Source organism: Artemia sp. Qi Xiang Cuo, chromosome 7 (genome assembly GCF_049724085.1).
Source record: "Artemia sp. Qi Xiang Cuo chromosome 7, ASM4972408v1, whole genome shotgun sequence".
Lineage (NCBI taxonomy): Eukaryota > Metazoa > Arthropoda > Branchiopoda > Anostraca > Artemiidae > Artemia > Artemia sp. Qi Xiang Cuo.
In genome coordinates this window covers 31,410,708-31,471,655 of record NC_142800.1, presented here as the reverse complement: position 1 = coordinate 31,471,655, position 60,948 = coordinate 31,410,708, and the positions used below count along the sequence as shown (strand labels likewise).

Genomic DNA, 60,948 nt, shown 5'->3' with positions numbered 1-60,948 from the left:
CAATAATTAACTTTTTTTCAAAGTGCCAAGAATTTTAGCGTGAAGAGCGAGGTGTTGAGGAGTGGGCAATCCCCTCAAGTACGTAATAATTTCTATTCGTTTTAAGTTTTAATAATGCTCCTTACTTTCACTCGGAATTTTTTTTTATTATTTAAAGCGACAGTTTGTTGCACAATACTTGTCTGAAATCGTAAACTTGTTTAAACTAACTTGCAAACGATAATTCCAGCTTTTCATGAACTGTTCGTCAAATACCATAGAAATTATGTATTATTAAATAAAAAAACAAGTTTTCTCAACTGAAAGTAAAGAGCCGCATTAAAACTTAAAACGAAAAGATAATATTCCGTAAAATGAAAGGGGCGGTCCCCTCCTCGACGTCCCGCTCTTTACGCTAAAGATTGCCTCTTTGTCGCACCTCTACTTTTTAAAGTAATAAAAAATTTTGTCATGTTTTTCAACTAATACAAGTTCGAATTTGGCTCACCGTGAATGAAAAATTAAAATGGAATTTGTATTAAAATTTTTGTAAAGTTCCCCCCCCCCCGTGTAAAATTTCCTCTGGAAAGTTCACCTCCAGAAACTACTCTCCCACCGTGAAAATATCAGCGTAAAAAACAAAATTATTTATTATATTTATAAGGGGGCTGTCCCCTCATAAAATGCCAGGAAATATAGCTCCCACTCCATGAATAATTCCTTTGCCTCTCAGTAAATTCCTCCAGGGAAAGTTCTTCCAACATAAAATACCCCGAACCAAGAAAATTCCCTCATACAATTCCATTCTAGCTGAAAACTACACCCGAAAAATTGCTTGCGGACGATTCCGGCTGATAATTCTTTCTTAGCCCACTTTCATTTGAAAAAAGTTATTTCTGATTGCTTTTTAAATCATGCCGAAAATTCCCCTCCGTAAAAAACTCTTCCCACAAATAACCCCCGCCCCCTAGTAGAAAGGTGCTCCCGCAGAAGATTCCTTCTGGAGAATTTATCGTGTGGAAAACTCCCCCATGGAGAATTTCTCCCGCGGAAAATCCCCCCACCCGTGGAAAGATAACCTAGACAATTTCAACCCGGGTAAATATTTCCCCCTGACAATTCCCCTTAATACCTTCACATATAAAATTGAGTCAGCAAAGAGAAAGTAAGACGAATAAAATTAATTTTGTATAGGAGTCCTGACAAATTTCCCTAGCATAAAATTGCCCTTGGGAAGTTCACCCACAGGAAATTTCCCTCCCTACGGAAAATTGTCGCCGTAGAAAATCCTCCTTGCAAAAAATTCCCCCTCCCTTCCCAAAAATGTCTGTATACTTCCCAATAAGAAATACTATACATAAACAACGGGCGACTTTCATTACATATTAACCTTTCCCCAGGGGCTGTGGGGGGTTAGATTATCGTCAAAGACATAGTTACTGGGCTTTTCAACTATGTTGAACAAATTGGCTGTCTCATAATATCGGTCGGATGACATTTAGGGAAAAGATGGGTGGGAGGGAACCAGTTGCCCTCCAATCATTTTGGTCACTTAAAAAGGGCACTAGAACTTTTAAGTTCCCTTCGAATGAGTCCTTTCTCGATAATCCATGACTATTGGGTCGATGCGATCATCCCTGGAAAAAAAAGCATCCGTTTCTTTCTTCTGGTAAAATACAAAATTCCACATTTTTGCAGATGGAAAATTGAAACTTCTACATCAGGGTTCTCGGATACGCTGAATCTGACGGTTTGACTTTCTTTGACATTCCTTCAGTTTTAGGGGATGCTTCCCCCCTTTTTCGAAAATCAGGCAAACTTGATCAGGCTCGCAGCTGTTGATGCGTATACTAAACTTAATGATTCATATATATTTGTTAAATAATAAGCTGATTCTTTTAATATATCCGTTTTCTTTATTTAGGTTACTATTGAGCCGCATCACTCCTTACTTACAGTTCGTTGGATCGAACTGTTTGATTTTATTAGCTTATATTGTTGTTTTCCAAAGTAATAGGCTTCATAACCTTACTGGGAGGTATTTGGTGTCGCGGTTTTGACTTTATATGGTGTAGGAAATAATATCTAGTGTGTTCTATTTACCAAATATCCTATACAGAATTTGTATTGTAGTAATGGTACTTCTTATTAAGATTAAAAAAAAAGTGTTTTCCAATGAAAGTAAGGAGCAATAACAATACTTAAAACGAACAGAAATGATTATGCATTTGAGGGGGTTCCCCCCTCCTCAATTCCTCACTCTTTACACTAAAGTTTTTTAGAACTTTTAAAAAAGCTTATTATTCTAATTAAACGGGTCTTGTGTTTCAGGAGTCATTCTTAAAAGAATTGGGACAAAAATTCAAACTTTAACGTAAAGAGTAAGGTGTTGAGCTTACTTTAATAATGATTAGAAATTAAATAATAATAAAAAAAACAATTTTTTTAACTGAAAGTAAGGAGCAACATCAAAACTTAGAACGAAAAGAAATTATTACGTATATGACTGGGTTTGCCCCCTAGTCATTACCTCGCTCTTTATGCTAAAGTTTTTTTTTGTACTTTCATCGGAGCTATTTATTCTAGTTAACGGCCTTTGCTATTAAAGGGCCATTCTTAAAGAATTGGAACAAAATTTGAACTTTATCATAAAGAGTGAGGTATTGACTAGGGGGTGAACCCCCTAATATACGTATTAAAATGTATGGATATAGAAGTTAGCTACGTAAGTTAATTCGTAAGTTATGTATATTTATTACTAATGAAAACTTTCGTAAATAAAATTAAACAACTTTCGAGAAAGCCATTTAACCAAATAAAAGTAAAATTAATATACACATTTTTTTAATTGTTCATGTACGGTGAGCCAAAATCAAAACCTGCATTAATTCAAAAACATTCAAAAATTAACAAAAAAACAAGTTTTTTTAACTGAAAGTAAGGAGCGACGTTAAAACTTAAAACGAACGGAAATTATTCCGTATGTGAAAGGTGCTGTCCCCTCCTCAACGCCTCGCTCTTTACGCTAAAGTTTGACTTTATCGCAACTCAATTTTTTTTAAACAATAAAAAACTTTAGCGTAAAGAGCGAGTCGTTGAGGAGTGGACAGTCCCTTTCATATATGGAATAAGTTCTGTTCGTTTTAAGTTTTAATGTTGCTACTTATTTTCAGTTGAAAAAGCTTGTTTTTTTATTTAATTTCTGATTGTTTTTTTTTAATAACGCAAGGGAATCTAGCTCCACCTCCACAGGTTTTGAGGACTGGGAAAACCCCTCATTTACGTAATAATTTCTGTTCGTTTTAAGTTTTGATGTTGCTCCTTACTTTCAGTTGAAAAAACACTAATTTCTCAGTTAATTTCTGATCGTTTTTAAATAGTACTGGGAATTCCGGCTCCTCCACCATGGAAAATCCCTTCCCTTACGGAAAATTCCTCCATAGGCAGTTTTACCTGCTTAAGATACCCGTCCAACCGGATAAATCCCCCCCCCCCCAGACAATTTCATTCTAGCTGAAAATTTCCCCCGGAACACTTCTTGCAGAAGATTCCAGGTGAAATTGCTTTTCTTAGAGCACTTTTATTTGAAAAATACCTTAACTTCTGATTGTTTTTAAAATCATGCTGAAATTCTCTCGTCTGTGGAAATATTTTCCCGCAAATACTTCGCCCCTAGTAGGCAGTTGCTCCCGCAAAAACTTCTCTCTGGAGATTTTATCCTGTGGAGTACTCACTCATGGAAAATTTCTTCTGTGGATCCCCCCCCCCTACGGAAATATACTCTAAACAATTTCAACTCGCTAGAAAATTCCCGCTGGACAATTTGCCTTAACATCTGCACTTGTAAAATTGAGTCGGCAAACAGAAGGTAAGACAAATAAAGAGAATTTTGTATAGGAATTCTGGCGAATTCCCGCAGTTTAAAATTTCCTCTGGAAACCTCCGGAATCTTCCCTCCCCACGGCAATTTCTCTTAGTGGAAAATATTGCAACAGAACATTCACCCCCACCCCAGCAAAAACAAATGTCTGTATACATCCCAATAACAAATACTGTACTTGAACAATGGGCAAATTTCATGACTTAGAGACCTTTCCCAGGGGTTGTGGGGGTTCAAGTTATCCCCAAGGGCATAGTTGCTGGACCTTTCAACTATGCTGAGCAAAATGGCAATCTCAAAATTTTGATCGGATGACTTTGAAGAAAAAAGGTGTGGAAGGGGGCTACTTGCCCTCCAATCTATTTGGTTGCTTAAAAAGGGCACTAAAGCTTTTAATTTTCGTTCGAATGAGCGCTTCCCCGATATTCTAAGACTATTGGTTCGATGCAATCACCCCTGGAGAAAAAATAAAAAATAAACACGCATCCGTGATCTTTCTTCCGGTGAAACATACAAAATTCCCCATTTTTGCAGATGGGAGCTTGAAACTTCTACAATAAGATTCTCAGTTGCGCTAGATCTGAGGGTGTGATTTTCATTAGGATTCTTTGATTTTTAAGGGATACTCCATCTTTTTTGAAAAATCTGTCAAGTTTCTCAGATTAGTAGCTTTTGATGGGCAACAGTAAACCTAAAGAACATTATATATTTGGAATTAGCATAATACGCCGATTATTTTACTATATCTATTGATATGCCAAATCTGTTTTTTAGAATTTTGGTTACTGTTGAGCCGCGTCGCTCCTTACTTACAGTTCGTTACCTCAAACTGCTGATAACAAGTTGTTGGTAATTTCTGTAACGAAATTAGTGTCACATTATTTTTACATGAAATTAGAATACTAACACTTGAATTAATTAAGGTGTTGTGCTATATTTATTCTGTTTAAAGTAACAGTTGATTGAACAAAACATATGCGCTATAGTAAACCTACTTAAAATAACAGCTCGCACATGATACGAGGATATCGAAATCTGCATTAATTGTTCGTCAACATTTTTATTTTTGTTCTCTTCACACGCCTAGCTGGACTATAACGGTAAGGTATTATGGTATCTGTGATTCAAATTATTTTATGAAAAACATAACCAGTCATCATTTTGAATGTAAGTTAAGTGTTATGGGGTTTCAAATAACCGCATGTTTTGGAGCTAAATTACTTTAATAGTTATATTTCGACAAATAATTAGTGATATGAACTGGCAAAAACTTCTATATAATGAAGGTCAAGTTGTTTTTCTTATTGCTAGGCGTAGCTGTGAAAGGGGTGCCAATGCTATTTGAATCAGAAAATGACAAATTTGAGAGTTTAAGTCGAAACAAAGTTTATGCTCAAGCAAAAGTTGCTAAAGAAAGTTCTATATTTGAAATCAGTCGAAAAGGTGAAAATTTAAACGAAAATTCACAGCTAAGAAAAAATCCCCCTGCAGAGATTGTATATAACAGAAAATTTGTGAAAAGTGATTCTATCTCATTTGGCACCAGAAAAGATGGCACATTAAAAGAATTTTTCAATAGAACGGTAAACGAAGAGTTTGGTAGAATTGATATAAAGAAAAACAATAAATATAGACAGAAAAGAATTGAAAGTGGAAATAATGCTGAATCTGAAGTGTCAGAGACTACAACCACTTCAAGCAGAGAAACTCTTGACAATGGAGACGGTATTCTAGAAGAAGATTTTACTTCTGTTCCGACTGATATATATACAACCGGGAACATTTTCCATAACAGTGAGTTCAAAAATAATTTAAATTCAACCATATTTCAATTATTAGCCTCAGCGTCAATTAATAATGACATTGTTGATGTAACGACACATGCTATGGAGGTAATAACAACTTCAGACACTTCTCGACAATACAATAACAGTTTTAGTCAGGTTGATCATACGAACACTTTGGATTTGAGTCAATCCGTAGCTGGTAAACAAAGCAACGATACAATTAACCTTAACGAATCTAGTGCAGACACTGATGAGGTTTTTCGTCTTGCAGTTAAAGATTCTAAAGGTGAAAACATTCCTCAAGACAAACATTTAAAAGAAAGTAGATTTGTTGAAAATACAGAAAGTACATTAAATAACTCCAACTTCCGTGAAAAAAGTGTAAATAATGACAAAGAAAATATGACACATGATAATAGACAAGTATTTAACATTGTTTTCCCAATTCCTACTAGAATGGGCGAAATACAAGAAGCTGGCAAAGCGCAACTACTTTACAAAAATCATCCAAATTTAGTGCTAAATATGTCTAATTTCCCTATATCAGGTAAAATTGATAATCACAGGTTTCTATTTTTATTTAATCAAAGTACTAGACAGACAAGTGAAATGCCAGAAATACACTGCTTAGTACAAAAGAACTGTTCTCTCAAAATTGGACAGCGTAGCAAATATGATAATAATGCTCCTGGCATTAAGGCAACCTTAAAAGGTCCTGTAGTGTCACTTCCTCCGACTTCTACATTGTCACCTATAGAACAAATTAAACAGCTCAACGAAACCGTCAATACATTAATTGACTTGATCAAGAGTCAGGGGCTCTTGCATCCAAATCAGAATCCGAGTTCTCCCATATCAAGCTATGAGTATCAAGAAGAAGATGATGCAAGCTTTAAATACACACAGTTTGTAACAGATGGCTTAAAGCAAGTTGGAAATACTATTGTTGATGGTCTTCCTCTGATTCCAAATGCTGTTGCTTCTGGACTCTGGCAGCTAAGTAGTCGAATTGGAAATTACACGCCAAGTCAGAATATCAAAGCCAGAAATCCTATGCCTCAGGAAGCAAAAAATCCATCATATTTAAGCGTAGGCCCAGTGGAGCTTGCAGGAAATAACAACCATCAAAAGACTCATTCTGCTATAAAGTTAATAAAGTTCTTGCAAGATTCTGTGGAAGAAGAAGAGCTTAGTAATGCTAATTTAATCATTTCAAACAAATACTTGTTGAATAAAAGTCAGGATGAGCTTCACAACACAGAGCCAATTTATGTATATAAAACATATGATGAAGATATTGATTACATAGACCAAGATGATGAAACGGCCATAACATATGAAAGACCTACTGTGACCCGATTAACAGCGACAAAAACAAATGACGTAACTTCATTTTTACAAAGCTTAACTCAAGAACAGAAAATCATTTTTGGGACTGTATTGATCGTGATAAGTGCGTTATTTATTTATGGAAGCAGTAACGCTGATGGTAATCTTGCTCTTCCATTGCTTGTTCTGTTACCGGTGGCAGCCTTTATTATATATAGAACACAGACTGCAAATGGCAAAAGAAGTCAGACAACCATGAGTTGGATATTGAGCCTAATGGAAAGTTACCCCGAAAAAATTGACAAATACCGTTAATGTTTATTTTTCTAATTCAATCCAGCTATGATTATTAAATTTTTTGTTGACGTAATGGTTTCTTGTCCAACAGTTTGCGATAACAAACTTTAAGTAAGGAGGGACCTGGTCAATTGGTAACAACATCAACTTTTTACGGTGATATGAAATTTATAAAACTCAAGTATCAAGTATAAACTACAAACGTCAAGTTTATAGTTAACCTTTAAATGCAACGACTCTGAGAAAATTTGCCTGATTTTCTAAAAAGGAGGAAAACACCTCGAAGAGGGCAAAAGATCTTGACGAAAATTCGTTAACTGAATTCTAAGCATCAAAGCGCCCTATTGTAGAGGTATCAAGCTCCCACCTAGAGAAATGAGAAGTTTTACCGTTTTTTTTCCGGAAGGAAGATCGCAGATACGCTTTTGTTTGTTGTTGTTTTTTCCGGCGGTGTTTATATTACATCAATAGTCCTAGAACATCAGAAAAGGTCTCATTTGGACGGAAATTCAAAAATCTAGGGTCCTTTTCAAGTAGCTAAAAAGATTGAGTCACACCAAAGTGGTAGTTTCTGTCATTTCGTCAAGAAATCCTGAAAACTCATAATTTTCAAGTCGTCTGTCACTCAGAGTTAGCCATTTGATTTAAAATCATCGGAAAACCATTTATTGAACCTCCCAGCTTCAGAGGCAATATTGCCGAGCGATAGCGCATTCGTCCCTAAAAAGTCACTTAGTCCATAGAAAAAATAATTTCTTAGCTTGGGGAGCCAGTAGCTGATATCTCAAAAAATCATTTTATGTCCAGATTTCCTAACTGTTCAAGAGCCATCAGATAAATGTAGGAGTGGGCCCTAAGGGGGGTGGGAATCAATCACTAATTTCTCTTTTCTGGATTAGGCCTGGATGTGGGTGCTATTGTGTGACAAATCTCGTCTTATTGTAGAATCGTTTTTTCTCCTGCATCATAAATGATTAAATTCAAATGTTTATCGGCACAAAAAGTAAATAGGTCGGGGGGTGGGCATTATGAGTTCTGTCAGGAAATATCCTAGGAAGGAAGTAAGCACTATCTGAAAATTTCTTTTTAAAGAAGTTTAAATAAGAATATATGGTTTTATGTTTGTTCTTTAGCTATCCAATAGTTTATGGTAACAAACTATATGTAAGGAAAGACTTGCTCTAAAGAGCAACCAAAGCTCTAGAAAAAGGAGTTTCAATAACAACAAATGCATTAAAATAATTAACTTGTCATGTTGATTCCAAATCTAAAAAATTCATTAAGCTTAAAGCAACCCAACAAAAGTTATGAACCTGATAAAATTTATCCTATGTATAAAAAAGGGGGGAACACCACCAAAAAGGTAAGTAAGTTTTACTGAAATTACACCCTGCACTAGATGAGCTCTTTTCTCGAAGCATTGCCATACATAAGTTAAACTTTGATTTAAAGATCGTGTTCGACAGGATGGTGGCCCTCTTCGTATTAACGGTGACATTGGATGTGATATTAAAACAAAGGGAAATAATAAAAAAATTGTAATTCAGTGAAAGAAAATAGCGACAATACACTTTAAAAGAAGGGGAATTATTTCGAATGGCTGCCCAGTGTTTTTTTTGTCTTAAATCTTTAAGAACGACTACTCAAACACAAGGGCCGTTGATTCGGGATATTTTGTAAGCACTGTAATGAGCGGGGGCTTAGGATGGGGCAACCTCCTTCATATAGAGAAATATTCCTGTTCGTTTTAAGTTTTGATGTCTCTCTTTACTTTTATGTAAAAAAAATGGCTTTTTTTGATATTTAATTCTTACAATAAAACAAAAAAAGCAATCTTTTCATTTCTAAAACATAAATATAGGCAAAACAAAGCTTCTTTGAAATAAAAAGAGACCAGAGGTTAATTTTGAACACAATCGAAATTCATATGATTGTTCATCCAATTCATATAAAATATGTCTCTGAACATGTCTGAAAATGTGGATGTAAAAACGCCTTTTTCAAGCCTTAGTTACCTTTCCTCTCCATAAAAGAATCCGATAATCTGCATCCTAATATTGCGTACCTATACCGTATACGCAATAAGACCTAGTCTTTTTGCATAAACCGCCAACAGCAACAGTTGATCTCTTATGGACTACATGTATTCTTAGAAACAAGTATTATTTTCGCACCAGTATTGCCTCTAAAAACGGAAGGCTTTATAAAAATATTTTCAATGTTCTTTAAATTTTTGATCGATGGCATTTGGTTTAACGCGAGCCAAAATGTCGTACTTTTTTTAGACAGTAGATTTAGAATTGTATAGATTTATAAGATTAATGTGTAGCTCTCATCAAGTTCACACCCATTTGTTTTTTTTGGGGGGAGGTACAATCTCTTTCCTAAAACCATATAAAATTTTCATATGCTAGTAGCTTTTCAGTTATTTAAAATTTTTTTGTACTTGTCTTGCATGTACTGAAATATGAAAAGCATGCAGGTTTCGGTTCTACTGGTATCTTAGATTGTTTTGGCAGGCAAATCCTCGAGAATATGTTTATGCTTCACTAGGTGTTAATCGACCACTTATCTGGGTAGTAAAAGTCTCAGTGATTTTGGTTCCATTGGATTTTGTATATATGTTACAGAGAAAGACCGAAATGTGGTAAATGTCGACATTCACCGGTAAATGTCCGAAATTCCCTTTTCTCTGCTTCGATTCAGTCAGCCTTGTCAGTCAGCTTTGTCAGTCTTATGCAAGGTTTGATGGCAAAAGTTAAAGTTACGTTAGGTTGGGATAGGTTAAATTAGGTTACAAATATCAGAAATGGGTTAAAATCTAACCTAGCCTGTCACCATCGAACCTTGCATAAAACTGAAAAAGCTGACTGGCAAAGTTGACTAAATCCAATGAGAAAAAGGAATTTCGGACATGAACCGGTGAATGTCGACATTCTCCAGATCGGTCCTTCACAGTAACATACAGACAATTTTTCTTTCTTATTTTTCTTTTTGTCTAATAAATCGATTCTTAAATTGTAAAGTAGGTGGGAAATACACGTAAATTGTTGTTGCTATTATTATTCTTATTGTTTTGATGTTAATATCAATTTCATTTTGAGGATTCAAAATAAATATATTTTGCATATTTAGAATTAGTACAAATACTAGATTATGTGCTACAAAACTACTTATTTCGTAATCTCTACTGAGATTTTAGAGTTTTGGTTTCTATTGACAAGCGTCATCTTTTAATTACGGTTTTTAATTTCTACTGTTTTACTCTATTCCTTCAACAATTTTTTTTTGTAATCAAGTTCAAAGGGATAGTCGATGCATTATTTGTACAACAGTTCTTTGAGCAATTTTGAAGGGTTATGGTCCCCGTGAAAGTGTACGTCCTAAAATATGTATAAGGAGGAAGGGGTCTGAAATGTAATAGGACAACTAGCTTACCCTTTGCGTGTTGCTGCGATCTCAAAAGAAAGGGAATTCAAGGACGCAAAAACTAAAACATTACGTTGAAATTTATTTATTTTAATACTATTATTTTATTTACTAAAAAGATTTCTGAAATACATTATTTTTTATCTACTTTTAATTTTTTTTTTGTCTGGTGTATATATACGAATAAATTGAATGGGGTTTTTCCACGCTTTAACTAAATAACTTAAAACGAACAGAAATTATTCTGTATATGAAAGGGGCTGTCCCCTCCTCAACGCCTCGCTCTTTACGCTAAAGTTTTTTATTGTATTAAAAAATAAAGTTGTAAGAAAGAGTCAAACTTTAGCGTAAAGAGCGAGGCGTTGCGGAGGGGGCAGCCCATTTTATATACGAAATAATTTCTGTTCGTTTTAAGTCGTAATGGCGCTCCTTACTTTCAGTTAAAAAAACTTGTTTTTTTTTATCTAAGTTCTGAACGTATTTTAATTAATGCAGGTTTTGATTTTGGCTCACCGTATATGGATAAATAAAAAAAAAATGTATATTAATTTTACTTATTTTTGGCAAAATGGCTTTCTCGAAAGTTGTTTAATTTTATTTACGAACGTTTTTATTAGCAATAAATATACGTAACTTACGAATTAACTTACGTAACGAGCTTCTATATTCGTGTCTTTCTATTACGTATATTAGGGGGTACGCCCCCTAGTCAATACCTCGCTCTTTATGCTAAAGTTCATTTTTGCAATTATTTCAGAATGACCCCTAAATCACAAAGGCCATTAATTAGAATAAATGGCTTTTATGAAAGTACTAAGAAAACTTCAGCGTAAAGAGCGAGGTATTGACTAGGGGGCGAACCCAATCATATACGTAATTTTTTCTATTCGTCTTAAGTTTCGATATTGAAAGGTTTTCAGTCGAAAAGTTTTCGATTGAAAAACTTTCAACCGAAAAACTTTCCTTTCATAGCGATTTCCCTTCCACCATGAAAAATTCTTCCATGGAAAGATCCTCCCATGTAACCGCCCCCCCCCTCCCACCAGAAAAAATCCCCCCTGAAAACGTCTGGATACTTCCCAATAGCCGATACTATATGTAAACAATGGGCAAAGTTCACAATTTTCAGCCCTTCCCCCGGGGACTGTGGGGGATTAAGTCATCCTCAAAGACATAGTTGTTATATTTTTCGACCATGTTGAACAAAATCTAGAACTTTTAATTTCCATTCAAATGAGCTCTCCCGCGGTATTCTAGGACCACTGGGTCGATACGATCACCCCTAGAAAAAAAAACAAAAAAACAAACAAACAAAAAACAAATAAACACGCATCCGTGATCTTTCTTCTGGCAAAAAACACAAAATTCCACGTTTTTTGCAAATAGGAGCTTGAAACCTCTACAGTAGGGTTTTCTGATACGCTAAATCTGATGGTGTGATTTTCATTAAGGGTTTTTATTGATTTTCATTGATTCAATGACTTTTAGAGGATGTTTTCCCTTTTTTCGAAAATAAAGCAAATTTTCTCAGGCGCATAGCTTATGATGGGTGAGAATAAACTTGATAAAACTTATATATTTTAAATCAGCATAAAAATTAGATTCTTTTGATGTATCTATTGGTATCAAAATTTCGTTTTTTAGAGTTTTGGTTACTATTGAGCGGGGTCGCCCCTTACTTACACGGACTGTTTGACCACCGTTACCGTTACCCCGAACTGTTTGATCATGTTGGATTTGTTCCCAATCTTGGTTCTTTTTGATTTTCTATTTTATCTGAGCTGGCTTGATCAATACGTTCTCTTAATGCCTTTTCCTTTCATGCTTCAGTTGTAAATCGACCAATCGATTTATGTTTGGGGGGCATAACTAAATTAAACCCTAAATCGAACTATGAAATTGAAAAGTGAAGAGCAGAAGAAAAGGGGAAAATGATTTGTGTACGAGATAGTTACTTTTTGACTTTACAAAATTTTCATTTTCGGGTAAACTGTTTAAGGTAATTAGGATTTATGGTCCAAAACAATCGGAAAGATTTTCATTTTTTGAAGAAGATATTCTTTCCCCAATAAACTTAATCTTTGGCTAATTCCAAGATTAAGTTAATCCCATTGCACGTTGCTACGATCTCAAAAAGGGAAAATTCATCCCGATAAATTCTCCTCCGGAAAATATCCCTCCCTCGTGGAAAATTCAACCCCACATGTTAAGAAAGATCATATTTTAAATTTAAAAGCAGTTGAAGAATTCCCACAACCCCCCCCCCCCGCCGGGGCAACTCCGCTTCGCAGACAACGCGTACCTCGGAATAATCTTCTCCCGGAATATTCTTCCCCTATGGAACTTGGGAAATTTATCCTGTGGAACACTTCTCCTCTGTGAAAATCCCTTTCCACTGAAAATCCCCCACCAAATTCTCCCTATGGTAAATTCCTCCTGAAAATTCCCCTCTTCGGTATGTAAAATAATGATAAATTTTAATTTAAATGTATTTACAAAATTGGGCTAGGATTATAAATTTTACTGTCAAGCGTTGTAGGATAATTGATTTCCTGAAATTGTGGAAAAGATGAACAAAAGCCACAGTCGAGTATTTGTATTCATGGGTCTCTAATTTCAGTACGAAAAGTACTCAAAATATTAAGAGAACCTTGAGATGGAGGGCAAAATCTATATCTAAAACCATCGCTAGAGTTCATTTAACCTTCTTAAGGTTTCTCGGCAATCAGAGGAACGGTGAAGTAATGCATACGGGACACACAGACAAACATTCGTTTTTATTTATTTAGATAGAAGATAGTGTCAGCATTTTTTTTTTTTTTTTAGATTTTCAAAGGGAGTTCCTCCAATAAATCTATTTTATACGACGCCCTCGCCTCCGCTTCCTTCGTTGCCCGTAATGATTGGAATATAATCTTTCATGTTACGTCTGCAAGAGTCCTGCAATAAGAGGGGATTTATCACCACCCAGGACCAATATTACAAGCTTAATCGAAAAATATTCCTCCGAATTATGGGAGAGTAAGGGGATAAGTCTTGAAAATCCTCCTCCGCCTCTTTTGTTCTAAATTTATTGGAATGATTAATGAAAGCTAGATTCTATGGACCTAAAAAGCACTTTGTGAGGTTTCAGGCTTCTCTTCCTAACATATACATTAACTAACCCTCCGCCCAATGTCTCATTCACTTAATCTTTAAAGAGACCAGTTGAAAAATTTTTGGTCTCTCTCCGAATTTTCAAATTTATTTTTTCATTTTTTTTGTCAAGGATTGATCAGATCTTTAGTTTTGCCGAGTGATCTTGAGATGCTTGTAATCCTTTTTTTCTGAGTTGTGTTTTAAAGACGAGTTGTCTTCCCTCTCCTTACTGGCCAAAAAAGCCTTTGTGGAGATTAGTGCCATATACTATTATATTTTCGACTTTTTTTGAATAAATCATATCTTGACATTTATTTTGCGTGGACTTCATGCAGCCTTAGAACAAATGCCCCACGGCATGACATTATGACATCTGAAACTGGGAAGCAAACTGTATAGCTTTTTAATAATTTTAAATAAAGAGAACACCTCAGGATTTCCACACAACTGCATTTTCGCGATCTATTGGTCAAAATTGTTGTTTTGTGCTACAAATGATGGTAAATGGCATTTTAATGTGTGATACCTCTTTTACTATTTCTAAACGGCATTCGAACTTTCATTTCCATTCAACTTAGCAATCCCCCCCCCTCGATATCTTAGGAACATTGGATGGAAAAAATCACCCCTTGGGGGAAAATGAAAGAGACACGCATCCATAACCAAATTTCTTGAATAAATAAAAAAATTCAAAACTTTTATTGTTACAGGCTTAAAACCTATATACCATAATTTTTTTACACTAAATTAGGTAACACAGTTTTCATAAGGGTCATGCCCTCCTTTTTGGGGGTTGTTCCTCCTTTTTCCCTAAGGTTCAGCAATTTCCTCAGGGTTGCAAAATCTAAGGAATAACACTAAAATTAAAGAATTTTATTTATTTGGAAACCAATTACTTTAATGCCTATATTCTTGAAAAAATTCGGTAGTTTTTATTAGTTCATGCAAGTCTTGATAACAATGGATACATCGAAAGAATCGAATTTTGATGTATATTCAAAATATGTGAAATTCATCCAGTTTGATATTACCCATCAAAAGTTATGAGCCTGGGAAAATTTGCCCAGTTTTCAAAAAAGGGGGAAACACTCCATAAACATCAAGTGATGTTAATGAAAATCACACTATCAGATTCAACATATTAGAGAACCCTACTGTAGAGGTTTCAAGCTTCTGTATACAAAAATGTGGAATTTTGTATTTTTACCAGAATAAAGATCACGATGCGTAATTATTTGTTTGCTTGTGTGTTTTCCCCATGGATGATCGCATCAAACCAGCGCTCCTAAAAGATCGGGAGTGTGCTCATTTGATCGGAAATCAAAAGTTATAGTGCCGTATTTAAGTGATCAAAAATATTGGAGGGCGGCTAGCCCCATTTTTCTTTTTGTCTCAAAGGAAAATCAAAATTTTGAGACAGCCATATTGTTCAAAATAGTCGAAAGATCTAGTAACTATGTCTTTGAGAATGACTTGAATCTCCACTCCAAAAAAAGGTCCCCGGGAAATGGCTGCTAGCTTTGAACTTTGCCAATCATTTTACATATAGTATTGGTCATTAGGAAGTGTACAGATATTTTTTGGGGGCGGGGGGGGACTTTTCTGGCGGGAGATTAAATAAGATTATCTTTCCATGGAGGAACTTTGTGATGGAAGGGAGTTTTCTATGGAGGAGGAACTGGATTTCCCAGCATTATTTAAAAAACGATCAGAAATTAAATAAAAACAGGTTTTTTCAACTAAAAGTAAAGAGCAACATTAAAACTTAAAACAAATAGAAATTATTACGTATATGAGGGAGATACCCCCTCCTCAATACCTCGCTCTTTACGCTAAGTTTTTTTTAGAACTTTAGAAAAAGTTTATTATTCTAATAGTTATTCTTAAATAACAGAAACAAAAAGTCAAACTTTTGCGTTACGAACGAGTATTGAGGAGGGGGCATCCTCCTCATACAGAAAATAATTTATGTTTTTCTTAAATTTCAATGCTGCCCCTTACTTTCAACTGAAAAAAAACTTTTTTTTTAATGCTGCATAGAGACTAATACAAAGACAAAGCTTGCAGACAAACACAGATAAAGACAAAGATTGTCCGCAGTAAAATGGCACTGTCAGTCCCCGTAATATATAAGACATCCCATGTCAGCTTGCAGCAAAATATACTCTCTGTAGGAAAAATGATTATCCTTGATATTCTATGAGCATCCTGAAGCTCTAAAGCTGGCTAAATGAGCCGCTCCTTAAGAGCGACTACAGGGAACATTAATGATTCTGTTGAGAACAAAAGGCCTATCTTATGCCAGCTTATTCGTTGCGGTGATGTACCATGTCTACAAGAAGATTTCCTCTTGAATAGTAGCCTTGACTTGCTCATTATTGACGGATGGATGAAAGTTTCTGGAGTTGCAATCAAAATTTGTGGTAAAGGAAAGGCTTCTGGTGGTATTCTGCTCCTCGTACATGCTGAGCTTTTGCTTAAGCTCCTATCCTCATCAGGATTGTTTGTCTCAGTAAAAATACAGGATGTAGTTGTTTATCCAGGCTACCAACTTACCAATTATCGTGATACAAGATCCGATTCAGCATTGCTTTTAGTAAACTTTAAAGCTCTCTTACGCAGTCGCTGCAACAAGTCTGTTTTGAAATTATTAAAAGAGAAAAAAATTCTAAAAGTGATGATAACATTTGTGGTATGAATCTGGTTAATGGCAGCCTATATTTCATGGAATGTTGAACTTTATGTTTTGAACTTTACTTTTTTGCTACCGGTCTGGTGCCAGATTCATTTAGTGTTGGGGTTGTTGCCTCTGTTCTTAAGAAGGGCAAAGATCCCTCGAGTGCAGCTCTTACCGACCGATCGCCATTGCTCCTGAGCTATGCAAAATTTTTGGACTGATAGTTACAGATGAAATTAATCGGGTGTTATGTATTTCTAAAAATAAGTTCGGGTTTAAGAAGGATAGCAGCAGAGAGTATATGCATCATCTAACGTACAATATATTGCCTAAATGTGACCGTAATGGTGATGTATTGATTATTGTAGCTTTAGATTTCAGACGGGCATTCGATTCAAGTGTACACAGCCAGTTGTTATATTGTGCTCATAACCGTAGCCTAAATAAGTCTGTTTTTGTACCTTTCCGTAATTTTTTTGGGAAATTAAAAGTTAAAGTTGAGATTCTAATCTCATACGGAATGAAAATCTCCAAGGTTGTTATTACTGTAAGAAAGGGGATTCGCCAGGGAGCCATTTTTCACCTCCTTTATATAATAATAGCGTAATTGTACCCCATGGAGTAATAACGCCGAGTTTTATGTATCTAGGGGTCTATTTTTTTATTTTGAATTTGATTTTGAATATAGGAAAACAACTGAAGAAATTGGACTATCTTTTAATGAATATAAGACTAAGGTTATTGTTTTTAATCGTAAGAGTAATACCCCTATTCCCCTTGTGAAATGGGGCAATCACACAGTTTTATTAGCATCTAGTTTAGCGTTTCTCTGTTATGTTTGCCCCCTTGAAAAAGTAATTCTATGATAAGTGTCAATTTCCTTATTCCTGATCCGTATCTGGCTATACAGAAATAATTGTAAGGTTTTAGCATAGTTTGGTAAAGGAAACACTCTCTGGCATTTTTCTTTATTAGCTTTTTCATCTTTATTAGCATTTTTTTTCTTGTTTTTAGATTTTTTCTCTTTTTTTTCTTGATTTAATTACTCTACTTTTAATTTTGTAGCTTTGAAGTGGGCAATAAAACACATTCATTCATTCATTTCATACTATATTACAATTATTATTTAAAATTTTTGCCTAACATACAAATCTTGTCTAACATACAAATAAAGCCAAATATACTGTAAATTAAGCAAAAACCTTGATTCTTATTGAGAAAGGCCAAATATATTTAAATATTCTTCACTTAACCGAATATAAGGACTATGTCAATTAATAACGACCAAATTAATTAATTAAAAAAAGAAGTAGCAGAAATAAAGTCAAATTATATTTCAGGAGTAAAACGACTAATTTTCACTATTATTAAATAAATGATACCAAAACGAAGAGAAATTATAATAAATAACCAAGTCAAACTAAACGAGCAAAAAATGCCACAACATAATAAGCACTTTACTAAAACAAACAAAATTTGAAAGTTTTCTCTTTTATAACTTTAATAAATACATGGTTTTTAAAACTGTCAGGAGTAAACATTAGAATATATTAAACTGTCAGTCCACATTCATTTGTTCTTCTCTAAAATTTTAGCTGCTAGGGTGTTATGTGAGAAATCAAACAGTTCGTGGTAACAAACTGTCAGGAAGAAGTGACTCGGCTCAATAGTAACTGAAACTCTAAAAACCGTAGTTTTAAATTCAATAGATACATCAAAAGAATCAGCTTATTACGTTTATTCCAGATATATAAGATTCGTCAAGTTTAGTGTTACCCATTAAAAGTTACCGAGCCTGAGGAAATTTGCCTAACTTTTGAAACAGGGGGAAAACACTCCCTAAAATTTAAGAAATCACAATGAAAATCACACCATCAATTTCAGCTTACCAGACAACACTACTGTAGAAGTTTCAAGCTCCTATTTTCAAAAATGTGGAATTTGGCCAATTTTGCCAAAAGACAGATCAAGGATGCGTGTTTATTTGTTTGTTTTTTTGTTTCTTTTTTTTGTTTTTCACCCAGGGGTGATTGTACCAAAATATTGGCCCTAGAAAGTTAGGAGAGGGTGTATTCGAATTGAAATTTAAAGTTCTAGTGCCATTTTTAAGTAACCAAAAAGATTGGAGTGCAACTGGGCTCCCCCTCCATGGATTGCACCCCCAAACAGCTTCATAAGTTTTCAAATGAAATTAAGGAATGGTATTAAAACTTAAAACGAACAGAAACTATTCCGTATAAATAAAAAATATCATAGCAGCGTTGTTTCTAAATTAAATTTGAATGAAAAACGAGCAAAGATTAATTTAAAAAGACAAAGTTTTTCCATGGGAAGTAAAAAGCGAATTTGAAACTTAAAACGTACAAAAACTATTGCTTCACAGCCTATCTAATATATATCCATGAAACTAGAACAAATAAACTAGCTGATTATGTTTCCCTGTGTTTCTAGGATTATAGAAAACTAGCGCTTTACTGAAAACACAAAATAACATACAGAATAAAATACGGAATAATACAGAATAACAATATTATCAATCCCTTTTAGGATCAATCCCTTTTTAGATAAAGCAATAATTCATTTTAGGATTGTTGCTTCTTCTTTTTTCTCGTTTAATTTGGTATCACTTCTGCACGAAGCCTCAGTTCAATGCCTGGCTGTCGTTTTGGTTTTAAAAAGGACATGTCATGATTACTTTGCAGACAAGTTCAAAGTATAGTCATCTTGATAGCATAGGATTACGACTATAGACTAACTTTAGAATTTGTATCATAGCTTGAAATTCACTGTTGTATAGAGAGAAATAACCGCATTTTCAGAGTTCATATTATGTCTTATTTGATGTTCATTTCAAGTAATAGTAAAAAATATTTCTTACAATTGAAGATTGTTTATTAATCACTATTGGTATTATAGCTGGCGAGACCAAAATTCTACCTGATAAATCAATCCAATATTTCTGTATGCTGTTCAATGACTTTGTGGTTATTAAAAAATATTTAATTTTAAGCTTGTGTTTTTAAAATAATTTTAATTGTATATGGAAAGTTACTGATGTCACAACTGGTGTAAGACTATGAAACCCTTTATAGATTAGTTTATTGTTGTCTGGCTAAATACTCACTTTTGACTCCCAAATCAACATTCCTGATTTTAATACTTGATGTTTGTGTTTTCAGTAAAGCACTAGTTTTCTGTAATCCTAGAAACGCAGGGAAACATAATTAGTTGGTTTTTTCGTACTAGTTTTATTGACACATATATTAGATAGGCTGTGATGCAATAATGTGAAGTTTCAACTTCGCTTTTTACGTCCCTTGGAAAAACTTAGTTTTTTTATATTAATATACGTAATAATCTCTGTTCGTTTTGTGTTATGATGTTGCTCTTTACTTTCAGTTGGAAAAACTTATAAATTTTACTTAATTTCTAATCGTTTTTCATCAATGCCGGTAAATCTGGCTCCCCCTCCATGGAAAATTCCATACCCTCGTGGAAAATCCCTGCATGAAAATTTTTTCCCAAGTAAAATACCCTTCCCAACCGAAAAAATTACCCTCAGACAATTCTAGTCTAGCCGAAAATTCCCCCCGAAAAATTTCTGGTGAACAGTTCTGGCTAAATTTTTTTCTTAGTACACTTTCATTTGAAAAAGACTTTAAATTCTGATTGTTTTTAAAATCATGCTGTAAATCCCCCTCCATGGAAAATTCTTCCCAAATTATACCCCCGCCCCATACTAGAAAGTTGCCTCCGCAGAAAATTCCCTCTGGACACTTTATCCTGTTGAAAACTCACCCATGGAGAATTGCTTCCGGGGAAAATCTTCCTCCCACGGAAGATACTCTAAACAATTCCACCAGGGAAAAATACTGCCCCTGGAAAATTCCCCTCAACCTCTCTACATGTAAAATTAAGTCGGCAAAGAGAAAGCAAGACAAATAAAAAAATCGTTAAGAAATTTCTGGAAATTTGTGCAAATTTCTGCAAACAGTGTACCATTTTGCTTCGAAAGTTCTCCCCTAGAAATTTCCATCCCCACGAAAAATTATCCCCATGGAAAATCGTCCACGTGGAAAATCACCCCAGCAGAAAATTCACCCCCTCCCGAAAATTTGTCTGTATACTTCCCAATAATAAATACTTTGCGTAAACAATGGGCAAACTTCCGACGTAAGGACCTTTCCCCAGGGGCTACGGGGGGTCATGTTATCCCCAAAGGCATAGTTACTGGGCTTTTCAACTACGCTGAACAAGATGGCTATCTAAAAATTAAGGGCACCAGAACTTTTAATTTCCGCTCGAATGAGCTCTTTACCGATATCCTAGGTCTATTGCTTCAAAGTGATCACCCCTGGATAAAACAAACCAAGTAAAAAGAAATAAACAATAAATAAACACCCATCGGTCATCTTTCTTCTGGCCAGAAAATACAAAAGTCCTTAGTTTTCCATATTCCTTGACTTTTAGGGAGTGTTCCCCATTTTTCTTATTTTCTTATTTTTTTCGAATTGGTGTAGCTTTCCCTCAACTGACACAGCTTCAGGTGTCACAACGCTCCTTGTATAGACCAAAGAATCGGTTGGTCCGGTTTCTTGGTATCCTGCTTGATGAGAACCTTTCGTTTAGACACCATATAGCCATGATTAGGGTTAAGGTCTCACGGAGTTTGGGTGTCATTCGAAAACTCAAACACACCTTTCCTGGATCTATTCTGAAGCTTCTTTTTTTCTGACTTGTCCAGTCAAATGTCTCTTATTGCCCCATAGTATGGATGTCTACTTTTCCTTCTACACTGCGGTCGCGTTGTGTCAAGTATTATAAAAAACCGCGTCTGGGTATTGTCACCAAACGTTCTTCACCAAAACCGCTTCTAAATCTACAGTCTATCTACAATATTTCTTGTGCTTCTTTTGTTTTTCATCAGCTTCACGGCAATCTTCCAAAATCTCTTCAAAAAACTCCTCAGTTTATTTCTGATTCAGCTCCATATAACCTTCGTTCGTCACATAATATCTGCATTCCTCCTACTCCCACTGTGCAGTCAGATTTCAATCCCCTCGTCGCTTGTCATCAGGTTTGGAACTCCCTGCCTTCTTCAGTACAGAAATGCCACTCGTTTGGCACTTTCAAGAGGATTCTTAAGGACCATTTTGTTAAGAATCAAACAGAATAGTTTTTTTTTTTTTTTTTTTTTTTTTTTTTTTTTTTTTGTGGAGTTGATGTCCCCTGAATGTTTAGTTTTGTTATATGGTGGTCTTCTCTGCGCTATGACTCCCAGGCCTCAGGTATGGTCTCTTTTTATTTTTATATGTTGTTTGGCGATTGATTTCTTTTTTATGGTTGTTTTGATATATTGTATTTTCTCTTGTTTTCTCATTCTCCTATATCCTTGGCCACGGAGCCGTTTGAGGGAGATTAGGAGTGGTGTGGTGGGATTGTATGTATTGGTTGGATTATTCAATGTAGGCCTATTTTAATGTTTTTCTATTGATTTAGTGTTTGATTTAAATGGTATGTATTCCCCCTCTATTACTGGCCTAGGAGCCTTTGGGGGATTAGCACAATGTATTTTCTTGTATGATTAATATATTATGAATAAATCTTATCTTATCTTATCTTTTTGAAAGCCAGGTAAATATTCTCAGGCTTGTAGATTTTCATGGGTAACACCAAACTTAATGAATCTCAAATATTGGGAATTAGCAAAATTAGCCAATTCTTTTGATATATTTATTGATATCAAAATTCCGTTATTTTAAGTTTCGGTAACTATTGAGATGCGTCGCTCCTTACTTACAGTTTGTTACCACGAACTGCTTAAAAACTGAAATTCAAACAAGAAAATTTTGATTAGAGTATATGCAACAACCAATAAAATCAATAAAATTATTAATTTTAAAGTCTACTATTCCATAGACAGTTGAATAATTTCAAACAGTTCGTGGTAACGAACTGTAAGTAAGGAGCGACCCGGCTCAATAGTAACCGAAACTCTAAAAAACGGGTTTTTGATACCAATAGATACATCAAAAGAATCGGATTTCAATGCTGAATTCAAATATATAACTTTTATCAAGTTTAGTCCTACCCATCAAAAGTTACACGCCTGAGAAAATTTGGCTGATTTTCGGAAAAAGGAGGAAAGACCCCCTAAAGTTATAGAACCTTAATGAAAATCACACCATCATATTCAGCGTATCAGAGAACCCTACTGTAGAAGTTTCAAGTTCCTATCTACAAAAATGTGGAATTTTGCATTTTTTGCCAGAAGAAAGATCCCTGATGCGTGTTCTTTTGTTGGGTTTTTTTTCCCCAGGGGTGATCGTATCGACCCAGTGGTTCTAGAATATCGTGGGAGGACTCATTGCAACGGAAATTAAAAGTTCTAATGCGCTTTTTAAGTGACCAAAAAAATGGAGGGCAACTAGGCCCCCTCCCACACTCATTTTTGCCCAAAGTCACCTGACCAAAATTTTGAGATAGCCATTTTGTTCAGCATGGTTGAAAATATGTTAACTATGTCCTTTAGGATGACTTAATCCCCCGAAATCCCCGGGGGAAGGGCTGAAAGTTATGAACTTTACCCAATGTTAACATATACTATTGGTTATTAGGAAGTATACAGACGTTTCCAGGGGGGATTTTTTCTGGTAGTAGGGGGGTGGGTGGGTCGGGGGTTATTTGGGAAGATCTTTCCACGAAGGAATTTTTCATGGAGGAAGGGACATTGCTATGAAGTTATAGAACCTTAATGAAAACCACGCCATCTTATTCAGCGTATCAGAGAATCATACTGTAGAGGTTTCAAGCTCCTATATGCAAAAATGTGGAATTTTGCATTTTTTACCATAAGAAAGACTCCCCCTCTCACAGATACGTGTTTATTTGTGGGTTTTTTTTTCCCAGGGGTGATCGTATCGACCCAATGGTCCTAGAATATCGTGGGAGGGCTCATTCGAACGGAAATTAAAAGTTCTAGTGCCTTTTTTAAGTGACCCAAAAAAATGGAGGGCAACTAGGCCCCCTCCCACGCTCATTTTTTTTCCAAAGCCACCTGATCAAAAGTTTGAGATAGCCATTTTGTTCAGCATGGTTGAAAATATGATAACTATGTCCTTTAGGATGAATTAATCCCCCGAAGTCCCCGGGGTGAGGGCTGAAAGTTATGCACTTTACCCAATGTTAACATATAGTATTGGTTATTAGGAAGTATACATACGTTTTCCGGGGGGATTTTTTCTGGTAGTAGGGGGGTGGGTGGGTCGGGGGTTATTTGGGAAGATCTTTCCATGAAGGAAGTTTTCATGGGGGTAGGGACATTGCTATGAAGGGGGCGCCGGATTTCCCAGCGTTATTTAATAAAAAGATCAGAAATTAAATAAAAAAAAAATAAGTTTTCCAACTGAAAATAAGAAGTAACATCAAAACTTAAAACGAACAGAAAATATTACGTGTATGATTGGGTTCGCCCCCTAGTCAGTACCTCGCTCTTTATGCCAAAGATTTTTTAGTACTTTCATAAGAGCTATTTATTCTAGATAACGGCCTTTGTGCTTAAGGGGTCCTTTTTAAAGAATTGGAACAAAATTCGAACTTTAGCTTAGAGAGCGAGGTATTGACTAGGGGGCAAGCCCCCTAATATACGTATTAAAAATATATGAATATAGAAGTTCGTTACGTAAGTTAATTCGTAAGTTATGTATGTTTACTACTAATAAAAATGTTCTTAAATAAAATTAAACAACTTTCGAGAAAGCCATTTAGCCAAATAAAATTAAAATTGATGTGAAAATTTTTTTTTAATTATTCGTGTATGGTGAGCAAAAACCAAAACCTGCATTAATTCAAAAACGTTCAAAAATCAAATAAAAAAACAAGTTTTTTTTAAGTGAGAGTAAGGAGCGACGGTACAACTTAAAAAGAAAAGAAATCATTACGCATATGAAAGGGGCTGTCCCCTCCTCAACACCTCGCTCTTTGCGCTAAAGTTTGACTTTCTCACAACTATTATTTTTTTAAACAATAAAAAACTTTAGCTTAAAAAGCGTGGCGTGGAGGTGGGGACAGCCCCTTTCATATACGGAATAATTTCTGTTCGTTTTAAGTTTTAACGTCGTTCCTTACTTTCAGTTAAAAAAAAAAACTTGTTTTTTTATTTAATTATAAACATGAATTAAACTTCCCCAAAAAGATAGCGATTTTGATGGAATTTCTATAAAGAAATTCAATGAAGTTCCTAAGGGCAGTATAAAAAAAACCTTGAAATTCCTCTTTTTGATGAGGTCTGAGGGGGCAAAAGCTTCCCTCATATTGCGGAGATGATTTTGGATTTTGGATAACTATGCTTAAGTTCAAAAATTAATTATGCCCAATAAGCTGTTTTTCGTGTAACATTGTTGTGCGAAAGTCAAAAAAAATTTAAAAGAGTCATTTGTGGGGAAAGGAGTCCTCCTAACATTTTGGGTAACCATGAGTACGCTATTAAAAACAAACGGAAATTAAAAATAGTTTTTTCAAATGAAAGTAAAGAACGACATTAAAACTTATAATGAACTGAAATTTTTGCGTATGATGGGAGACCCCCCCCCCCTTAACTCCCTGCTCTGTTTGCTAAAGTTTCGCTTGTTGTCCCATTTCTGTAAGAACGACTGCTCAAACACAAGGGCTGTTTAATTGGAATAAGAAGTGTTTTAAAGCACTATAAAATTTTTGCGCAAAGAGCGAGGGGTTGGTCAGGAGGTAGTCTTCCACATACCGAATAATTTCGGTTCATTCTAAACAGAGGTGTCACCCTTTACTTTCATTTGAAAAAAAAAGCTTTTTCTTTGTAATTAAATTTTATTAACGGAACGATATGTTTTTGATTTAAAGTAGTAAAAAAAATGTCTCATTTGTGCAGTGTATAGAACCAAAAAAAGGTATCAAAACCATAAATCACTTCATCAAAAACCGTAGCATCAACATTGAAAGAAAAAACAACGGTACTTCAGCAACTATAGCCAGCAGCATGATTTCATTTAAAGTTGTAGTAGCGTGAGAGACCGATTTAATTTAGTCCTAATTACGGATTACTATCGTGAATCTGGTATTCAGAGGTGAATTATTTTTTATACAGATAATTTCCAGAGTCAAACGGTACTTGGGTTAAATTCTAAAGCATGCAATTCTAATATTACAAGTAAGGAGTGCTTTTCGAGATGTAGATGCTTAAGAAAAAAACTTTATTTCGCATGATTTTTATCAATTTTACTAGATAAAATAAAAGATTTTTAAGCTGAAAATAAGAAACAAGATTAAAACTTGGGACTGACAGAAATCATTTTGTGTATGGGGGGGGGGGGGCTGTCCCTCCTCACTTCCCTGCTCTTTGCACTAAATTTTTATATTACTTTAAAAATACTTCTGATTCCGATTCAACGGCTCTGTGAAACTTGTGAAAAACTGAAACTTTTGCGTAAAGAGTGAGGGGTTGGAGAGGGGAAAGCCCCTAATATACGAAACATTTTATTTTTGTGTAAAGTTTTAATGTTGTTCCTTACTTTCAGTTGAAAAAAAATCTTTTTTTTTGTAATTTGTGATCGTTTTTCAAATCATGCCAAGGTCTAACCAAAATATGACGTGGGCTACCCTCCCCATAAACCCCCGATCTCTTGCTGTTACTTACGTTTATCGGTACTCCTATGTTATACCTACTCTTTTATACAGGTCAAACTGGAGTCGCGACATAAAATCCGTTTTGTACTGGTTAATTCAAGACACCGCTGTACAGTAATAAATGCTTAGCGTGGCGTTTAAACTGTTTTTTTTTTGGTTTAGGGGAAGAAAAAGGTACCTAGATTAGGTTAGGTTACGTATTTAATATATGCTATGCTTTACACCCCCACCTCCCTAATGTGTAAATATATAGCCTAAATTTGTTTCTAAACTATTATATATTAATCCTATTTCATTTTATTTCATTAGCATTAACCAAACTAGTAGTATATAAAAGAGATATCAATAATAGGAAATTCATTGGTAGCGCCTTGCTTTTTTAGTTTTTATCTTAAGAGTGATAATTAAAAAAAATTTTTAAAAAAAAAAAGACATAAAATTTTTTTTTTTTTTTTTTTTAATGAGAGAAAGGAGCGACATTAAAACTTAAGAGAAACAGAAATTATTCCGTATACGAAAAGGGGCTGTCCCACAAAGCCTCGCTCTTTACGCTAAAGTTTTTTATTGCTTTAAGAAATAGAGTTGTGAGAAATACTCAAACTTTAGCGTAAATATTGAGGCTTTGAGGAGGGGGCTGCCCCTTTCATATACGGAATAATTTCTGTTAGTTTTAAGTTTTAATGTCGCTCCTTACTTTCAGTTAAAATAACTTGTTTTTCTTATTTAATTACTGAACGTTTTTGAATTAATACAGGTTTTGATTTTGGCTCGCCGTACATGAATAATTGAAACGAAATTTGCATATTAATAATACTTTTTTTTGCTAAATGGCTTTCTCGAAAGTTGTTTAAATTTATTTACGAATGTTTTTATTAGTAATAATTATACGTAACTTACGAATTAACATACGTAACGAGCTTCTATATTCGTTTACTTTCATTACGTATATGAGGGGGTTCACCCACTAATAAATACCTCGCTCTTTACTCCAAAGTTCGAATTTTGTTCCAATTCTTTAGGAATGAACCCTTAATTAGAATAAATAGCTCTTATGAAAGTACTAAAAAAAAATTTAATGTAAAGAGCGAAGTATCGACTAGGCGGCGAACCCAATCATATAGTTTTGGAAAGGCACGCGTACATAATAATTTCTGTTGGTTTTAATTTTTGATGCTGCTCCTTATTTTCAACTGAAAAACTTGTTTTTTTTATTTAATTTATGACCTTCTTTAAATAATGCTGAAAAGTACAGCACGCCCTTCATAGCAATGCCTCTTCCTCCATGAAAACTTCCTCCATGTAAAGATTCTCCCATGTAACCCTCTACCCATCCCCCCCACTACCTGAAAAAATCCCCCCTGAAAACGCGTATATACTTCCCAATAACCAATACTATATGTAAACGATAAGCATAGTTCATAACTTGCAGCCCCTCTCCTGGGACCGTGGGGGAATAAGTCATCCTCAAAGACATAATTATTATATTTTTCAACCATGCTGAATAAAATGACAATCTCAATATTTTGATCGGTTGACTTTGGGGAGAAAATGAGCGTGAGAGGGGACCTAGTTGCCCTCCATTTTTTGTCGTCTAAGAATGGCACTAGAAATTTTAATTTCCGTTCGATAAGCCCTCTCGCGACATTCTAGGACCACTGGGTCGATACTATCACCCCTGGAAAAAAAAAAAAAAAAAAAAATAAACAGGCATCCGTGATCTTTGTTATGGTAAAAATACAAAATTCCACATTTTTTCAGATATGAGCTTGAAACCTCTACAGTAGAGTTTTCTGACATGCTGAATCTGATGATGTGATTTTCATTACTTTTACTTTAGGTACTATTACTTTAGGGGGTGTTTCCTCTTTCTTTCGAAAATAAGGCAAATTTTCTCAGGCACGTAACTTTTAATGGGTGAGACTAAACTTGATGTAACTTTTATATTTGAAATCAGCATAAAGCTCTGATTCTGTTCTATTGGTACCAAAATTTCAGTTTTCAGAGTTTCGGTTACTATTGAGCCGAGTCAGTCTTTACTTACTGTTCGTTACTACGAAATGTTTGAAAATGTCGCATTGTAATAATAATGTTGAACGAAAATTGAATATTAAGTCAAAATTTTTTATGTACGGTAGTTTTGTTAACTATGCTCTTAATAATAATTTTACTCCGAAATATCAAGTGGACGGAAAGGGGTATTCTTGTTCATATGGATGGAAATTTTGCAAGTCTTTTGATCTTATACGTGGCTGAAGCTATGAGCATGAGAGAACCCTATACAATAGGGTTCTCTCATGCTCAAATACAGTCTGCTCATATGCTTAACTGCATTAAAGCATTGTATATAAATAGAAAAAGAGAGATATTACCATTTAAAATCACCAAAACAAAGTTCCTGGTATTATTTGCCACTCTCACGGCCAAAACATTTACTGGCGAGGCTCATGATCCCCGCCTCGCCATTTCACGGCCAAAACATTTACTGGCGAGGCTCATGATCCCCGCCTCGCCATTTCCACCTATCTGGCGGTAGATATGCGAATATAATGCGAGTATTTTATACCAAATATCAAAAGATTGTCATGATGAAAGGGTACCCTTACCCCCCTTCCCCAGCAACAATAATAAAGATGCAGACCAAAAGCATTCCCAGAAATCAAGAGGGATTTTATTTCAATATCCACCCCCCCCCCTCCTTTCCTAAAACTTATTCAATATTTATATGAAGGTTCAATGAAATTTAGGATATTTGGCGATTAAAATTCATAGTTTGAGGCATCTACCCCCGCCCTCTAGCCTACAAAATGACCCACCACCCTTGGTTCAAAATATTTGGTATAGAATACACATCACCGTTCATAATTCTATGAAATACAAAGCAAATCATTTTAGTTAAATGTAGGTTCAAAATAAGAAGAGATGTAGCATCAAAATAAGAAAATAAATATAGAATTGAATTTAAGAAAATTTAGAATTAAAATGAAACTTTTTATCTTCATGGAAAATAATCACAATCATAGTATAACTTTTGTCTGAACTGAAGTGGAAAATTTTTATATTATTTTGGGAAAATAGAAATGATCAATAACTTATTTCATTTTCATTGAAAAAATTCAGAATCGAAGTTGAACTTTTCTCCACTTCTTTGAGAAAAATTAAAGAGGTGAAATCAATAAAGAGTTTGTTACTTACTTTCCTTTTTTTATAATTTCTTGAATTAAATTTCTACATCGTATATCTAAGTCGTGAAAACAATAAAGAGTTTGTTACTTACTTGGAATTTTCTCATAATTTCTTGAACGAAATGTCTTTTTGTTTATCCAGCAGGTGAATTAAAAAAAAAAAATTCTACTTACTTACAATTTTCTCATAACTTCTTTAATGAAATTTCTGCATTGTGTATCCAGGAGGTGTATTCAAGAAAGAGTTTGTTACTTGCTTACAATTTTTTCGTAATTTCTTAAATGAAATATCTGTATTGTGCATTCAGGAGGAGGATTCAGGAAATAGTTGTTTACTTACTTAGAATTTTGTCATAATTTCTTGAATTAAATGTCTTTTTTATTTATCCAGTAGGCGTATTCAAGAAAGAATTTGCTACTTACTTACAATTTTTGATAATTTCTTAAATGAAATTTCTGCGTTGTGTATCCATGAGGTAACTTCAAGAAAGGATTTGTTACTTACTTGGAATTTTGTCATAATTTCTTGAATGAAATGAGTTTTTTTTTGTTTATCCAATAGGCGAATTCAAGAAAGAATTTGCTACTTACTTACAATTTTTGATAATTTCTTAAATTAAGTTTCTGCATTGTGTATCCAAGAGGTGACTTCGGAAAGAGTTTGTTACTTGCTTACAATTTTTTCATGATTTATTGAATGAAATTTCCTTATTGTATATCCAAGAGTTGACTTCAAGAAAGAAATTGTTACTTACTGAGAATTTTTTCATAATTTCTTGAATTAAATTTCTACATCGTGTATCTAAGTCGTGAAAACAATAATGAGTTTGTTACTTACTTGGAATTTTGTCATAATTTCTTGAACGAAATGTCTTTTTGTTTATCCAGCAGGTGAATTCAAGAAAGAATTTGCTACTTACTTACAATTTTTTCATAATTTCTTTAATGAAATTTCTGCATTGTGTATCCACGAGGTGACTTCATGAAAGAGTTTGTTACTTGCTTACAATTTTTTTTCATAATTTCTTAAATGAAATTTCTGCATTGTGTATCCATGAGAGAGACAAAAAAACATACAAATACGTAGATTCAGACACACAAACCGAGAAAGGCATGCATTGGAATAAGCAAAAACCGAGAAAGACATGCATTGGAATAAGCAAACACCCGCCCAGACACGTGGCAAAAAGAGTGAGATAGACAAAAAAACACATACAAATACGTAGATTCAGACACACAAATCGAGAAAGACATGCATTAGAATAAGCAAACAACCATCCAGACTCGCATGCAAAAAGAGTGAGAGAGAAAAAAAACACATACAAATACGTAGAGTCATACACACAAACCGAGAAAGACATGAATTGGAAAAAGCGAACACCTGCCCAGACACACAGGCAAAAAGAGTGAGAGAGACAAAAACACATACAAATACGTAGATTCAGACACACAAACCGAGAAAGGCATGCATTGGAATAAGCAAACACCCGAACATACACACAGGCAAAAAGAGTTTGAGAGAAAAAAAAAACAAATACGTAGATTCAGACACACAAACCGAGAAAGGCATGCATTGGAGTAAGCAAACACCCGCCCAGACACACAGGCAAAAAGAGTGAGAGAGACAAAAACACATACAAATACGTAGATTCAGTCACACAAACCAAGAAAGACATGCACTGCAATAAGCAAACAACCGCCTAGAGACACAGGCATAAAGAGTAAGAGAGACAAAAATAAATATAAATACGTAGATTCAGACATAAAAACAGAGAAAGACATGCATTGGAATAAGCGAACACCCGCCCAGACTCACAGGCAAAAAGAGTGAGAGAGACAAAAACAAATACAAATACGTAGATTCAGACACACAAACCGACAAAGACATTCATTAGAATAAGCAAACACCCCCCAATACACACAGGCAAAAAGAATGTGAGAGACAAAAATACATACAAACACGTAGATTCAGACACACAAATCTAGAAAGACATTCATTGGAATAAGCAAACAACCGCCCAGACACGCAGGCAAAAAGAGTGAGAGAGACAAAAAACACATGCAAATACGTAGATTCAGACACAAAAACTGAGAAAGACATGCATTGGAATAAGCAAATACCCACCCAGACACACAGGCAAAAAGATTGAGAGAGACAAAAACACATACAAATACGTAGATTCAGACACGCAAACCGAGGAAGACATGCATTGGAATAAGTAAACACCTGCCCAAAAACAAAAGCAAAAAGAGTGAGAGAGACAAAAACACATACAAATACGTAGATTCAGACACACGAACCGAGAAAGACATGCATTTGGAATAAGTAAACACCCGCCCAGAAACACAGGCAAAAAGAGTGAGAGATACAAAAACACATGCAAATACGTAGATTCAGACACACAAACCGATACCAATACTTAGATTCAGACTACAACCCAACAATGACAAGCATTGGGACTAGCAAACACCCGCCCTGACTTAGAGTGGTCAGACACACAGTCATAGTGAGAGAGATATCCAAAAAGTTGGGTTGATCTAGGTTCGCTTAGAGCGGCGCGCAATACGTAGATTCAGACACAAAAACTGAGAAAGACATGCATTGGAATAGGCAAACACCCGCCCAGACACACAGGCAAAAAGAGTGAGGGAGAAAAAAACACATACAAATACTTAGAGTGCTGCGCCACTCTAAGACACTCGGTTTTTGTGTCTGAATCTACGTATTTCGTGCCACTGTAAGTGAACCTAGATCAACCCAACTTTTTGGATATCTCTCTCGCTATGACTGTGTGTCTGACCACTCTAAGCCAGGGCGCTTGTTTGCTAGTCTTAATGCTTGTCATTGTTGGGTTGTAGTCTGAATCTAAGTATTGGTATCGGTTTGTGTGTCTGAATCTACGTATTTGTATGTGCTTTTGTATCTCTCACTCTTTTTGCCTGTGTTTCTGGGTGGGTGTTTACTTATTCCAAATGCATGTCTTTCTCGGTTTGTGTGTCTGAATCTACGTATTTGTATGTGTTTTTGTCTCTCTCACTCTTTTTGCTTGTGTTTCGGGGCGGATGTTTACTTATTCCAATGCATGTCTTCCTCGGTTTGTGTGTCTGAATCTACGTATTTGTATGTGTTTTGTCTCTCTCACTCTTTTTGCCTGTGAGTCGGGGTGGGTGTTTGCTTATTCCAATGCATGCCTTTCTCGGTTTGTGTGTCTGAATCTACGTATTTGTATGTGTTTTTTTCTCTCACACTCTTTTTGCCTGTGTGTATGTTCGGGTGTTTGCTTATTCAAATGCATGTCTTTCTAGGTTTTTTTGTCTGAATCTACATATTTGTATGTGTTTTTGTCTCTCTCACTCTTTTTGCCTGTGAGTCTGGGCGGGTGTTCGCTTATTCAAGTGAATGTCTTTCTCGGTTTGTGTGTCTGAATCTAAGTATTTGTATGTGTTTTTGTCTCTCTCGTGTGAGTCTGGGTGGGTGTTTGCTTATTCCAATGCATAACTTCCTCGGTTTGTGTGTCTGAATCTACGTATTTGTATGTGTTTTTTTGTCTATCTCACTCTTTTTGCCACATGTCTAGGCGGGTGTTTGCTTATTCCAATGCATATCTTTTTCGGTATTTGTGTCTGAATCTACGTATTCGTATGTGTTTTTTGTCTCTCTCACTCTTTTTGCCTGTTTGTCTGGGTGGGTGTTTGCTTATTCCAATGCATGTCTTTCTCGGTTTGCGTGTCTGATTTTACGTATTTATATGTTTTTTTGTATCTCTCACTCTTTTTGCCTGTGTGTCTGGGCGCGTGTTTGCTTATTCAAAATGCATGTCTTTCTCGGTTTGTGTGTCTGAATCTACGTATTTGTATGGGTTTTTGTTTCTCTCACTCATTTTGGCTGTGATTCCTCGGTTTGTATTTCTGCATCTGAGTATTTGTATGTTCTTTGGACTCTCTCACTCTTTTTGCCTGTGTTTCTGGGCGGGTGTTTGCTTATTTAGATACATGTCTTTCTCGGTTTGTGTGTTTGAATCTACGTTTTTGTATGTGTTTTTGTCCTTCTCACTCTTTTTGCCCGTGTGTCTGGGCGGGTGTTTTCTTATTCAAATGCATGTCTTTCTCGGTTTGTTTTGTCTGAATCTACGTATTTGTATGTGCTTTTGTCTCTCTAACTCTTTATGCCTCTGTGTCTGGGCGGGTCATTGCTTATTCCAAACTTCAAGAAAGAGTTTGTTACTTACTTAGAATTTTGTCGTAATTTCTTGAATGAAATGTGTTTTTTATTTACCCAGGTGGCGAATTCAAGAAAGAATTTGCTACTTACTTACAATTTTTTGATAATTTCTTAAATGAAATTTCTGCATTGTGTAGCCATGAGGTAACTTCAAGAAAGAGTTTGTTGCTTACTTAGAATTTGGGGTTTGAGAGACTCAGTTGCCTGATTCCTTCTGGTTTTTCTTTACTTGGTGGTCATTTGTTGTATCTTTTAAAAGATACAAAAACTACTTATTTAACACAAAAATTTCGTTTTTAATGAGCACTAAGTAAAGAACAATCATACGGAATCCGGTAACTGAGTCTCTCAATCCCCGTAAAGCTCTTTTAAAAGATACAAAAACTACTTATTTAACACAAAAATTTATTTTTTAATGAGCACTAATTAAAGAAAAACCACACGGAATTGGGCAACTGAGTCTCTCAAACCCCTTAAAGCTCTTTTAAAAGATACAAAAACTACTGATTTAACAAAAAAATTTCGTTTTTAATGAGCACTAAGTAAAGAACAATCATACGGAATCCGGCAACTGAGTCTCTCAATCCCCGTAAAGCTCTTTTAAAAGATACAAAAACTACTTATTTAACAAAAAAAATTTCGTTTTTAATGAACACTAATTAAAGAAAAACCACACGGAATTAGGCAACTGAGTCTCTCACACCCCTTAAAGCTCTTTTAAAAGATACAAAAACTACTGATTTAATACAAAAATTTCGTTTTTAATGAGCACTAAGTAAAGAACAATCACACGGAATTAGGCAACTGAGTCTCTCAAACCCCTTAAAGCTCTTTTAAAAGATACAAAAACTACTGATTTAACACAAAAATTTCGTTTTTAATTAGCACTAAGTAAAGAACAATCACACGGAATCCGGCAACTGAGTCTCTCAATACCCGTAAAGCTATTTTAAAATATACAAAAACTACTTATTTAACACAAAAAATTTCGTTTTTAATGAGCACTAAGTAAAGAAAAACCACACGGAATTAGGCAACTGAGTCTCTCAAACCCCTTAAAGCTCTTTTAAAAGATACAAAAACTACTGATTTAACACAATAATTTCGTTTTTAATGAGCACTAAGTAAAGAACAACCACACGGAATTAGGCAACTGAGTCTCTCAAACCCCGTAAAGCTCTTTTAAAAAAATACAAAAACTACTTATTTAACACAAAAATTTCGTTTTTAATGAGCACTAAGTAAAGAAAAACCACACGGAATTAGGCAAGTGAGTCTCTCAAACCCCTTAAAGCTCTTTTAAAAGATACAAAAACTACTTATTTAACACAAAAATTTCGTTTTTAATGAGTACTAAGTAAAGAACAACAACACGGAATTAGGCACCTGAGTCTCTCAATCCCCGTAAAGCTATTTTAAAATATACAAAAACTACTGATTTAAAACAAAATTTCGTTTTTAATGAGTACTAATTAAAGAAAAACCACACGGAATTGGGCAACTGAGTCTCTCAAACCCCTTAAAGCTCTTTTAAAAAGATACAAAAACTACTTATTTAACACAAAAATTTCGTTTTTAATGAGAACTAAGTAAAGAAAAATCACACGGAATCAGGCAACTGAGTCTATCAATCCCCTTAAAGCTATTTTAAAAGATACAAAAACTACTTATTTAACACAAAATTTCGTTTTTAATGAGCACTAAGTAAAGAAAAACCACACGGAATCAGGTAACTGAGTCTCTCAAACCCCTTAAAGCTCTTTTAAAAAGATACAAAAAATACTTATTTAACACAAAATTTCTTTTTTAATGAGCACTAAGTAAAGAAAAAACACACGGAATTAGTCAACTGAGTCTCTCAAACCCCTTAAAGCTCTTTTAAAAGATACATAAACTACTTATTTAACACAAAAATTTTGTTTTTAATGAGCACTAAGTAAAGAACAAACACACGGAATCCGGCAACTGAGTCTCTCAATCCCCGTAAAGCTCTTTTAAAAGATACAAAAACTACTGATTTAACACAAAATTTTCGTTTTTAATGAGCACTAAGTAAAGAAAAACCACACGGAATTAGGCAACTGAGTCTCTCAAACCCCTTAAAGCTCTTTTAAAAGATATAAAAACTACTGATTTAACACAAAAATTTCGTTTTTAATGAGCACTAAGTAAAGAAAAAAACTACTTATTTAACACAAAATTTCGTTTTTAATGAGCACTAAGTAAAGAAAAACCACACGGAATGAGGCAACTGAGTCTCTCAAACCCCTTAAAGATCTTTTAAAAAGATAAAAAAACTACTTATTTAACACAAAATTTCGTGTTTAATGAGCACTAATTAAAGAAAAACCACAAGGAATTAGTTAACTGAGTCTCTCAAACCCCGTAAAGCTCTTTTAAAAAGATACAAAATGTACTTATTTAACACAAAATTTCGATTTTAAATAGAACTAAGTAAAGAACACTTACCCAGACTCCGGAAACTGAGTCTCTCAATCCCCTTAAAGCTCTTTTAAAAAGATATAAAAACTACTTAGTTAAAACAAAAATTTCGTTTTTATTGAGCACTAAGTAAAGGAAAACCATACGGAATTAGGCAACTGAATCTCTCAAACCCCTTAAAGCTCTTTTAAAAGATACAAAAACTACTGATTTAACACAAAAATTTCGTTTTTAATGAGCACTAAGTAAAGAAAAACCACACGGAATTAGGCAACTGAGTCTCTCAAACCCCTTAAAGCTCTTTTAAAAGATACATAAACTACTGATTTAACACAAAAATTTCGTTTTTAATGAGCACTAAGTAAAGAACAATCATACGGAATCCGGCAACTGAGTCCTCTCAATCCCCGTAAAGCTCTTTTAAAAGATACAAAAACTACTTATTTAACACACAAATTTCGTTTTTAATGAGCACTAAGTAAAGAAAAACCACACGGAATCAGGCAACTGAGTCTCTCAAACCCCTTAAAGCTCTTTTAAAAGATACAAAAACTGCTGATTTAACACAAAAATTTCGTTTTTAATGAGCACTAATTAAAGAAAAACCACACGGAATTAGGCAACTGAGTCTCTCAAACCCTGTAAAGCTCTTTTAAAAGATACAAAAACTACTTATTTAACACAAAATTTCGTTTTTAATGAGCACTAAGTAAAGAACAACCACACGGAATCCGGCAACTGAGTCTCTCAATCCCCGTAAAGCTCTTTTAAAAAGATACAAAAACTACTTATTTAACACAAAATTTCGTTTTTAATGAGCACTAAGTAAAGAAAAACCACACGGAATTAGGCAACTGAGTCTCTCAAACCCCTTAAAGCTCTTTTAAAAGATATATAAACTACTTATTTAACACAAAAATTTCGTTTTTAATGAGCACTAAGTAAAGAAAAACCACACGGAGTCAGGCAACTGAGTCTCTCAAACCCCTTAAAGCTCTTTTAAAAGTTACAAAAACTACTTATTTAACACAAAATACAGGCAAGCAAATAACATGGGAATTCCTATACACGCAAGCAAATAACTGAGTTATTTTTACGTCACAATTTTCAACTTAAAACCATTCTAATTATAGCATCCCATTTCTCATTCTTTAATTACCTGTGAGGCATTCTTAACCATCGCAATACCTTTACGCAAATACCTTTTCGCAAAAAAATCGCAAATCTCGTAAACTAAAGAAGTAATTATAACTGAGTTATTTTTACGTTTCCAATTACTAATTACCCCTTTTTTGCAAATGCTAAACAGCTATTCCTTTTATTCAAATCCTAATCACCAATCAAGTTATGCTCGTTCCTCTTGGCAAAGAGTGCAATGCCCCTGTAGAATAGGACTACCTACCAGAAAGCAAATTACATGGAAATTGCTATACGTCTCGGCAAAGTATAAGTTAACATACTACTGGTTTGAGGGTGGATACTAGGGTAATCGGGGGCGCTGATGACGAATATTGGGGTGCACAAGTTCGCACGCGTTTAGAACACGGTCATTTAGCCTATAAAGTCAAATTTTGCCTATAACGACGTCATACCGTTCTTGATTTTTTTACACGGTACAATAAACTGAAAACTTTATAAACTTGGCATATTCTAAATTCTAAGAACAAGTAATTTTTCCCCACAACCTTTATTTGTTTAGTTAACTCTCATTTAACTTTGAAAACAAGGTTTTTAATATACTTTTTCTGATTTTTTTGGTTTTTCTTAAATTTTTTCCTACATAAGTATATTTTTTATGCTTTATTTGAATTCTGCCTCTTTCCAAAGAATTTTTAATTCTTGAGCAACTATTTATTTTTCCCAAATAACGTCATAGCTTTCAGAAATTAGCCTACAATGACCACGTTTTATTTTAATTTTTTTTTTAGCTATTAAAAAAAAATGAAAACGAATCAAACTGCACATAATTCGAACCGTCAGAATGTCTTTTACACGTTGTTAATAAAAACAAAGTCGAGACTTGAATCTGCAAGAATATATAAGTGTTTGAACAAGAAAATTTGCCCCTCCCAAAAAGAAAATTTTCTGAATAGTGGCGATTTACTCGAAATATTTTCAACATAACCTATAATTTCTATCTCACCAAACGATAGACGGCTCTGTTCTGAATCAAATCATATATTTACATTCTATACAACTAATATTTTTAACCAGGAAAAAAACAAAAACAGATGCCTCGTTCTGCGATCGCATGCACGAATTTGGTTTCCACAGCAATAAAAAAAAAGCCCAACATCTTACATATCGGGTTTTAGTTGTATAAAGTACTTAGCCATAAAAGGCTAATTTCTTCTTTATAAGCCAAAATCGTCAAGTTCTACATTAGTGCGAGCATGTGCACCTCGATATTCGTTTTAAGCACCTTAGATTACCCCGGAATCCATACTCAAACCAACTGCGGCTTATGTGAGCCACCCCCTCCCTTTTTTGAACGATAGCAAGCCTTGGATCACTGACTATTGCATAAAGTACTGAAAACTACGACATAAAAGGAAATGATTTAGGATATTTATCTGATCTAGCTAAAGGTGAGGATTCCGGAAACAAAGATTTTAAGGGGTGTCAGTTGTCTTGCGTGAGGTACACCATGTTGGTACAACTAGTTCTGAAGCATGTAAACAGATAGGAGATGCTTTGAACAGCATTGCTCCGATTTTTTCAAAGTACACCGAGTCTAGATCTACCATAAGGAATCCTAGCCTCTAGATCAACTATTTAGATCTTATCCGTACCGGAAACAACTATCTTTATGCTGAAAGAGCTGCGGACAGGGGATCACACTTAAACGCCACAAAAGAGATGATTCCGATTTTCTTCGCATCTGAAAACCATAAATACGTCGCAGCTGCCCTTAACTACCTAGCAGAAATGCTACGCCTGCCTGAAAAAGCGCCAGAAGTTCAAAGAGAGTTTGAAGACAACCAAGCCGTTTAGCAGCATTGCATACGATCTGGCTTTAGAGTCGACCGTGAATCTGGACATCAAAGGTCATTGGGGAGTTTCCGGTATCGTTGGTGTGACAACGAATGAAAATGCCAGGGATCGATATCTGGCTATTTTCCCCTTTCTCACAGCAGTCACCAGAATGCTGAAAGCCAACCTGAATATGGAAGACGAGGCAATGAAGCATCATTAAGATACCACTGCGTTTACGAATCTGACAATAAAAGACAAAAATCGGGCTATGGACTTTGTAGAGTTGCTCGGAAACCCATTCAAGACCCCCGGTCCTCAAAGGTTCTCTGGGCTCTCAAAGGGCCCCCCGGCGCCCCCAATGGCTCCTGAGTCCCCCATTATAATACTTTTTAAGGCTTTATTATATCTTTTCAGAACAAATTATTATTTTAGGGAATTATTTCGGCGAAACAGTTAGAGACATTCTAAAAGATAATTTAAAAGATGATTTTTGAAGAGGACTTGAGGGTGAAACTCTGTGGTCGTTATAAAACACAAGTTCCATTTGAACAATGTTGTGAGGTCCCTTACCACAACCCCAAAGGGCTCCGACCCCCCCACCCCAACCCCGAAGGAAACCTCCGGTCCTCAAAGGTTCTCTGGGCTCCCAAAGGGCCCCCCGGCGCCCCAAAGGCTCCAGAGTCCCCCATTATAATACTTTTTAAGGCTTTATTATATCTTTTCAGAACAAATTATTATTTTAGGGAATTATTTCGGTGAAACAGTTAGAGACATTTTAAAAGATGATTTTAGAAGAGGAGTTGAGGGTGTGAAACTCTGTGGTCGTTATAATACACAAGTTCCATTTGAACAGTGTTGTGAGGTCCCTTACCACAACCCCAAAGGGCTCCGATCCCCCCACCCCAACCCCGAAGGAAACCCCCGATCCTCAAAGGTTCTCTGGGCTCCCAAAGAGCCCCTGGCACCCCAATGGCTCATGAGTCCCCCATTATAATACCTTTTAAGGCTTTATTATATCTTTTCAGAACAAATTATTATTTTAGGGAATTATTTCGGTGAAACAGTTAGAGACATTTTAAAAGATGATTTTAGAAGAGGACTTGAGGCTGAAACTCTGTGGTCGTTATAATACACAAGTTCCATTTGAACAGTGTTGTGAGGTCCCTTACCACAACCCCAAAGGGCTCCGATCCCCCCCCCCACCCCAACCCCCAAGGAACCCCCCCGTCCGCAAACGTTCTCTGGGCTCCCAAAGGGCCCCCGGCGCCCCAAAGGCTCCTGAGTCCCCCATTATAATACTTTTTAAGGCTTTATTATATCTTTTCAGAACAAATTATTATTTTAGGGATTTATTTCGGTGAAACAGTTAGAGACATTTTAAAAGATGATTTAAAAGATGATTTCAGAAGAGGACTTGAGGGTGAAACTCTGTGGTCATTATAATAAACAAGTTCCATTTGAACAGTGTTGTGAGGTCCATTACCACAACCCCAAAGAGCTCCAATCCTCCCAGCCCAACCCCCAAGGAAACCCCCCGTCCTCAAAGGGTCTCGGGGCTCCCAAAGGGCCCCTGGTGCCCCAATGGCTCCTGAGTCCCCCATCATAATACCTTTTAAGGCTTTATTATATATTTTCAGAACAAATTATTATTTTAGGGAATTATTTCGGTGAAACAGTTAGAGACATTTTAAAAGATGATTTAAAAGATGATTTTAGAAGAGGATTTGAGGGTGAAACTCGGTGCTCGCTATAATACACAAGTTCCATTTGAACAGTGTTGTGAGGTCCCCTAGCACAACCCCAAAGGGCTCCGATCCCCCCACCTCAACCCCGAAGGAAACCCCCGGTCCTCAAAGGTTCTCTGGGCTCCCAAAGGGCCCCCGGCGCAACCAATGGCTCCTGAGTCCCCCATTATAATAATTTTTAAGGCTTTATTATATCTTTTCAGAACAAATTATTATTTTAGGGAATTATTTCGGTGAAACAGTTAGAGATATTTTAAAAGATGATTTAATAGATGATTTTAGAATAGGATTTGAGGGTGAAACTCGGTGGTCGTTATAATACACAAGTTCGATTTGAACAGTGTTGTGAGGTCCCCAACCACAACACCAAAGGGTTCCGATCCCCCCCACCCCCACCCCAAAGGAAGCCCCCCGGTCAGCAAAGGTTCTCTGGGCTCCCAAAAGATCCCCGGCGCCCCAATGTCTCCTGAGCCCCCATTATAATAATTTTTAAGGCTTTATTATATCTTTTCAGAACAAATTATTATTTTAGGGAATTATTTCGGTGAAACAGTTAGAGACATTTTAAAAGATGATTTAAAAGATGATTTTAGAAGAGGATTTGAGGGTGAAACTCGGTGGTCGCTATAATACACAAGTTTCATTTGAACAGTGTTGTGAGGTCCCCTACCACAACCCCAAAGGGCTCCGATCCCCCCCTCCCCACCCCAACCCCGAAGGAAGCCACCGGTCCTCAAAGGTCCTCCAAGCTCCCAAATCAACTGAAAGTAAGGAGCAACATCAAAACTTAAAAACGGACAGAAAATAGATTTTTACGTGAAAACAACTTCAACAGTGCCCAGCCCCCCCGCGATCAGAAATTAAATTATAAAAAAGTTTCTTCAACTGAAAGTAAGGAGCAACATCATAACTTAAAAACGGACAGAGAATAGATTTTTACACGAAAACAACTTCAACAGTGCCCAACCCCCACCGCGATCAGAAATTAAATTATAAAAAAAAGTTTCTTCAACTGAAAGTAAGGAGCAACATCAAAACATAAAAACGGACAGAAAATAGAGGCTGTGTGTTTTTTTCTGAACTTTCTGTGGGAGGAGAGGGTAACTATTTAGTTTAAGAAATTAGTTTACGAGTAGAAAAATGCTTCACTACAGATAAGGCTATTGTGTTGTTTTTTTTTCTGAACTTTCTGACGGAGGAGGATGGGGTAACTATTTAGTTTAAGAAATTGGTTTACGAGTAGTAAAATGCTTCACGTTTTTTTGCGTGAAAACAACTTTAACCGTGCCAATCTCTCCGCGATCAGAAATTAAATTATAAAAAAAAAGTTTATTCAATTGAAAGTAAGGAGCAACATCAAAACTTAAAAATGGACAGAAAATAGATTTTTATGTGAAAACAACTTCAACCGTGCCCAACCCCCCGCGATCAGAAATTAAATTATAAAAAAGTTTCTTCACCTTTTGAATACACAATACCGAAATTTCATTCAACTTTCATCTAAGAAAGTTATGGAAAATACAATTCTCTAGTTCAAATGTGAAACTTATGTCCAGTTTTGGATACTCATAATAATGAGGACTGATGATTCTAATTCAAAATTTTTTCTCATAAAAACTTACTTTTTTTAAACTTCGAAATCATTCAACTTTATTTTTTTATTTTATTATTTTTTTTGTATGTATCTTAAAATGACAAAATATGCTTACGGTTCTAACAATTGTACTCTATGATTTCTCAGAGACACGATGCGGTTTTCCCACTGGTACTCTATTGCCAGTTATCGACACTACCTAGTTTATTGCAAGCATTAAATCAGTATTTTTTACGCAGTGGAACGATAAACACATAAGTCATATCTTTAAAAAAAAAGTGAAGATGGAGCATTTTAATAAAGTGTGTTCACATGAAAATGTTATTGTAGCATTGAATGCCGACAAGGAGAAGTATTTAAACTATGAAACAAATACAAGCGGTAGCACTATTGGAAATGTATGCATGCATTGTCATGACAGTAAGGAATTAAATTTCTTTGGAATACCGAAAAGATTCCATTGTACAAATGGTGGATATGCGAGATTGAGATCTCCGGAGATAATTGCACTCAAAGAGAATGCCAACATAAAGATAATCATTGATGATAGAGGACAACTCCTTTCTACTGTTGCAGGTAACACATTACCAACTGATACTTCCAATCGTCATCTTTTAGGTATTAGCATTCAACGGAAGGTCAATAAAAGAAAGGCCTACTCTTCTACGAATATCTTAAACCATATCTTGGCTACGTGCCGAAACTGTTACCTGTGTAAAAATAATGTAGTAATAGACAGTGAAATTGCCAGAAAAATTAAAAGGGCATTGTCAGAAAATATCACTATGGAATATCAAGATGAATTGATGAAAAACAAAGTGCCAGAAAACGTTACCACCATTAATCAAACAGTCGATGAATCAAATAATAGCAAAGATGAAACGTATATTGAACCTGTCGGTGACACACCAGTAAATATTGTGTATGACTCAAAATGGAATAATGATTATTCTACCGATTACGAGTTAAGAGAAGACAATAGCTACAATATCAAGAGAGAACATGGTAAACTATTTTATGGAACAGATTCAAAATGTCCAAAGTTGATCATTGATATTAATAATGTATCTTAATATTTTTTTGTATTAATATTCAACCTGGCATTATTTCATTAAAAGTATATTATGCAATACATTGTTATGTTTTCATTATTTTTAGAGTCAGCTAGCACATCAAACGTTTAGACTGTCTATTAAAACATTGGAGATGTATTAAAAGGAATTCGCATACATCTATTGACAGACACATGGGATAACATTGTTCTATAAACGGTTCATAATAAAAAAAATAGTTTGGGACAAGAAAAAAAAAACCTAAAATAGTGTCGTGAAGTCATTTTCAACACTCAGAGCAGTATGCGTGTAAATTTGTGTGTGTAAGGTTTGTGGGTGTGTAAGTCTTTGTGTTTGTGTAAGTTTTTGTGTGTGTAAGTTTGTGTGTGTGTGTGTGTGTGTAAGTTTTTGTGTGTGTGTGTAAGTTTCTGTGTGTGTGTGTATGGTTTTTGACCATAAACTCTAGTTTCCTATAATAAAATTATGGAAAATACAATTCTATAGTTCAAATGTGAAACTTAGTTCCATTCTCTGGTTCAAATGTAGAAAAACCCGTGTGGGTGAGTTGAAATAAAAATTTTTGAACAAGAAATAACTGAAAAGTGTTTTGGGGGAGATGGCTTGATTGGTAAAAGGATGTATTAGCGAAGTTATAGTGGAGGGCGACAAAGTCTTTAAAGTCAAGGCTGTAAGAAAAAAAAATTCTGGATATTTTTGTAAGTTTGTAGTTTACGCTCTAATATCTTATTAGTAACGGTTCTATTTGAATTTTATCCAAGTTGATCAATCAAATGTGAAACTTAGGTCCATTCTCTGGTTCAAGTGTAGAAAAACACCTGTGGGTGAGTTGAAATAAAAAAATTTTTAACAAGAAATGACTGAAAAGTGTTTTGGAGGAGATGGCTTGATTGACAGAAGGATGTATTAGCGAAGTTATAGTGGAGGGCGACAATGTCTTCAAAGTCAAGGCTATAAGAAAAAAAAACTTCCGAATATTTTTGTCGGTTTGTAGTTTATGCACTAATATCAATATCAGTAATGATTCTATTTGAACTTTCTCCAAGTTGATCAAATTGGTCTCTAAATGGTTCATGATAAAAAAAATACTTTGGGAAAAGGAAAAAAAAAATAAAATAATGTCATGAAATCATTTTCAACACTCAGAGAAGTTTTTTTTTGTGTGTAATTTTTTTTGGGTGTATGTTTTATTTGTGTGTGTATATGTGTTAGTTTTTTTTGTGTGTGTAAGTTTTTTTTGTGTGTGTAATTTTTTTTTTGTGTGTGTGTGAGTTTTTATGTGTGTGTAAGTTTTTTTGTTTGTGTGTGTTTAAGTTTTTTTTTTTGTGTGTGGGTAAGTTTTTATGTGTGTGTAAGTTTTTGTGTGCGTGTAAATTTTTGTTTGTGTGTAAGTTTTTGTGGGTGTGTAAGTTTTTGTGTTTGTGTAAGTTTTTGTGTGTCTGTGTAAGTTTTTGTGTGTCTGTGTGTGTGCGTAAGTTTTTATGTGTGTGTGTAAGTTTCTGTGTGTGTGTGTGAGTTTTTGCGTGTGTGTATTCAAAATATTTTTGGTTTATCGACCTAGTGGTACCAAAATATCCTAAGAGGGCTCATTTGACTGGAAATTAAAAGTTCTAGTGCCATTTTTAAGCGACCAAAAAGATTGGATGGTATCTACGCCACCTCTCATGCCTCTTTTTTCCGTAATCGAGCAGACAAAATTTGACAAGACACACAAACAGAGTCATAGTTAGAGAGATATCCAAAAAGTTGGGTTGATCTAGGTTCACTTAGAGTGGCGCGCCACTCTAAGTGTACCTAGATCAACCCAACTTTTTGGATATCTCTCTAACTATGACTCTGTTTGTGTGTCTTGTCAAATTTTGTCTGCTCGATTACGGAAAAAAGAGGCATGAGAGGTGGCGTAGTTACCATCCAATCTTTTTGGTCACTTAAAAATGGCACTAGAACTTTTAATTTCCAGTCAAATGAGCCCTCTTAGGATATTTTGGTACCACTAGGTCGATAGACCAAAAATATTTTGAATACACACACGCAAAAACTCACACACACACACACACAGAAACTTACACACACATAAAAACTTACACACACACACACACACACAAAAACTTACACACACACACAAAAACTTACACAAACACAAAAACTTACACACACACAAAAACTTACACACAAACAAAAATTTACACGCACACAAAAACTTACACACACAAAAAAACTTACACACACACAAAAAAACTAACAAACACACACAAAAAAAAAATTACACACACACACAAAAAATAAAACTTACACACACATACAAAATAACACACACAAAAAAAAAAAAATTACACAAAACAAAAAAACTTACACACACGCACACACAACTTACACATACACACACAAAAACTTACACACAAAAAAAAAAAAATCTCTGAGTGTTGAAAGTGATTTCATGACAATATTTTAGTTTTTTTTTCTTGTCCCAAACTATTTTTTTATCATGAACCATTTAGAGACCAATTTGATCAACTTGGAGAAAGTTCAAATAGAATCATTACTGATATTGATATTAGTACGTAAACTACAAACCGACAAAAATATTCGGAACTTTTTTTTCTTATAGCCTTGACTTTGAAGACATTGTCGCTCTCCACTATAACTTCGCTAATACATCCTTCTGTCAATCAAGCCATCTCCTCCAAAACACTTTTCAGTCATTTCTTGTTAAAACAAATTTTATTTCAACTCACTCACATGGGTTTTTTTACATTTGAACCAGAGAATGGACCTAAGTTTCACATTTGATTGATCAACTTGGAGAAAGTTCAAATAGAATCGTTACTGATATGATATTAGTGCGTAAACTACAAACTTACAAAAATATCCAGCACTTTTTTTTTCTTATAGCCTTGACTTTGAAGACTTTGTCGCCCTCCACTATAACTTTGCTAATACATCCTTTTGCCAATCAAGCCATCTCCCCCAAAACACTTTTCAGTCATTTCTTGTTCAAAATTTTTTATTTCAACTCACCCACACGGGTTTTTCTACATTTGAACCAGAGAATGGACCTAAGTTTCACATTTTAACGATAGAATTGTATTTTCAATAATTTTCTTATAGTAAACTAGAATTTATTGTCAAAAATCATACACACACACAGAAACTTACACACACACACACAAATTTACACTCACACACACACACAAACAAAAACACTTACACAAACACAAAGACTAACACACACACAAAAACTTACACACACACACACAAATTTACACGCACACAGCTCTGAGTGTTGAAAATGATTTCACGACATTATTTTAGGTTTTTTTTTTTTTCTCTTGTCCCAAACTATTTTTTTTATTATGAACCGTTTATAGAACAATGTTATCCCATGTGTATGACAAAAGATGTATGCAAATTCCTGTTCATACATCTCCAATGTTTTAATAGACATTCTAAACGTTTGATATGCTAGCTTACTCTAAAAATAATGAAAACGTAACAATGTAATGCATAATATACTTTTAATGAAATAACGCCATGTAGAATATTAATACAAAAATATATTATGATACATTATTAATATCAATGATCAACTTTGGACATTTTGAATCTGTTCCATAAAATAGTTCACCATGTTCTCTCTTGATATTGTAGCTATTGTCTTCTCTTAACTCGTAATCGGTAGAATAATCATTATTCCATTTTGAGTCATACACAATATTTACTGGTGTGTCACCGACAGGTTTAATATACGTTTCATCTTTGCTATTATTTGATTCATCGACTGTTTGATTAATGGTAGTAACGTTTGCTGGCACTTTTTTTTTCATCAATTCATCTTGATATTCCATAGTGATATTTTCTGACAATGCCCTTTTAATTTTTCTGGCAATTTCACTGTCTATTACTACATTATTTTTACACAGGTAACAGTTTCGGCACGTAGCCAAGATATGGCTTACGATATTCGTAGAAGAGTAGGCCTTTCTTTTATTGACCTTCCGTTGAAAGCTAATAACTAAAAGATGATGCTTGGATATATTAGTTGGTAATATGTTACCTGCAACAGTAGCAAGGAGTTGTCCTCTATCATCAACGATTATCTTTATGTTGGCATTCTCTTTGAGTGCAATCATCTCCGGAGATCTCAATCTCGCATATCCACCATTTGGACAATGGAATCTTCTCGGTATTCCAAAGAAATTTAATTCCTTACTGTCATGACAATGCATGCATACATTTCCAATAGTGCTACCATTTATACTTGTTTAATAGTTTAAATACTTCTCCCTGTTGGCATTCAATGCTACAATAACATTGTCATGTGAACACACTTTATTAAAATACTCCATCTTCACTTTTTTTTAAGATGTGACTTATGTGTTTATAGTTCCACTGCATAAAAAATACTGATTTAATGCATGCCATAAATTAGGCAGTGTCGATAACCAGCCATAGAGTACCAGTAGGAAAACCACATCGTGTCTCTGAGAAATCATAGAGTAAAATTGTTAGAACCGTAAGCATATTTTGTCATTTTAAGATATAAACAAAAAAAAAAAATAAAATAAAAAATAAAGTTGAATAATTTCGAAGTTTAAAAAAAGTATGTTTTTATGAAAAAAAAAATATTGAATTAGAATCATCAGTCCTCATCATTATGAGTATCCAAAACTGGACTTAAGTTTCACATTTGAACTAGAGAATTGTATTTTCCATAATTTTCTTACATGAAAGTTGAATGAAATTTCGGTATTGTGTATTCAAGAGGTGAAGAAACTTTTTTATAGTTTAGTTTCTGATCGCGGGGGGTTGGGCACGGTTGAAGTTGTTTTCACATAAAAATCTATTTTCTGTCCGTTTTTAAGTTTTGATGTTGCTCCTTACTTTCACTTGAAGAAACTTTTTTTTATAATTTAATTTCTGATCGCGGGGAGCTGGGCACGGTTGAAGTTGTTTTCACGTAAAAATACGTGAAGCATTTTTCTACTCGTAAACTAAATTCTTAAACTAAATAATTATCCCGTCCTCCTCCCTCAGAAAGTTGAGAAAAAAAAGCAAAAACACAATAGCCTTATCTGTAGTGAAGCATTTTTCTACTCGTAAACTAATTTCTTAAACTAAATAGTTACCCTCTCCTCCCACAGAAAGTTCAGAAAAAAAACACACAGCCTCTATTTTCTGTCCTTTTTTAAGTTTTGATGTTGCTCCTTACTTTCACTTGAATAAACTTTTTTTATAATTTAATTTCTGATCGCGGTTGGGGCTGGGCACTGTTGAAGTTGTTTTCACGTAAAAATCTATTTTCTGTATGTTTTTAAGTTTCGATGTTGCTCCTTACTTTCAGTTGAAGAAACTTTTTTATAATTTAATTTCTGATCGCGGGGGGGGGGGCTGGGCGCGGTTGAAGTTGTTTTCACGTAAAAATCTATTTTCTGTCCGTTTTTAAGTTTTGATGCTGCTCCTTACTTTCAGTTGATTTGGGAGCTTGGAGGACCTTTGAGGACCGGTGGCTTCCTTCGTGGTTGGGGTGGGGGGGGGGATCGGAGCCCTTTGGGGTTGTGGTAGGGGACCTCACAACACTGTTCAAATGGAACTTGTGTATTATAACGACCACCGAGTTTCACCCTCAAATCCTATTCTAAAATCATCTTTTAAATCATCTTTTAAAATGTCTCTAACTGTTTCACCGAAATAATTCCCTAAAATAATAATTTGTTCTGAAAAGATATTATAAAGCCTTAAAAAGTATTATAATGGGGGCTCAGGAGCCATTGGGGCGCCGGGGGCCCTTTGGGAGCCCAGAGACTCTTTGTGGACCGGGGGGCTTCCTTGGGGGTTGGGGTGGGGGGGATCGGAGCCCTTTGGGGTTGTGGTAGGGGACCTCACAACACTGTTCACATGGAACTTGCGCATTACCACGAGCATCAAATTTCACCGTGAAATATTACTCTACAATAATATAATAAATCTTCTTGTAAAATGTCTAAAAAACTTTAAGAGAAATTAGTCAATACAATATTACTTGTTTCTAAAGCCGTATGACGAATCATTAAAAGGTATATTAAAGGTGGACTCGGGAGCCATTGGGGGCGCCGGGGGCCCTTTGGGAGCCCAGAGAACCTTTGAGGATCGGGGGGTGCCTTTGGGGTTGGGGTGGGGGGATCGGAGCCCTTTGGGTTTGTGCTAGGGGACCTAACAACACTGTTCAAATGGAATGTGTGTATTATAGCTACCACCGAGTTTCACCCTCAAATCCTCTTCTAGAATCATCTTTTAAATCATCTTTTAAAATGTCTCTAACTGTTTCACCGAAATAATTCCCAAAAATAATAATTTGTTCTGAAAAGATATAATAAAGCCTTAAAAGATATTATAACGGGGGACTCCGGAGCCATTGGGGCGCTGGGGGCCCCTTGGGAGCCCAGAGAACCTTTGAGGACCGGGGGTTGCCGTTGGGGTTGGGGTGGGAGGATTGGAGCCCTTTGGGGTTGTGGTAAGGGACCTCACATCACTGTTCAAATGGAACTTGTGTATTATAACGACCACAGAGTTTCACCCTCAAATCCTCTTCTAAAATCATCTTTTAAATCATCTTTTAAATTGCCTCTATCTGTTTCACTGAAATAATTCCCTAAAATAATAATTTGTTCTGAAAAGATATAATAAAGCCTTAAAAAGTATTATAATGGGAGACTCATGAGCCATTGGGGCGCCGGGGGCTCTTTGGGATCCCAGAGAACCTTTGAGGACTGGGGGCTTCCTTCGGGGTTGGGTTGGGGGGGGGGCAGCGGAGCCCTTTGGGGTTGTGTTAAGGGACCTCACAACACTGTTCAAATGGAACTTGTGTATTATAACGACCACAGAGTTTCACCCTCAAGCCCTCTTCTAAAATCATCTTTTAAAATTTCTCTAACTGTTTCACCGAAATAATTCCCTAAAATAATAATTTGTTCTGAAAAGATATATTAAAGCCTTAAAAGGTATTATAATGGGGGACTCAGGAGCCATTGGGGCGCGGGGGGCCGTTCGGGCGCCCAGAGACCCTTTGAGGCCGGGGGTTTCCGTTCGGGTGGGGGGTGGGAGGATTGGAGCCCTTTGGGGTTGTGGTAAGGGACCTCACAACACCGTTCAAATGGAACTTGTGTATTATAACGACCACAGAGTTTCACCCTCAAGTCCTCTTCTGAAATCATCTTTTAAAATGTCTCTAACTGTTTCACCGAAATAATTCCCTAAAATAATAATTTGTTCTGAAAAGATATAATAAAGCCATAAAAAGTATTATAATGGGGGACTCTGGAGCCTTTGGGGCGCCGGGGGGCCCTTGGGGAACCAAGATAACCTTTGAGGACCGGGGTTTCGTTGGGGTTTGGGGTGGGGGGGTCGGAGCCCTTTGGGGTTGTGGTAAGGGACCTCACAACACTCTTCAAATGGAACTTGTGTATTATAACGACCACAGAGTTTCACCCTCAAGTCCTCTTCTAAAATCATCTTTTAAATCATCTTTTAGAATGTCTCTAACTGTTTCGCCGAAATAATTCCCTAAAATAATAATTTGTTCTGAAAAGATATAATAAAGCCTTAAAAAGTATTATAATGGGGGACTCAGGAGCCATTGGGGGCGCCGGGGGCCCTTTGGGAGCCTAGAAAACCTTTGAGGACCGGGGGCTTCCTTCGGGGTTGGGGGGGGGGATCGGAGCCCTTTGGGGTTGTGGTAAGGGACCTCACAACAGTGTTCAAATGGAACTTGTAAATTGTAACGATCAAAGAGTTTCACCCTCAAATACACTTTTAAAATCATCTTTTAAAATTTCTCTAACTGTTTCACCGAAATAATTTCCTAAAATAATAATTTGTTCTGAAAATATATAATAAAGCCTTAAAAAGTATTATAATGTAGGCTCAGGAGTCTTTGGGGCGCCGGGTGGTCACACAAAATCAGAAAAATGTTCAATGTTCCTTTGGTACCTATGCAATTAGATTAAAAATGAAGATATTTATGCAGTTTCAAGTAGCTATTGCTAAGTTTGCTAAAAGATCAGTTATTTTCTTGCGAAAACACACAAAATCAGAAAAAATATTCAATGTTCCTTTAGTACCTACGCAATTAGACTAAAAATGAAGATATTTATGCAGAGTTTCAACTAGCTATGACTAAGCTTGCTAAAGAGCAGCTATTTTCTTACTGAATCCGCATGTAACTGAACCCTCGTGCAAGTCAACCCTTGTGCAACTCAACTCCCTCAAAACACTTTTCAGCCATTTCATGTAAATTTTTTTTATTTCTAAACTATTTAAAATTGACAACACTGTGCAAATCATCACTTGTGTATTATACAGTACACATTCATTCCATCTCCTCCAAAACACTTTTCAGTCATTTCTTGTTAAAATTATCCAATCATTAATTACCCCTTTTTTCTCCACCTTCAAATGTTCCTTTAGTACCTACGCAATTAGACTAAGTCATCGCCCAGTTAACACTAAGATGTAAATTGAGTAACCCTCTCACAATAACGAACCAAACCAGATTATACCCACCTAACCAGATCAAAAAATGGCGGTCACACTAACTTGATTAGTAATTGGATTCAGATATACTACGAACGGACATTCAGTCCTACATTCACGGGTTTCTGCAAAGTGTTATGGGCCTCATTGAAAAAATACCAATTTAAAAAAAAAAAAAAATAAACATGTATCCATGAGTTTGACCTCCAAAAAATGGGTGTCACAATAGAAAACCTGTCTGCCAAGCCATGTATCGTTCATAGTAATAGGTAAATGGCCCTGGTAACCCAATTACTTGAAAATACACACACATATCCATGCCTCAGGCTTGTGAAAGTGCATGTGTATTCAGTGGTAATTGGGCGCTTACTACTAACGTCACTCAAAAGACCACCTAAAACCAAAAGACGGTTTTTTGGGAGATTCTCTAATTTTTTAATCCTTGAAAATTTTATTAAATGGATTATGCAGTTTCATCTCATTATAAGCTTCCTGTCGTGATTCATAACAGTAAATACTGCAATTAGAGGCACTAGTCATGAGAAAGTCGGAATTTTCTATTGTCTTTGAAATAAGCTGCGTTTTTCCTGACGTACTATTGCTACAAATTATCATTCTAAAAGGCACATTAAGCTTAAACATGAATATTGCTGAAAGTTATTAAATCAGATTAAAAAAAGAAAAAATTTATACTATTTACTTAGAAAGTAAATAAAAAACTGCCGAAACTACAGGTACAAACAAATTAAAAAAAATGATTTGAAAATTGAATATTTTCTGGATTTTTCCTCACTTGTCTTCTCCTTCTACTTACTTACTTACATGTACCTGGATCAGGACACAAGCTATGTAGCTCTCCCTGGCTACAGGATTTGGCAGACTGTTGAATTCCACAGGTTACGGTATTGGGTTAATGGGACGATAATTTCGAGCCATGAAGGGTTCCATCTGTGACAATGTCTCCGGAATCCGCCAATCGGCTCGAGGTCCGATTTGACATTGTTGAGCCAAGTTTTGGTGTGTCCTCCATGTCGTTTCCCCCAATCAGGTGCTGGTTTGCAGCGTAGCCTTTGATTTGCAAAAGTACCGGCCGGTCTTCGGCAAACATGGCCGAACCAGGACAAGCGGCAGTGTCGAATGACAGATGTTATGTCGTACTTCTGGTCACATCGTTGGCGGATGACCGTATTTGGGATTCGGTCGCTGAGTCGTAACCCCAATATGCTCCTCGGGCATCTGTCTTCAAAAGCGTCGAGGGCGTGTGCCTCAGTTACTTTTAAGGGCCACGTCTCACAGCCGTATAGTAAGACCGATCGGACTAGGGCATCGTAAATACTGATTTTTGTGTTCCGGTAGATTCCTTCCTTTTCCACAGTGACTTCCACAGCTGTGCGAAGACAGCGGAAGCTGATGCAATGCGGCATTGGATTTGTTCTCCTTCTACATATAGATGAGTTAATCGTAAACAGCTAGAGATGGTAGATTATCTGGTTTTATTATATCTTTCCTCATCTTGTAGGGAAAAGTCATGTTCGCATTTCAAACTGTTCGTGGTAACAAACTGCAAGTAAGGAGTGACACGGCTAAATAGTAACCAAAACTCTAAAAAAACGGAATTTTTTATATCAATTGGCTTATTATGAATCAAAAGAATTGGCTTATTATGTTAATTCTAAATATATAGCATTCATCAATCTTCGTGTTACACATAAAATGCTACGAGCCTGAAAAAAAATTTGTCTTATTTTTGAAAAAGAGGGAAAACACCCCTTGAAAGTCAAAGAATTTTAATGAAAATCCCGCCATCTCATTCAGCGTATCAGAGAACCTACTATAGAGGATTCAAGCTCCTATTTGCAATTAAATAAAAAAAAATTTTTTTTTAGCTGAAAGTAAGGAGCGACATAAAAACTTAAAACGAACAGAAATTATTCCCTATATAAATGGGGCTCTCCCCTCCTCAACGCCTCGCTCTTTACGCTAAAGTTTGACTTTCTCACAACTCTTATTTTTTTTAAACAATGAAAACCTAATTCCTTATATGAAAGGGGCTGTCGCCTCCTCAACGCCCCGCTCTTTACGTTAAAGTTTTCTATTGTCTTACAAAGCAGAGTTGTGAGAAAGAGTCAAACTTCAGCGTGAAAAGCAAGGCGTCGAGGAGGGGACAGCCTCTTTCATATACGGAATAATTTCTGTTCGTTTTAAGTTTTAATGTCGCTCCTTACTTTCAGTTAAAAAAACTTGTTTTTTTATTTAATTTCTGAAGGTGTTTGAATTAATGCAGGTTTTGATTTTGGCTCACTGTACATGAATAATTAAAACGAATTTTGCCAATTAATTTTCCTCTTTTTTGGTTAAATGGCTTTCAGGAAAGCTGTTTAATTCCACTTACGAACGTTTTTATCGATAATAAGTATACGTAACTTATGAATTAACTTACTTAACGAAATTATTTATTCGTATAATTTTATTATGTATATTAGGGGGTTCACCCTCTAGTCAATATCTCATTCTTTACGATAAAGTTTGAACTTAGTTCCAATTATTTAAGAATGAACACTTAATCACAAAGGCCGTTAATTAGAATAAATAGCTCTTATGAAATGACTAAAAAATTTTAGCGTAAAGAGCAAGGTAGTGAATAGGAGGTGAACCGAATCACATATGTAATAATTTCTGTTCGTTTTAAGTTTTGTTGTTGCTCCTTACTTTCAGCTGAACAACTTGTTTGTATTTTTAAATCTAATTTCTGGTCGTTTTTTTTTTAAATAATGATGAGAAATCCGGTGCCACCTTCATAGCAATGTCACTTCCCCCATGAAAACTTCCTCCATTGAAAGATCCTCCCACGTACCCCACCCCAAAGACTTTGGGGTATTAAATCATCCTAAAAGACATAATTATTATATTTTCGACCATACTGAACAAAATGGCCATCTCAAAATTTTGATCGGGTGACTTTGAAGAACAATGAGTGTAGGAGGGGGCCTAGTTGCCCCCCATTTTTCGGTCACTTGAAAAATGCACTAGAACTTTTAATTTGCGTTCAAACGAGCCCCCTGTGATATTCTAGGGCCACTGGGTCGATACAATCGACCCTGGAAGAAAAAAGAAAAGAAAAAACAAATAAACACGCATCCGTGATCTTTCTTTTGGCAAAAAAAAAAATACAAAATTCCATATTTTTGCAGATAGGAGCTTGAAAACTCTTAAGTAGGGTTCTCTGATATTCTGAATCTGATGGTGTGATTTTCATTAAGGTTCTATGACTTTTAGAGGCCCCCTGTTTTAGAAAACAAGGCAAATTTTCTCAGGCGCGTCACTTTTGATGGGTATGACTAAACTTGATGAAACTTATATATTTGAAATCAGCATAAAATATGATTTTTTTTTATGTATCTATTCGTATCAAAATTCCGTTTTTTAGAGTTTCAATTATTATTGAGCAGGGTCACTTTTGGAAATTAATTTTCATGGAAGGGGGATTTCCGGAGTGATCAGAACAACGATTAGAACTTAGTCTTTTTCCAATGAAAGTATGCTGAGGAAGATTTTTCAGGCTGAATCTTCTGCGATAAATTTTACGGGGGGGGGGCCACGTTGTCAAAACGTAACCCTGGGAGAGGGGTAATTGGGTGGTGAGAGAAAAAAGTAAGGGGTAAAAAATTGAGATAACAGAATTTTCGTGTCGTGATGTGAATTTTCTTTATGTTTTGATGACACGTTGTCAAAAATTCACGCACTTGATGTAGTTTATGAATATCTCTTATTTTTAGGGGCGTTCATGACCTTTCTACTAAAGCTGCTATTCCTTTGTTTCATAACTGTGGGCGCAGCTGATGACGAGGATTTCTACTATGATATCTCTGAGGAAATTGGTGAAGATATCCCTTCTTCTTCTGATATTCCTTCGAAGAAAACCTACATGCCTATAAATCACCTCACAATATCTGATATTACTAGGAGCAGTGAGGTCACAACAAGATCGTGGGTTAAACCATCAAAGGTCAATTTTAGTTTTGAGGCAAGAATAGGGAAACCCGTCCCGTCCGATCAATATAATTCAGAACAAAGAAATCCTTCAAGAGAAACAAGAGAAAGTACTAGTGTACCTACAAAAAAAGTATCGAACACAACAATAATATGGGTTCAAACCACCCCTATGAAACCGGCACCAAACGCAACACCCTCTCCAAAATTATCAGCTGTGCTTAACACTATTGCAGAACAAGTGAGAAGTAATATCCAAAATGGAAGAATAGTAAACAATCCAACATTTGAAAGTAGCCCTTCTAATGACCATAAACAGCATACTCCTGAATATGTGTCCGTTCTAAAAGTAGTAACTTCAACACCGAATAGCACCCTGGAAAAGAATACAACTGAATGGTGGCCAACAAAATTTTTGTATGCAGCACCCACAACTACTACGTCTTATATGAATAAAGAATCTACATTTACACAGCCTATTGAATATTTGAAGAATAAGTTATCAACAAAACCGATCAATCCTACCAGACGCCCCCCTAGCAATCTTCCACCAAATAGACTACCATTTTTTGGCACAACCAAGCCTCCAAATAAAGCAAATGAAAAGACACCTCTTTATTCACCCTTTCTTGTTGTGACGAAAAAGAAAGAGGAACTAAATAATAAGTTAACATCATTTACTACTAAAGAGCAGTTTAAACTTGAACAATCTCATGCCGATACAAAAATAAACTTGCTCAACCTATTTCACGCAACTACAACAATTGAATCACCACCACATGAAGCAGAAACGACACAATCAAATAGTAAGGAAATTGAGGATTATGTTTATGTAAATATATGGAATGTCGTCGACGGGAAGCTTCACTTAAGCCAACAGCAAAAGATACCAGCATCACTTTTTGGAAATATGCAATTTAAAGATGGTGCTATGTTTCAGCCTGGTGATATACCAAGTGCAGTAATGAAAGCAGTAGAAACCCCTGTAAGTAAAAGGCCACTAAGCATCCAAGTAACTTCTTCTAGCCTGTCAGTTTCCGACCTCACAACTAGGTCTCCCTTACTCGTTGGAGAAGGTAATATACGCACATTACCACCATCTATTGTCATACATAATGAAAACAGCTTCGCTCTGAGCAACGGCTTTCCAGAAAAAGGTTTTAAGATTTCTGAGGAAAAAACAATTGCAACTCCAGAACCTGTTTTTATAATTCGTCCAGGGTTCACCTCTGAGAGACTTTTGAGCACAACAACAAGACCTAGATTTAAAACCCGAACAACAACAGGAAGAAAATTTATAGATAGTATGCATCAGGGTACAACAGCCTCCCCTGAAAATTCACTACTACTTAGTGAGGTACCAACCACCAAGATTAAAAGACGCAGAAGACCCACAAGAAAGAAAACAACATTTAAACCTCTAACTACACTAACAGCAAAGCCACTGAAGTTGAGCGCTATGGAGTCACTGATAGAGAATCATTTAAGTAGCCTAAGTACACCTGATCTATTTAAATTGTTATCGGACCCATCTATTTTTAATGGGACCCACTTGACAATTACAGACTTGTCAAATATTAATGCTTTCCGGCTACCTAAGCCTAGTAGTGAAGGTGAAACTATAATCCACACATTTCCTTTGGTAAAAAATGTAACTAGCTACATGGAAACCAATTCAAATCAAGAAAAGCTTCAAATCACACCTATCAAAACGTCTAAAATCAAAACAAAGGCTAATAAAAAACAAAAACCGAAGGTACAAAGTAAAAAACACACAAGGAAGGCGCAAAGGAGAAAGCCAACAAGAAAGATTCAAAGAAAAAAGGCAATAAGAAAGACCCAGATACCAAAAGGATCCGTGAAACAAATAATAATCACACCGCAAGGAGCTTACAGCAACCCTTCCAAAAGAAAACAACAAATAGTTAGAAACAGAGGTGGTAGTCGCTTCGGCAATCTTGCTTCAGGGAATAAAATGATGCTAGGTTTTGCTGCTGCACCGTCTCTCGCCTTAGCTCTTCCATATATTGCACCTATGCTTGGCAGGAAGAAAAGAGAATCTGACACAATCTTACAAAAATATAGAACAATCAATATTTTGCCTTCAGGGTATAGTCATTTAGTTTACGAAGGTAAAAGTCTGAACCGCAAAACATTTAATAGAGTGAAACGTGACACAGATAATGAAGCTAGATCAATTGAAAATTATGAAGACTATTATTATGATGCAGAACAAGTAGCAGAGGAAGTACCAAGTTTGCTCAGTCCGTTTTTAACCGAAAAAGACCAATCTAATGAGCTGCCCACAACAATAGTACCAATTAAAAGCACTTACACCAAACCTTTAGCTGTTGACATTAGCCCGTTCCTAACCAGAATGAATATGACCCAAAAACAGTATTATCAATTGTTCTTACGACCTCCTCTTGAGATTCCCGATAAATACATTGACGATTCTATTACAGTGTTTGCAGGGACTCAAAAACCAGGAAAGAAGAAAAATAAAGTAAAACAAATTCAAATGGATAATGGAAGTGACGCCGAAGATGTGGAAAATGACAATACCAGAACGGTGGATTTAAACCGTTTCTTTGCAAATAAAGGGAAAAAAACAAGCATTTTGAATTATTTTCCTTATTATGCGATACCTTTAATAGGGTTTTTAGGCCCATTGGCACTGCTAGGAGGAGCCGGACGGAAGAAAAGATCCGTTGATTCACCTGAGACAATGACTTCGGAACTTCTCACATCTCCGATGGAAAGACTGTTTCATAGATACAAATAAAATAAACATCAAGCATCAAAACTGTGCCAACAAGCGTTCAGGACACAAACTTTCGAAAGAAAAGTTCAAGAGTGTTGTCCGTAATTTGTGCTTTCAAAAACTTGGCGAAGTCTAGGAAAAGTCGGACAGAGCCAAATATTTTGTCTTTACTCGAGACTATTTAAACTTTCTTAAGAACCGTTAGAGTTTTCAGCTTCTTGTTATATACATCTTAAGTACTACTCCAACAAGGAGACAAAAGATCTTACTTGTGAAAACAATCGTAAAACGGGTGGTAGGGTTTTAGGAGCCCAAAAAAGGGTTGTTTGGGTAAAACCAGTGTATGCATGTAGTGATTTCTTGTTATTTTATATTTTTCAAATATCCCTATAATAGAATGTGTTTATGAAGCGTCAAATGTGATTTTATTCAATATTAGCTATGCAGAATTAATTTGAAGCAAGAATATGTAGCTCATAATAAAAACTCATTTAGCCTCCCAGAAACTACACAGAAAAGAAATCTAACGAATTTGTAACGCCTTTAAAATGTCGTTTGATAAGGCACACAAAGGTGAATAAGCTTTCCCAAATCAGAATTTGACTGTCATAATAAAAGAGAGGCATAACATTTCATAATTTTTAAGAAGAAAAAAAACACAAACATACAACGTGCGGACGTTGTAAAAAATCTTGTTTATTTGTATAAAGGTAATTCTGCCTTCACCGACCCATTTCCAAAGGCATGGTTTGAAGAAGTTTATTAAAAACTTGTTTTTGACCAGATACCATGTTTTTCCTCTCTATTATAGCAACTGAGTTGCTTAGTATGATCATCTTTACTGAAATTGGTCCTTCACTAAAAATAATGTCTCTTGACAAGAAACAATTTACTGAATTTTGTCTAGAATATATTTTCAAACCAATCACGGATGTTTCCTAATCGTTAAAAAAAATTGAGGTAAAATACAATTTTCATGAGCACTTTTATGAAAACAGAATCCAGCTGTTCATTTAACCAACCCATTATTTTTTCATCCTTCGTTTTTGGGGCGTTGGCTTATCACAGATTTTTTATTATCACAGGCGGGGCCTTACAGATTTTTTTTCTAATGTCAATCATTTTAATTTTCAGAAGTGCTTTGTGCACTTAAACCACAACATAAATATTTATACAAACAGTAGCGAAATGTCCTATACTTTCCATTACAGGTTATTGAAACACATCGATCTAGAACTCTCCTCATGACTCAGCGTCTTCGTGCACTTGCAATGAAAATTTTTTAGCGCATTGCGACAAGAATGGTCTGATCGAATGCCAAGTAGCAACTGAAACTATTGCTTTGACCTAAGTATAATTATCTACGGAACAAGTACTGACAAACTCTCCAAAAGTGACCCCGCGCACCTCAGCGCCTCTAGAGGGTAAATGTTGTACTACTTAATCGCTCCGAGCCAATAAATTAAATTTGATATAGCTTTTACGGAACACGTATAATCACCTACGGAACTTGTGATTTACTCGCCAGGTTCGCATAGGTATGAAATCGTCTCCGGAGACGCCGACAAAGGGTCGCTTTTTTGTGTGGAGAGGATAGGTTTTGTCAGTACTTGTTGTATGTGTTTATACTTTGATCTACCTGAAGGATCATGGAGTCTCCCTCCCACCTACAAAAAGACCCATTTGCCCTCCTTAACAATAGCCATAGCACGATTGTGCAACACTGATTAAAATCTTAACCAGCCTCAAATGAATTAACATAGTTAAATGAAACTTTAGAATTTATGGCTTTATTATATGTTAATTATGTGCATCAACATAGCCAAATGAAGCTTTAATGTAGAAGTCTTTATTAAATATTAGTTATTGATGGATTATGTGTATCTTTAAAAAAGACTGTGTCACCACCTTGTGTTAATGCCTCTGAAACTGCCCTTGTGGCAGTTTCAGAGGCAGTTTCGGGGGGGGGGGGGGTTACTAATTTTTGACTCAGTTTTCGACTAATTTGACTTATTTTTACCTAGGTTTTACTAATTTTCGACTTATTTTCGACTCAGCCAAAAATTTCAGGGGGGGGGGGTCAAACCGTGTATCTTTAAAAAAGACTGTGTCACCACCTGGTGTTAATGCCTCTGAAACTGTAAACCTTGTTATATAGCTGTGCAGTAATTTGCAATCAACCAGCTATTCTAGAATTTTTGATAAATTCCATTTTGATCCTCTTTGGGGTAAAATTTCTGTTTTGCACTACAAAATGGCTAAAAACACTACTTTGCTGAGGT

The 60,948-nt window shown here is 35.5% G+C and overlaps 1 protein-coding gene across 3 annotated transcripts; it reads left to right on the top strand.

The window, feature by feature from the left end:
• The first annotated feature begins 4,877 nt into the window (after positions 1 to 4,877).
• LOC148950164 (uncharacterized) lies at positions 4,878 to 59,110 on the top strand. Of its 3 annotated transcripts, none has more exons than XM_089092192.1 (2): positions 4,878 to 4,959; positions 55,689 to 59,110. In XM_089092192.1, exon 2 carries the CDS (start codon positions 55,697 to 55,699, stop codon positions 58,685 to 58,687), a length of 2,991 nt encoding a protein of 996 aa, XP_088948318.1. In that variant the 5' UTR covers positions 4,878 to 4,959; positions 55,689 to 55,696; the 3' UTR covers positions 58,688 to 59,110. The 3 variants fall into 3 exon arrangements, with proteins under 3 accessions (XP_088948318.1, XP_088948316.1, XP_088948317.1); XM_089092190.1 differs by lacking the exon at positions 4,878 to 4,959 and adding an exon at positions 25,532 to 25,614; XM_089092191.1 differs by lacking the exon at positions 4,878 to 4,959 and adding an exon at positions 25,618 to 25,654.
• Positions 59,111 to 60,948: the final 1,838 nt, after the last annotated feature.

What these genes read in the sequence shown, in the direction of transcription:
- LOC148950164 (XM_089092192.1), top strand. Translation starts at nt 55,697, where the DNA reads ATGACCTTTCTACTAAAGCTGCTATTCCTTTGTTTCATAACTGTGGGC.